Source organism: Peromyscus maniculatus, chromosome 8 (genome assembly GCF_049852395.1).
Source record: "Peromyscus maniculatus bairdii isolate BWxNUB_F1_BW_parent chromosome 8, HU_Pman_BW_mat_3.1, whole genome shotgun sequence".
Lineage (NCBI taxonomy): Eukaryota > Metazoa > Chordata > Mammalia > Rodentia > Cricetidae > Peromyscus > Peromyscus maniculatus.
In genome coordinates this window covers 38,480,001-38,531,246 of record NC_134859.1, presented here as the reverse complement: position 1 = coordinate 38,531,246, position 51,246 = coordinate 38,480,001, and the positions used below count along the sequence as shown (strand labels likewise).

The following is a 51,246-nucleotide window of genomic DNA, read 5'->3' as shown; positions in this document are numbered from 1 at the left end:
ACAACAGTAACCCATGACAGGAATTAACTGCAGGAGACCAAAGTTAGATGGGTGATAAGGAAGGCAGCTTCAAAGATGTAGGATTTGAGCTGATGTCTAGAATTTAGGAGGTAGCCATGGAAAAAAGGGTCAAGAACATTCTGAAAGAAAGGAGACAAAGGAAAGAGGCTCTGTAAAAGCAGTAAGTTTGGTGTCTGAAAAGAAGGGAAGCCAGAAGAAATAGAGCAGACTCCAGGAAGGAACAAAAGCTTACATGAGGTTATGAAACACATGGACCAGACTGTAAAAGTCACAGTCCCTTGTAAATCATGGGAGGGAGGGTAAGAGTCATGGGAGTGGGCTGGTGATATAGCTCAGAGGTACAGTGCTTGTCTATCACATGTGAGGTCATAGGTTCAATCCTTGGCACCACAAAAAAAGTAACTGGTAACTGTGCAAGCAGCCCTATTTAGACTCAGTGAATCACAAGAAACTCATAAAAACAATAGCAAAAAGACATGAAAATAGAAAACATTGTTGGGAAGAAGTTCAGTGGGAGTGGGAAAGAATAAGAAAGAGATAGGAGAATGAAAATGACAAAAATATATTATATACACATATGAAATTATCGAAGAATGAAAAATAAAAGAGTAATGGGAGCTATCAAGTAAGGTTAAAATAGAAAAAGGACATGATCCAACTAATGACTTAACTCTGGCTATTTTTTAAAAGATTTATTTATTTATTTATCTATTTATTTATTTATTATGTATACTGTGTTCTGACGCATGTATGCCTTCAAGTCAGAAGAGGGCACCAGATCTCATTACAGTTGGTTTTGAGCCACCATGTGGTTGCTGGGAATTGAACTCTCGACCTCTGGAAGAGCAGCCAGTGCTCTTAACCTCTGAGCCCTCTCTCCAGCCCTTAACTCTGGCTATTATGTAGAAAAGGAATTATAGAACAGAAAGGATGGGAGAAGGGCGATCAAATAGGTGGGTACCTGTATATGAGGAAGATGTGATAATGGTTAATTGAGGTTATTTTGAGATGCAGTTGAAATAAATTCTAATGGACAAAAATAAAACATATTGCCAATATTTCTTTACTTGAGCAACTTCAATGGAAGTTACACTAGGAAAATTGGGTTTGAAGGGAAAATTAAAAATATTGTTTGAATTGCCTGTTAGATTTTATATAATTATATACAATTATATACAAATTATATACAATTTATCCCAATGGAGTGGCTGACTTTTTCTAGAGAAAATGTAGATACACAAAAGATGGCCAAGGATTAAGAGTCAAGGATTAAGAAAAGAGGACAATTCTCAAAGTCTAGAAGAAAGAGACCCAACAGAAGATAAAAGGGGAAAAAATGTCCTCCCAAAGAGGAATGAGTGGATTGCATGAATGTTGTTGACTGTTTAAGTGTGCATTAATTAGATTGTCAACAAGGAGATCTTAGCAAGAGTCTCAATGAAACATGTGAATGAAAGTCCACTGAGTGTATTCAGAAGAGAAAGGACAGAGAGGAAACAGCAATGCAAATGCAGTTTTTCTGCTTAACTGTGACAGAGAGGAGACTGGAGAAGATTAGGTCGTTTTTTAAGATGGAAGACATTATAGAATTTTTATGCTAATAGAACCAATATAATAGAAAATAAAGACATACTGTAAAGTATACATAAAGACTATAATAATAAGTAAGACAGACACAGTCCCTGCCCTTTAGAAACCAGCAAATCACAAAGAAAGTTATTGCAGATTATGATATATTCTTCCAGGGAAACTTTACCGTAAGTATAAGAAACACTGGCATGAATTCCTTACTTGAATTCCATTAGATGCATACAAAGTTCATATAATGGCATATTTCTATGATAAAGTTTTCAACAAATATTTTTCAAACATTTAAAATCCTTACTATGTGCCTGTTAGCTTTGCTAAAAGATGGAAACACAGTAGATAATAATGTTGTTTGAATCTTAGATGGTCTTTTAATAACAAAACAAAACAAACCCAGAGCCAGATATCAGGGTGAAAACTGAAAGATCAGAGAAGCAGAACAGCCAGCCACTAGTTCTTACCTCTACAAAAGCCTCAGCCTAAAGAGAGTGAGTTCCTGTTTCCTCACGTCTTATATACCTTTCTCTGTCCTGCTATATTACTTCCTGGGACTAAAGGAATGTGTGCTTCCTAAGCAAAGGTATGAGATCTCAAGTGCTGGGATTAAAGGCGTATGCCACCACTGCCTGACCTCTATGTCTAATCTAGTGATTGGCTCTATCCTCTGATCCTCAGGCAAGTTTATTAGGGTATGCAATATATCACCACATAATAATATATAATTTCTGTATTTATGGATCTTAGAACATATGGAAAAATAGATCTGATAGGTGACTACATGCTCTCACATGCTTAGATAAATGCTATGATGCAGACGTCTCCAGAAAAAGCTGATTTAATTAACTCTATCAACCAGTCTACATTGCACAAAATAGGAAACACAAACAAATTAGTACAAACAAAAGAATGAAATTTATTAGTGTTCATAACTAGACCTAAAAGTAGATGAACAGTTCGGACACAGATTTCTTCAGGTGCTACCACAGTGAAAATATTCAGCTGTTTTCATAGTGCTGGAAAGTGCTCTGCAGATCCCCAAGGGAGAAAAGACACCATGATCTTATCCAGCACTAGATCCTGCATACTATAACAACGACATGCCTGCAAGATGGTCCAACTGGCACAACAGTAGCGTGACAGTTATGCAGGTAACCAACTACTTTCTGATTGGGTTTAAAGCCTGCTCCATAGGAAAATTTAAGGACTGCACAGAGAAAACCAGACATTTAGAAGAAATGGGAGCAATGAGATTAAAACCCATGGGGTAAAATTTTAGAGAGGTCATTCCTTCCTGGAGACCTTGAAAAGGAATATTTTACCATCTTCATATTGGTACTGGGAGAAACTGGACAGGATGAGAATTCAAAATACCCTTTAAAATAGCATCAAGGAGGACAGGCATGATGGCAAACACCTTTAATCCCAGCACCCAGGAAGCACAGGTGGGTTGATCTCTGCAAGTCTGAGGCCAGCCTAGTCTACATAGGGAATTCCAGGTTATTCAGGGTTACTGGACACACACACACACACACACACACACACACACACACACACACACACACAGAGAGAGAGAGAGAGAGAGAGAGACAGACAGACAGACAGACAGACAGACAGACAGACACAGACAGAGACAGAGACAGACAGACAGACAGAGATTGATTGATTGATTGGGTAAGAGTTTGAAAAACACTAAAATACCTGAATGTAAATGCATGAAGAATAATGGGTCAGCTAAAAGAACATCAAAGAAAGATTTAAGATGCAAGAGGGCTTAACATTTCTTTCTTTTTTTTATATTTAAAGAGTTATTTATTATTACGTACACAGAAGAGGGCACCAGATCTCATTACAGATGGTTGTGAGCCACCATGTGGGTGCTGGGAATTGAACTCAGGACCTCTGGAAGAACAGTCGGTGCTCTTAACCTCTGAGCCATCTCTCCAGCCCCAAGGGCTTAACATTTCTAAATGTAGGCTAGAAAATAAAAAATGAATAGAGAAGCTAAAAATAACTTTTTTCTGGAGTCTGATCATCACATCCTTTACACTGTACACAATAGGGATTAAGGAAACTATCCCTCAGGTGAAAACTTGCCCATTCCAGTTAAAAGTAGAAGTGCATTATACCTCCCATAGATTTTTTAAATTTAAATGTGTGTGTGTGTGTGTGTGTGTGTGTGTGTGTGTGTGTGTGTGTGTGTGTAAGCCATGTGTGTACAGGTGCCTGTGGAGGCCAAAGAGTGTGTCAGGTCCTCTGGGACTTGAACTGTCTGATGTGGGTGCTGAGTACTAAGATATCTATTCAGCCTCTTAACTAGGTTTTACAAAGAGAAGCCTGAGATGATTTTCTATGGGGTATAATTTGAATGTATTTTTTTTTCTATATCACTAATATGTATTATACAGTGATTTATTATTATAATTTTTTTTTTTTATTTTTTTTTGGTTTTTCGAGACAGGGTTTCTCTGCGTAGCTTTGCGCCTTTCCTGGAGCTCACTTGGTAGCCCAGGTTGGCCTCGAACTCACAGAGATCTGCCTGGCTCTGCCTCCCGAGTGCTGGGATTAAAGGCGTGCGCCACCACCGCCCGGCAATTTGAATGTATTTTAAATTAATGAAATTCAGTTTAATTAGTTATAGGATGAGGCAAAGTGGTCCAGGTTCTTTTAGTGCTGGGGATGGAACCGAGGGCCTTTCATTTTCCAGGCAAGCACTCTGCCTCTGAGCTACATCCATCACCAGCCCTTTCATATTTTTCTTTTGATAAGGTGCTTAGGCTGATCTGGAACTCTCAATCCTTATACCTCAGCCTCCTTAGTAGCTAGGATTACAGGCATGCCACTGTACTGAGCTAGTCATTATAAAATCATGGGAAACATGAAGAAAAAGGTAGAGACCTTCTCTTTCCAGAAAGAAATGACGTCCTTTTTCATGTTCTTTTAGGAAGGGTTAATGAAAGACAAAGTTGTACCCACAGGTCTAAGGTTGAATCCACCCTTCTCCTGAGATGTAAAAACAAGAATCCTCTCTGGACTTCTCATGACTGCCAGCCACAGGCTCTTCTGTCTCCCTTCTCTTAACTTAGTGAAGGTCATGTCCTCCACTCCCAAACCTTGAACATCAGTTCCAACTTGCTCTTCCCTCTCACCTTACCCCAGGCTTCTCCTGAAAACGGGAAATCCTGGGCTCACACTACACTGCCTCCTAAACCTAGCACCCACCACTTCTAAACTATATAACCTGGTGAAGGACTAACCTGCAGAGATAGCTCTGTTTTCCTTATTAGCAATATAAAGTAGTCAAATATTTATGTCCTCTAATCTTCCCAGTCCCAATCCACAAGTCAGGTGTCACTGATTCTCACAGGAACCTATCATCGGATTAGAAAGCACCAAGTAATTCACTCTTTTTCTTGGATTAACTGTGAAGGCAGGGGATAGACCTTGTCTCAGTCCTCATTCCCCTACTGTTTACCATGTTTCTGCTTCTGAAACTACCACAAGTGTTGCTGACTTAGTTGAACAGTGATCTGGAAAACAAGTCTGAAATTGTTACATCCTTCACCACTAACATTCTCTTCTGTATTTTCATAGTTCACCTCCAGATGAAATCAGAGTAAAAAAATAGCTTCGCTAGTGGCTTAGACCTTGTCAAATCATTTACAAGGATGTTTTCGTAGGACTTCTATTTCAAAGAAATATTGTATGGTTATTAAACCTCAGATTAAATAGAAGACTTTATGCCTTTCCTTGCTATGGGAGCAGCTTTGAAACTTTGGTTCTTGCTTTTATATGTAGCCTTAGTCATAACATCAGGGTCAAAATCTCACCACGTTACACAAGCGTACTCTGTTCACTGACAACAGGGTTCCTGTTTTCTTAGGATGGGCACTGTCCAGATGCCGCAAGTTAGACTATGAAAACACTAAAGCAAGCATAATCATAGTCCTATAGATAGTGTTGAAGCTACTTTGGAGATGAGGTAACATAGTAAATACTTAGTGTATGATTGACTGTACACATTATATATTCCTGCTTCAGCAATTTTTGAGTGTAGAGTTTCTTTTAGTCAGACCTGGAATTAGGTCTCTCACTCATGTGGTTTCAATTAAGTTCTGTTAAAAATAGCTTGTAATATAATCATTTTCATTTTTAGCACTTCAACAACTTTACTACTTTTGATCCGTACAAAGGACAGACAGATCAGGGGACAAAAACAAAGGAAATTATACAGTGCCCTCATGAGAGCTCATTATGAGCAGAAAACCACCTATATTTTAGTGCATGGTCTTCTTTTTTAATTAAAAAAAGTATTTATATTTTATGTATGAGTGCTCTGCATGTATACCTGCCTGCCAGGAGAGGGCATCAGATCCTATTATAGATGGTTGTGAGCCACAATGTAGTTGCTGGGAACTGAACTCAGGACCTCTGGAAGAGTGGCCAGTGCTCTTAAACACTTAAACCTCTCCAGGCCACACGGTCTTCTAATAACACCTAGTTGGTCCATATTTTAAAGTACAAATACATGTATATGAAGCATATGAGAGACTGTCTCTCTTAACTGACTGAAGAAAATGACAAGAACATTAATGAGATTTCCACATAGTTTATCACAAATAATAAGAGACTTTTCATTTTGTATCATTTCAGGCAGACATTCTGCTTATATGGACTTTTTACTTTACACTCACATCTTCAATGCAGTGGAAATTCAGCCACGGCTGTTATGTTCTGCCATTCATCTTCATTATAATATCTAGAGAAAATGTAACACATTATTTTGTACAGAAGCAAGTGTCCAGCAGTTACTAATAATCAGTTCCCAAGGGTGAGAGCACTCACTGCCTGCATCACACCCACCCCTTCCTGAAAGTTCTTTCTGGAGACACAGAGACCTGCTCAGTAACATTCCAGAGAAGAGCCTGACAAAGACGAACAATGGTCTCTGCGGATCTGAGTCTCACCTTGTAGCCTGGAGGAACTCTGTCCTTGCGCTTTGTGTCCTTGTTCCCTGCTCAGGTCCAGCTCAAACAGCACCTCACATTCTCTCCGTTACCATTCCTTTGCATTCCCCTTCTCCCGGCTGCAGTTGAACCCACTTTCTTACCAAATACGACACTATTGGGGCTTTCTTCTGGGGCTTACACCAGGAGATCCAGAAGGGAGACTACATCTTCACCAAGTTCCCATTGTCACATTTTCATTTCCATATATCTCACCCCCGATCCTAATTAGATTATACCAGGTGGTTTGGTAATTTTGTTGTACCTCAGAAAACCTTGCTATCTGTCACAGTCCTGTCTCCATGACAATTAGAATCTCCGAGTAAGGGACCTAAATATTAGACAACCAGGAAAGTGATGTACAGTTAAGTTAGTTTGCTACTCAAAGTGGAGTCCCATCTGGGGATCCCTAACAACAGCAGCATCTAACAGTAGTCTTACTGTTAGAAACGAGGGTCCTTTGGTACCATTCTAACGGTGCTGTAGCAAAAGCTCTATCTTAACATAATCTCCAAGTGGTTCACAAATCATTAGTTGGGGAAGCCAACTCTACCATGTCCCACTGCTCCTTGTGTTGGAAGTACTAACCTTAGATGTCATCTACTTCACTAAAGACTGAAGACTTCTCTGTAATTACACTCCCCCCACCACCCCCCCCGGCTTCTAGGTAATTTCCCAGCCTCACCTTCACTTCACCTTTGCAGACTTCATATGCACCTTCAGGGATATGACCTTTACTTTCCCAGTCATAAACTATCACGCTTCACTTCTAGAACTTGAAATTACTAGAGATCTGGGCATTATCTTCTGATCATCCTTTCTTACTACCCACACAAGCAACTGGTTAACTAAGTTAACTGTTTAGATTGGTTCTCAGAATTCCTGAGTCAGACTTCAGAGGTAATAACCTGAGAATTCTTATTATTTATAAACATCTAGGTGGTCTGAGTAGCATACTTTGAGATACGCTAGTTCAGGTCTTTATTTTCCCAACTCTGTTCACATGGACTTTGACAAAGGTCACACCCAGCCTTTTTACTTTTAGCACACTTCTTTCCAAATCCAAACCTTCTTGACAGAATGATCAAGTAAAAGGTAACTTTGACTAGAATAAGATAAAAGGTGAGCATGACCTCAGAGGTTCTCCACCATCTACCTCCCAAAACAAGTTAACATTTTTTGAAAGTCCAATCTCCAAGGGTGGCAGGCATAACTAATTTCAGTTCTTTGACAGAATATTAGGTCTCTATGCTTCCATTTACACTGATACTTCTTTCTAGAGGACCAATACCCAAGATTCTCCATGGGCCTTGGATCATCCACCAGAGGAATTCCACCTGCCCTGTGTACCCTAATAGAATCATATATACATTTCTATTAAAGCACATATGCCTCCCTCAGAGTTGTTTTAGCTATCTAATATCTTCTATCAGATTATTAACTGACCGAAGGAGGTAACTTCAGCAACTAACAATCTAGAGCATGACATTCAGATTCCAAAAGTATTTCCCAATGACTCAGTCAACTACAGAAACTGCATATTTACAGATAACATGCTTGAGAATTCTTCACGTTGTCAAAATATGTTGATTTCTTTTCCTCTAAAGTACTGACTTCACTCTTGTAGTTAAAGCAGTAAATATGTCTGTCTTCGACTATATACACTTACTGGATAACTTCTTCTTGATAGCATAATGAAATTTGCCATCAAATACAGCCAACTGCACATACATTTTAGACTTTTCACAATTTAATCAAAACCAAGGAAAGGTTTTTAAATGAGAGATTTCAGCTAAACTTGAGCAACTAATCAAACATCTAAAGGCAAATCATCACTGCACACTGGATGCTTTTTGTAGTTCTGGGAATTGAACCCAATGTCTCACATATACCAGGCAAGTGTTCTACACTGAGCTATAGTCTCAGGCCTCATTAATGAGTGATTATTATATTCTAGACACTTTACATAGCTTACCTATAAGCCTCACAATTCCTTGAGGTAACAACTCTTTAACCAGTTTTACAGAGAGCATACTAAAATCCATAGGCTTCTAAGGAATTTGTTCATGTGTCAGAATTTGAATATAGAAATGTACCATTATCCAATGACTTCTATTACCATCTCTCTGATACTTACAAAGAATTATTTCCACCTCATCTGTTGTGTATCTGTGTGCTATTTCTACCTGATATCATTATCTAAAATCTCAAGCTTCTCCCCAAGAGAGAAAGAGAAGGGTAGTGTCATTGTCTGTGATTATACGGTTATATGAGTAAAGACTGAAAGTATCCTCTTTTAGGTTCATATAGTTCAGGGATCTAGTTCTGATTTGGCCAGTAATTATCTGTGTAAACTAGGACAAAAATCACTTATCAATCTGGTAAAATAATTTTGTCATTTGTACAATGAAAAAGATAGAAAACGACATGGCTCTCGAATTTTAGTGTTTACTGTAATCACCTAGAAAGTTTAACACGGTTCAGATTCCTCTGCCTTTTCTCAAGCACCTGTAACTTACCAGGTTTTCAGCTGTCCTGGTAGTTAGAAGGCCACAACTGAGAAGTGTTGACCTAGACATTTCCTAAGGCCCCTTCTACCTAGTGGTCACCATTTTCAGAGCCTACTTACCACTCTGTGTTCCCTAACATATTATTTTTGTTGTTGTTGTTTTCTTGAACCAAATTTTTTCTTTAATCAACATAGTACTAGTTGCTTTTCAGTCATCCTGAACAGGGCCCAAACTATCAAAATGAACTTTACACTGTAGCCCTGATTAGATTACTGCCAAACTAGCTAAAACTTGAAATGCCAATGCTAAGAATAGGCTGTTGAATATATTTTAAATAACAGGGTCACAAGTTAGCTTGGTGCTTTGCTATTTTTAATAAACTAAAGGCAGACACAAGTAGCCAGAGGTCAAAGGGCAATCACTGAGGTGAGGAGGCTGCTCTTAGTTAGGGTAAGAGTCTAGAAATAAGCCAGGAGATGGCAGCATCAGCTCAACACTCATCAAGGACTCTCTAATTAAATTGCCAGCTATGAACAATTGATTCTCCCAGGCTCATTTTGGTTTGGATTTGTTACTTAATCCCCAAATTTTGACAATACCTGATGTCATAAACTAATATGACAGACATATAAAGGATTAATAGTTTTCCTATTTTTATTAATAAAGTTTTTATTAACATACATATACACAAAAAGTACACTCATGTACATCTTGAGGGTTTTTCACAAATGTAACACACTAGTGTAACTACCACGTAGAATTACCCATAACAACTTCTTTAGTTAATACCTTCACTCCAACAAGGGCATTCATTCCCAATACCTTTAGAGTTTAGTTTACCTGGTTTATGCTACACACTTATAAATGATATTAAATACATTTCTTAAGAATATCTAATACCTTATGTGAAGTTTATTAATATAACTCAACACAACAGTTTTGTCTAATTATATATTGTTTGATTATTACAATGTAGCACTTGAATGAATATACTACAGTTTACTTACCTATTTTAATTCATGTGCATCTGGCTAGATTCTGCTTTGGAATTATCATGACCAGTGAATAATCTAGTACATATTCTGGACTTTTTAGACAGGTCATGTTACCCTAGCTGTCCTGAAACTTGCTACATAGAGCAGGTTGGTCTCAAATGCCAAGAGATCCACCTTCCTGCCTCTGCCTCCCAAGTGCTAGAGTTAAATATATGTACCACTATATTTGGCTCTAGTCTCATCTTTTGATGAACATACATAGACATCATCATCATTATTATTATTATTTGGTTTTTTGAGACAGGGTTTTTCTGTGTAGTTTTGGAGCTTGTCCTGGAACTCACTCTGTAGACCAGGCTGGCCTCGAACTCACAGAGATCTACCTGCCTCTGCCTTCCGAGTGCTGTGATTAAAGGCGTGCACCACCACTGCCCGGCCATAGAAATCATTATTACGCCAGGCGGTGGTGGCACACGCCTTTTATCCCAGCACTCGGGAGGCAGAGGCAGGCGGATCTCTTTGAGTTTGAGGCCAGCCTGGGCTACAGAGCTGGTCTACAGAGTTCCAGGAAAGGTGCAAAGCTACATAGAGAAACCCTGTCTCGAAAAACCGAAAAGAAAAAAAAAAAAAAAAAAGGCTCCTAGGGGTCCTGTACTGTGAATGGTAACTCCTAAAATAAGGCATAGTTGTATCTGGGCCCTCCTAGAACTGCAAAAGGCACACTCCTTCATGGGCCCTAATGGATTTTGCTGTCAACATGTATCTGATTTATGTGTGCTACTATAGCCCATTTACCAAGTGACCTAAAAGAATTACTAGATTCAACACGAGGCTCAGAACAAGAGGCTCCACAACAGATCCAAACTATGTTGCAAGATGCTCGAACACTTATACTTACATGGTCCAGTAAATCGGGTGGTGCTTTAAGTGTCCCTGACAGACAGAGATGCTGTCTGGATCTTTTGGTAGGACCTCGGAGTTGAACAGTATGGCTCTTAGAATTTCAAAGCCAAGTTCAGCTACCACACGGTGGAAAAGTACTTAAACACTGAAGAACAGTATTTTTCTTGTGAATGGGCCTTAACACTGGGCCACTGTGTTACTGAGCTACTGTAGTGAAGACCAGTTCTTCATTGCCCAATGAAACTGATATATATATATATATGTATATATATGTATGTATACACACATATATATACACACATGTATATGTACACACACACACACACACACACACACACACATATATATATATATATATAAGATTACCTCAAGCATGCACTAAAGGCACAAGTAGGTCACATGAAGAACTGATCCAAGTGCCACAGCTCCCACTTTAACTACTTTATCTTCTCTCATCCAGTCTACACTTAAGAGGGCATGGGGAGTGCTCTACAGTTGGCTGGCCAGGAAAAAGAAAGATCAGATCTGGTCTACAGATTGATCAGCCCCTCTGATACACCTCAGAAAAGAAAAAAACAGTAGGAGAAATCTTCTTCCCCAGGGGCAGGACTTTGAGTGGTGTACCTGGTTGTTTGCTTTGCTGGAAGGAGGAATGATCAAATGTTGGATGTATACCAATTCATAGGTGGTAACCAATGATTTGGATGGATGGTTGAGACTTGGAAGAATACAATTAGAAAAATAGATGAAAAAGAAATATGAGAAGGCATTATATAAAATTCTCTAAATGAGCAAAAACCATGAAACTATTTGTATGACATACACATATGCATAAAGGGTGACCTCAGCAGAGCAGAAGTTTTAATAATTAAGTGGATAGGATAATCAATGCTGTGAATTCCAGTCAGTCTCTTTCCCTAGCAACCTCTATCAGAACAAGGTTGGGGAAAGAGGAAGGAAGCTGATTGGTATCCTTGCTGTGCTTGTACATGAAGTAATGAGGCAGCAGGGAGCACAGGCCCATCAACACGGACCTAGCTGGCACGGGTATAGTAGTACAGTGTGACGTGCTCAGTCAGCAATGTGGCAGCAGGTTGATTACACTACACCTGTCATCGTGCACAAGGCAATGTTTTCTCCTTACAGGGTGAACACTACAGATGTGGGTGGATGTGACTTTTTTTACATATAACACTTCTGTGAAAGCTGCTACACATGAATTTATGGACTACTTTACACAGTGATAGTGGTGTCATGGTGCTATGGTTTGGATGTCCCTCATGGGTTTCTGTATTTCAATGCTTGCTCCCCAGCTGGTGGTACTATTTTGAAAAGTTGTAAATCTTACAGGAAATGGAAACTTCATGGAGGAACTGGGTAGTTAGGGGCTGGCCTTGAGGTTTTATAGCTCAGGCTTACATCCTGTCCACTCTCTGCTACCTCACATCAAACACAATGTGACCAGCTGTCCCGTGCCCTTGCCACCATGCTTTCTGGACTATGACTGACTGCACTTCTTAAACCCTGAGCCAGAATAAACTCCTCCCCTTAAGTTGCTTTGTGTCAGGTCACAGCTAGAAAAGTGACTCATATAGAACAGTGGGCACCAGAGGTGAGGTCACTGCTGTGATAAATGTGACCATGCAAGTCTTGGGCATTTGGAACAGTTTTGTGGGAGGAATGTAGAGGAATCTGGAGCTGTGGGTTAAAGAATATGTAAGCAGAGATTAATTGGCCATTCTAGTGGGTGTTTAGAAAACTCCAGAGAATGTGAAAAGAAATGCAGACAGTGATAGTCCTACTCATAAAGGCTCAGAAGGAAACCAGCTCTATTTGGAACTGGGTTACAGGCCATTTGTGTTACATTCTGACAAAAAAAAAAAAATCTGGTTATCTTTTGCCTATATCCTGGAAACCTGAGTGAGGTTGAATTAAAAACTAACAGACTCAGCCGGGCGTTGGTGGGGCACGCCTTTAATCCCAGCACTCGGGAGGCAGAGGCAGGCCGATCTCTGTGAGTTCGAGGCCAGCCTGGGCTACCAAGTGAGCTCCAGGAAAGGCGCAAAGCTACACAGAGAAACCTTGTCTCGGAAAAAAAAAAAAAAAAGAAAAAAAACCAAAAAAAAAAAAAAAACTAACAGACTCATTGGTTCAGCAGAAGAAATTTCAGGACAGGATAGCTCCAAGCATTCATGGCTACTGCTCCTTGTTCCTCCTGGCTAAGAGTCACACCACTGGCACCCCTTGTTCTCAAACCTTTGCATTTTGACTTAACTATGCGACTGGCATCTCTGGTTCTCCAGGAGGTGGATGGCATGTCACAGAACTTCAGAACTAATTCTTGTATTTAGTCTCCTCTCACATAAAAATACCCCATCTATCTGTCTGTCTGTCTATCTATCTATCTATCTATCTAATCTATCTACAACATATGTATTTATATACTTGAGCACAAGAGACACTGGGAAAGGTTCTTTATCTCTTTCACCACACTCTCTAAAAAGAACCTCTCCCAGAAGTACTAAACAGTGTTTGAGGGTATGTAAGAGGAGACAGATATCTATTGATACTTGTTCTGTTACTCTGAGCAACCCTCAGTAATATAATCATTAGGTATAAAATGAGTAGTATTGACTTAGGCAATCAGGAAGGTATTTAAAAAGAGAAATTTTATGAACTTGAAGAGTGCTCAGAGAAGACACTGGGAAAAAGTAGGACAAAAGTCAAGCGTGAACAGCTTGTATGAGTATATACATAATATATTAAATATCAACCGTTTCATTGGCCACTCACTCATGACAGGTTCCTCAGCTCTACTATAGAATTAGAAAAAAAATGCTTATTTTGATTTTAGAATCCCTGAATGATTGAATTTGCCTCAGCCACTTAGTAATATCTACCATTTAAAATCTCCTACTCTTAGCATGGTGGTGCACACCTTTAATCCCAGCACTCGGGAAGCAGAGGCAGGCACTGTGAGTTCGAGGCCAGCCTGGTCTACAGAGTGAGGACAGCTAGGGGGTATTACACAGAGAAACCCTGCCTTGAAAAACCAAAACAACAAACAAACAAACAAAAACCCCTCCTACTTTTTAAATGTGTAAAAGTGGAGTAACAGTACCCACTTCTATCTACTATAATAATGGTGAGGAACTGAGATGTTAAGATTCTTAGCACAGTGCCTTGCACAGAAGTACTCAACCAATACCAGGTGAATAAAAAAATTCTCCAGCTTAAAAAAGAATGCAACTAAAGTAAAATTCAAACAGTAGAAATTTCAAATTGTTGAAGAAGCATCCTAGGTAAATACATTTAAGTCAATGTCATAAGCTAAGTTTTCTAAAGATGAAGTATACATCCTCAAAAAGTTATTACTCAAGTTTATGACATCTGTTCAGGCTTTTATAATTTTCTCTTTTCAATTTTATGCAAAAACTTGAGAATACAAGCTATAAATGAATGTACTATGTACACAAAGTATTTATTGTTAAAACCATATTCGATATAATATGAAAACTATGCTGAGCTCGTACCTGGAGGAACATCTTTAGGAGGAGAACAGTTTTTGTTTACAGTAGCATCTTTACTTCTAATCTGTCTAGTTCCTGGTGATGCCTTAATAATACAACAGAGCTCTGATGCGTATGAAGGAAACTGAAAAGGAAAAGAGTAGTTATTGCATAATTCCTCCAGGTACTACATTTAATGCAGTCTTCTTGAAAATAAAAATAGTCTCAGTATTCTTGGTTAGAATGATAGAACCATATTGGAAAACAATAAGGAACATTCAAACAAACAAAAATATGCACCATGTCCAGGGAATGGTTTAATAATGGTGTTAGTTTTGAAAACTAAAAAGAGGTGATGAATTATTTTAGTTATTTTCCTATTGTGAGAAAACACAATGACCAAAACAACTTATAAAAAGAAAGGTTTTAATTTGGTTTATGGCAACAGGAGTATCTGGGGGCACACATCTCAAACCATAAGCAGTTGGCAGAGAAAGCAATGGGCATGACACATGCCTTTCAAAACCTTAAAGCTCAGACAGGGGAATCTGTGGTTGATATGTAAAATGAATAGAAAATCTCTTAATAAAAAAGAAAAGAAAAGAGAAAAAACCTCAAAGCTTGTCCCCAGCAACACACCTCCAACAAAGCCACACACCTCCTAAGCCTTCCCAAATAGGAAGGAACTGTATTCAAATATATGAGCCCATGGGAGCCATTTCTATTCAAACCTCCACAGAATGAAACAAGCAGCCGGAAGACAGGACTTATTGAGAGGATGAATTGAATCATGATCTGAAACACTTTGGAGTGGGTATTTATAATGTCCTGTTTTATCATCTAAATGAAGGGAACAAAAGTGTTATTTACTTCTTATTTAAACCATGCATATTATCTTTTGTATGAATGCTATTTTATACCCAGATCTGCTTTCTTACTTCTTTCAACAGCCTCCTCCCATCTTAAACACAGGGCAGAGAATTTTTCTAAGGAAACGGGCTAGCAGACCATTTCCTCCTTGGAAGATTTCTGACCATTCAGGGTAGAGGTTCTATGCTGAAAACAGCTGAATGAAGTGAATGTAAGTCAGAAGATGCTGAGATTCCAAGCTCAAGGAACCTTTGTCCTTCAGACAAGAGACTAAAAGATTCTGCTCTTAGCTGTCCAAAAATCTAATGTTGTTAGCCTGAAAGGTCAGCCACATCATCCAGCAATGATTTCACAGCTGTCAATCACTACTGACAATTGAGATTGTCTAATTACATTCCCACATCCACAATATCAACTATGACTGCATATATGTCATTAGCATACAGAGAACAACGTATACTGGTGTGCATAGGTTCATGTGGAGAGTAGGGACAGTGGGGAGAGAAAGGAGGAGGTGTGCTTGCTGTTTAATGCATGACAGGACAGCTGGTCCACGAACTTCTGGGGACTCTATTGTCTCTGCTACAAATAACTTCAGAGGACTGTCAAACAAGGTGAAGGTGAGGACCAATACCTAAGCTATCTTCAGACCTCCACATGTGAGCCATGGTATCTTTACACATGGCATCTTTACACAGATCCATATATATATATATATATATATATATATATATATATATATATATACATGCACACACAAATTCTGACACAGTACATGGGAAAAGAGTGAGTTGTAACAAGAAATTTCACAACACAGGATCCAAAGACAAGATTTTTTTCAGCTTATGAAACAAACAAACAAAATCAACATGGTTCCACAAAACAACTCGGGAAGTTAGAACTCTGAGAGGTAATGTTGAAGATACACTAAAAGAAATTGTTTGTACCTCCAGTTCTCTAACTAGATTAGGGGAATCCTCAACTATGAAGACAGAATTAAAACCTGTCCTGTCATGGACGATCATAAACAATCCCATACTCCATGTCATAGGAGGAAGTGGAGAATTTACTTCTCTACATTAAGGGAGGGAGGAAGGGAGGGAAAGAGAGAGGGAGGGAGACCAGGAGGACCGGAGAGAGGGAGGGAGAGAGGCAGGGAGGGAGGAAGGGAGGGAGGGAGAGAGAAGAATTAGAGGACACTAATGGCTGGGGAGCATGTGTAGTAGATTTTTTAACTGAATCCCCAGAATTGTGGTTCAGGCAAATCTCAGGATGACTGACAGCCATGTCCAGGCATAGAAAGCAGAAGTCAGAAGACTCCAGAAGAAACTCTTTTCAGTGAGTTAAACAAAACTTGATGGATCTTCAGATCTAAAAAGGTGTACAAATGATTAACAAAGAGTCTAGGATTGACTAGATAGGAAAACAAGGAAATGAGGATCATGGGCAGAACCATACCCTTCTCAAAAAGATATCAGTATTTGTGAAGGTGACTTTACTTGGTAATGTGGTCATTACAGATTTCATCGAGTTAGAACAGGCCTTAGTTCAATATAACCTGTGTCCTTACAAGAAGAGGAAACGTGGATGCTGAGACATGGGGAAAATGTGTGAAGGCACAGAGATACACAAAGAGGGAAGGGAGCTAGATGAGAACTGGCACAGACCAGACTTACGCTGTCCCAGTCACAAATGCCAGCATGTAACCTGATGGAAGAAAGATTCACCTGCAGTGGTTTGGGAGAGCTGCTCTCTGCTAACGTCCTGACTTCAGCCCGGGGTAGACTATTTTCTCTTGTTTTGTAATATTTGTAATATTTGTCACAGCCATGCCAACAAGTTAATAGTCCAGGGGGGAGGGGGGAACAGTGGGAGAAGTCGTCACAGTTTGTTATATGCTCTGAACAGGGCAGAATCTCCACTGATAGAAATATTTATGAGACCAAACACTTTACTTTCCTCCTTAAGAAAGAGAATCTCTGAAGAAAAAAGTTGTTCGTGTTCCATTCTACTCAGCATCTGTCTCTAGGGCAGACACAGAAAAGGACTGTATTTGAACCATCTACTTAATGGTCTGAAATCGACCTGACAGGACCAACATCCATGCTGACAGTCACTGCTCTTTGCCAGAACCAAAAACTGTTCTACAAATGAAACCTTTCCTAAGACTTGATTTCCAGAATGAGTGCTAGGCAACTTCAGTGTATACAGCTGCTATCAGAATCTGCTATAAAATGGTTTTTATTTCTAGTTTTTTGAAGGAAATAATAGTGAAGCACACCTAAAATATAGTGGGAAAGATCAATGGATATAAACAATGAGAAAAAGATAGATCAATAAAAAAAATCCCAAGATGTTAAAAATTTATATTACCAAAGAATAAATTAAACAATAATCAGAGATATAACACAAAATATTTGAGCTAAAAGGGCAGTCTGTAAGATAAAGATAATTGACTCAATATATTCCTAAAGTTCTCCACTCTACATTTAAAATAAAAAAGCATCACACTCCAAGATGTCCTCAAAAAGAGGACTTCCTTTTCTGAAGCAGGGTTTCCCTATATAGTCCAGCCTGGCATTGAGATCCTCTTCTTCCTTCCAAGTGCTGGGATTAAAAAATCTTCTGCTTACAAATGACAGGCTGGAAAAATAAGTTATCTGGAAAGGAATTAAAAATTTGGGATGATCTCAGTTTCTCTGTTCAAGAGTTGTAATGGAGAATGGCAACTTGTTCTGTTAACTCAGCAAGTTTTGCACCATCCTTCTGGTTGTAAACCTTGTTCTATGACCACAGGAATGGACAAGAAACCCAGCTTAGACAATTATAGTATTCTGTTTCCCTGGCAATGACAGATGGACCAGGGCAGACAAGCGACTCAGGCAAAGCTAACCGGAGTCCTTAGCCAATACTGAAATACATGTACACATAAAAATAAGCCTTACTTGCTGGGCAGAGGTGGCACACGCCTTTAATACCAGCACTCGGGAGGCAGAGCCAGGAGGATCTCTGTGAGTTCAAGGCCAGCCTGGTCTACAGAGCAAATTCCAGGACAGGCTCCAAAGCTACACAGAGAAACCCTGTCTTGAAAAATCAAAAAATAAGCCTTTCTCCTTCTACTTGGGCTATGACAAGCCATAGAAGATGGTGAAAGCCTGTGTGTAACAGAAGCCTGGGGGTGGGGTGGGGGCAGTAAAGACAAGCCAGGGTTAAAAACAAGTGTGAGGACTGGAGTGTGGATCTCTAGCACTTACGGAAATGTTAGGCAAGTGTGATGGCCTGATGTCATCCCAAAACCAGAAAGACAAGAAACAGAGAATCCCTGAGGAATCTGGCTAGCCAGATGCTCCAAAACTGGGAGTTCTGGGTTCAGAAAGAGACCATGACCTACCATAAGGTGGGAAGGAACTGGATAAGGCAATTAATGTCAACCTCAAAACTACACACAGACCTGCACATTTGTGCCCACATGATGTGAGAACACACATGCATACACCACACATACATATCCAAATAATTAATAAATAAAACAATCGTAGAATCATCTAGAAGTTTCAATAGGAATTTCTAACAAGTGCTACTCAATTTCTGAATTCAGTCATTGCCTTTTCATTTATGTGTCAATAAGTCATCCTACCCTGTCCCATTTTGGATTATATTTGTGTGTGTGTGTGTGTGTGTACAAGAAATTTATGAAAAACAATAAGAGACCCACTGAGTTCTGGGAGTAAAATGTCTTGCTTGGGCATGATGCCTCATGCCTGTAATCCAAGCATTTAGGAAGTTACAATAGGAGCTTGAGGTTAAAACTGAATCTGAGTCTAGCCTGAACTACATACTAAGTCCTAGTCATAAAAAGTGAAAGAAAACAAAAGAAACTGTTTATAATCTAGAATTACTATACTTAACTTCCCTTTGTACAATTCTCAGCTAATAAAATTAGGACGTGGCACTGTTAAAACTGGGTACCTACAGGTGAGAGTGAAGTTAGATGCACACACAACAACTAAGTCAAAATAGATTTTACACCTAACTCTGAGACCTACACCTCTTTAAAGAGAACATTGGCAGGCTGGGCAATGGTGATGCATGCCTTTAATCCCAGCACTAGGGAGGCAGAGGCAGGCGGATCTCTGTGAGTTTGAGGCCAGCCTGGGCTACAGAGCAAGATGCAGAACAGGCACCAAAACTACACAGAGAAACCCTGTCTCAAAAAAAAAAAAAAAAAAAAAAAAGAAAAGAAAAAAGAAAAGAAAAGAAAAGAAAAGAAAAGAAAAGAAAAGAAAAGAAAGGAAGACAAAAGAAAAGAAAACATTGGCAGAAGCTTCCTGACATTTGATTTGGTCATGACTTTTTGAGTGATACCAAAGATAAAGGCCACAAAAGAAAAATTAGACAACTTAAATAATGAAAAATTCTAAATGTCGTGCCTCAAAAGATCCTATGTACAGAGTAAATAGGCAACTGATCAAAGAGACAGTATTTGCATTTCATATATCTAACAATAGGGTCTTCTTTACATACACAAAGGATGTTAGTTTCAAGAAACTTCATAATAACTATTGTTTTAGCAGTTGAAGAAAAATTTGAAAATGTTACCTCATTTGAAGAACTTTCTTGCCAACTTGACACAGGAACAATTTCACTTGAGTTAACATAATTGCTGACATTTGGAAATAGTTCTTCAAAAGATACATTTTGCACTGGAGACAAATCAATCTATATAACAATATAACTCCTTTTAAAGTTTCAAAAACAATTAGCTTTAGGTAATATTGAAAACCCTACCTAACTGAAGCATTTTCTTGTGTATTTGATGCACAAACAACTTCATTTGAATAAATGTAATTAATGCACAGCTAAACACAATTAAAATTCTAAATTTTATGTTACACATACAAGAAAGGCTGGTCATGATAGCACATGACTTTGATCCCAGAACTCCAAAGGCAGAGTTGGGCTGATCTCTACGCATTCAAGGGCAGCCTGGTCTACAAAGGGAGTTCTAGGCCAGCCAGGGCAGGAGGCAGAAGGGAAGGAAGGGGTAGGGGGAGAAAGTCTGGGGCTAGAGATGGTTCAGTCATTAAGAATGTGTGCTCCTCTTGCAGAGGACCTGAGTTTAGTTCCCAGCACCCATGTCAGGAAGTTCACAACCACCTGTAACTCCAGCTCCAGGGGATCTGATGCCTTCTTTTTGCCTCTGTGGGCACTCACACTCAGATGCCTACATACACATAATTAAAAATAAATCTTTTTTATTTTTAAACATACCCACACACAGATACATACACATAATTAAAAATAAAATCTTTAAACAAAACTCCCAAACAAACACTAGTTGGTGTTTCAGTATTCTCCCTTACATATAAAGTATTTCCAGTGAAAGTGTGTTTATGTAGCACAAAATTACAGGTATTACTCCTTATGGGCAAATGCCCTTGGTATGATACAAACAGATGAATGGAGAGAGGAGAAGTCAGGAAGCAGATACCACAAGGACCACAGGCTGGCACTTACCACAAAGTCAGCTGTGTCTGAAGATGGTGTACTTGTTAACAGAGCTTTGCTTTGCTTATCAGGAGGAGTAAAACTTTTTTTCTATAAATATTTAGAAAATAGATTATTAGAAAGAAAATATTGTAAAAATAGTAATTCAAAATTCGTAGACTAGACCATGTGTAATAATAATAAAATCCCTATTCTGTTAGTTAAATTTTAAATCACCTGATAGGAAACTGAAGAATTTTCTGGACTGAACTAGGTCAGATAACTCTGACTAGAACTGTATCTGATGTAACAACTATATAAGATTGCTGAGGTTGAAATTACTATTAATTTAGGAAGAAAAGCTAGAGTAATAAGTAATACATTTTGATCACCTCTTTTAATCACCTTAAAATTATTTCCAGCACTTGCTTAGTTCCTGGAATAGTACTGTCCTTTTTAACAAAGTGAGAGTGGAAAGTCAGGGAGAAACGAGGGGGAAAGGGAGAGGTAAAGATGTAGGAAGAGAGGGATGCTCTAAGAGACCAGGAGAAGAGAGAGAGAAGATGGCTGAGAGGAAGGAGAAGAGAGAGGAAGAAACAACAGAAACTGAACAGATGAAGAGGTCAAGGTGCAGAAGGGCAGGGACAGTGCATAGCAGGGAGACCGGAAAGAGACGGAGAGACAGTGGGACGCTAACGAGACAATCATGGGCAACAAAGAAGAAAAGGGAGAAAAGCGAAGCTGAGTGACAGATGAGCAGAAGAACAGAAGTGGGTAGCTTTATTCCCAGCAACCAGCTGCCTTGCTAAAGCTTGGACTCCATAAACCCAGCATGCCTTTCTGAGTATGTGACTGTTCCGTGATGCCAAGTTTGGATCTAGAACCCAAACTCTGAGAGAAATTGAAAAATCAGAGTTCAGTCTGTGTTAGTTTATTCCACTTTTACTTTTCTTTCACTCTGTTTTTCTTCTGATTTAATCTACTTAAATTAGTTGGAATAAACTAATCTAAAATGGATTATTAAGAAAACTGTTATTAAAAAACTTATGGGTATATTTGCTTGGTACAGCATATGTTAACTCTAACTTAATAACGATATACTTTTAATTTCTTTATCTGAACAATGAAGATTAGTCTACATTTAGGATTGGTGAGCAAGGATTACGAAGAGTGTATGCAGAAAGAACCTATGGATTTTGGAGAAAAGACAGAATGAGTCTTCTAGTGAGTTAGCTCTATCATCATTGAGGCAGCCTCAGGGGTCTCTGTCCTTGATCAAAGAACCTGCTGATACACTGCAAGGGGTGTGTTTAGCAATAACCCAGCTGCAATATCTTTAGTATCTGCATCAGCCTCCAGCCAAGTCCTGAGCACACAGCACAATGTAGACTTGGGTGATGTATATTCTTTGCTTTGGAACTCCCCATTGGATCCAGGCAGTTGTAGTGGGTAGCTGGTCCAGCTTTGCCCTGGAAGTACTGCCCCCATTGAGGCTTCAGGTAACTGACATGCCTATGAGGCATGGCCGAATGGGAGCCCTTAAGACCCAATGTGCCGATCTGGATGTGCCGGCTCTCTTGGTTCCTGGATCCTGGATGCTGGATGTAGACTGAGCAGAGTTCTCCAGAGAACACCGCTGGACTGCGCTTCACCTCTCCCGGACCCTGTAACCTATCCCTTTACTGGAACAGCTTCCCACTACAGGCAGTCACTGTCCAACACCTCTTATTTCTTTTCTCAGGTATCATCTGCTCCAATAATCCACCCGAACTCTTAATTATGTCTCAGAATCTGCTTTGCAGGGGTCCCAATGACACAGCTGCTAACATTCAGTTCACTTTACAAAGCATTAGCTTGTATGCAGCTGTAGAATTTAGCTGTGCTCTATTTTCTCTGTATTTGTTAAGAAATTGTGTATTTCTAAACCTTCCTGATCAGTATATTTTATAGTCTTTCTAAGAAGTATGAGTTAATAACATAAAAGGACTTACCAACACAGTTTCCAGGGTTTGAGGCAGAAGAACATCCTTCATGGCAATGATTTCAAGAGGTAAACTATGATGAGAGAATGGAGCCTTGCTGTCTAGATGACCAGAGCTTAACTTTGTTTGAACTTGTGGACCTCTATCTTCAGATTCCTTTTCAGGCTGAAACACAGTCACAATAGCAAATATAATTCACAATACTAAATAAAAAACATTCCTTGTCCTTCTCAGGTGTCCTATTACTTCTTCAAGTTGAAAAAAAATAGGTTTAAATGTGAAGATAATTGATTTTCTAGGAAAAAAGAATGTGTTCTAAGGCTAGGGGTATATATCTCCAGCACCATAAAACGTAACAACCCAAAGCCTGACATATGCCTAAAAACCAATGTGTTCTATATATTTAAATGAAAAATCTGGTGAAAGACAAAATAGGCTGAAATACTCAGTTCTACCACATGTAAGGTAACAACGCTCACATGGTGTTTTACAAGGTTGGAGATGTGGATTGGGCAGCGGCAGAACGCTTAGCTAGCAGGGGTGATGATGACTTGGGTAAAAGGGAGAAGCCCAAATAATGTTTTGCAAAAACAAATTATGAGATCTGTTTGACAACACATAAATTTATACTAGGGAAAATATTAAATATATTTATTACTGTCTTTATTATACAGTATTCTGTATTTAAGTAACCATGTCCTCCAAAAAGAAAATCCTTTTAACATCAGGACATGTTAACCATCCCAAGTGTGTTGTTTTGTCAACTGACCCCTGTACTGACTATTACACATGGTTCAGTGACTCCAGCTCTGGACTTGTCTCATGGTTTCATAATGCATTTATAATATTATAGTACTTTAAATATAAGCTTGGCAAACGTAAGTAGGGAAGTGAAGTCTGAATTCCACATAGAATTAGACTGTGGTGGTGTAGCTCTAAGGATTTGAAGTTGGGCAGAGTAGGGGAAGGATGTGGGAGCTGAGGAAGGTACAGTCCATGCTGATGAGTAAAGGGGAGGACAGTCAAGAGCAAAGCATGCAACGGCCTAAAGTGACTTCTTTCCTCTGAGGACAGATGTTTCTTTCAGTCTTGCCATCACTCTGAGAGTGCCATCAACTGGGTGGATGACAGTCACAGCTGTCCTCCCAGCTCCTTCAGTTCTAGGCTGCCGTTCCCCTCATGCCATATTTCAGTCACGTCACCTTCGAGAGAATCTACAGAGTCATCAATTCAGATAGCTTCCAATGCCCGCCTAGTCCTTGTTTAAGTGCCTTCATGAAACAGCATGTCCCCTTGTTAGAATCTTTAGTTCACTGATCCTGCCATTCTCTCCTCACCATTAGCCTTCTTTAGTCTTCTGTGTGGGTTATCTAACCTGTCACTATCCATCCGTATAATTAATTTCTTATCCCTTCCCCTTCTAGCACAGACACTGGGCAAATCTTCAACCTCAGACAAGCCCCCACTTCCACCTCCTCTGTACTTTCAATGTAACCGAACACTGGTAGAATTGTGTAACCTGGCAAATCGCAGACTCAACAAAATTGCCTCACACAAGCAACTATACTACACATGTCTAGCTTCTCATGACTATTTCACACATGCTCTATTTTCCTTAGAATGGTCTTCTTCCCTTTGCAATTTTCAGCTGAAAATCTTTCACCATATACCTCTGCAACAACAGTAACCATCAAACAGGATGCCACCCAAGGCTCAGAAATTTCAAGACTCAATGCAGAAAAGGAGGATCTAGTTTAAAAATTATTAAGAAATTCCAAGTGGTGGCCATGCATACCTTTAATTCCAGCACTCAGGAGGCAGAGGCAGGCAGATCTCTGTGAGTCTAAGGCCAGCCTGGTCTACAAAGCGAGATCCAGGACAGGTACCAAAACTACACAGAGAAACCCTGTCTTGAAAAACCAAAATAAAATAAAAATAAAAATCAGGTAGAGATAGGAAACTCACAGGGAAGTCTGGATCCTGTATGTCTTGTATTGTCTTTAAATTTTTTGATTGCTGATGAGCAAACAATAGCTTCTGAGAGACACTGGATCATAAAAACTACTAAATTACATCAACCTATATATTTAAAAAATGTCTTAACTTCAAAATGGAAGTCAAAAGATATGTTACATTGGGGAAGAGGTTATGCTTTTGTTTCCACAGAAAACAAAGGGCTGTGGATTCATTCATGGTTGACAGAGATCAGATTTGATTGGGGGAGACCCCTGAAAATCCTAGCTACAGAAATAAAGAAATAAACATAAAAACTAAAGACAGGTAGCATACATTTTACCTGCTTGAACATAAAACAAAAAATCATCTTTGGCTGGCCTATGTACACAGTCAATACTTGTGTTAATGTAGATATATATGTTGCCTTTGGAAGTTTATGTGTTTCCAGAGCAAGGGGATCAGATACCAATGAAAACAGCTGGCCCAGGTAATCCAGCCTCTCAGAGAGCCTCTGTTGCAGTTTCTTCAAGAGTTCTACACCCAGAACAGCTTCAAGGCTGCTGGCTGAGATGATCCAGCCTCACAACTACTTCATCCAGACTTCAGATAAGCCCTATATTTCCCTATCATACTGAGATTAGACAACAGCTAGCTCTCCCAGGACTTGAACATTATCCCATTTTCTTAGGGTCCCCCAAAGATGCCAGTGGCCCCAGACAACAGGAAGCAGTCTAGAAAACACAAACACCCACATTCACAAGAGGTGGGATGGGTGGTTTTTGGTTGTTAAGTAGATTATGAATGTTTGTTATCACAAATTGTTATTGGTCATGGTCAGAAAAAAAACTGAAGAAAGGAAATTAAATTCAGGGATCTCTTTCTGAAGAGAAAAAAAACGAGATATAGTATAAAAATGATGGGATAAAAGGGTAGATTGTTGAGTCTACTTTTGAACAATCACTAGTCTCAAATTTTTTACATTGGTATGGAATTTTGTATACTGATACAAATTTAAGGTTATTTTGTTATACTGTATATATGTTTCTACTCTTGTTTAAGGTATTTTTATATATTGCTACAAATTTAAGGTTATTTTTGTTAGAGCATACTGTACATACATTTCTACTCTTGTTTAAGGTACTGTACCTATGCAGCTCATTTAAAAGTATAATGTAAAATTTTAGTCTTTGAAAGTTATTTAGGATATTAAAGAAATACAGGTTAGTAGTTAGTCATCTATAACAATCAAACTTATAGCCATGTTAGGTATGTTTTCAAGATCATAAGGAAATATATTTTAGATAGATAGGTGATCTTCAAATACTTCAAAGATCTACAGAATATGGTATTTTAAATGTTTTAATAACATAAGGCTTTCCATGACAATGAAACATTTCTGCTCCTGGCAGCATCAATTTACTTTAAAGATGGATGCCCCAACATTACAGAGGAGCCCTGGAGTAACTGTCCAGGCAGCCATATGTCTCTGTCATTTCATAGTTTTGGAAGTTGCTTGCTCTGCACTTCCTGTTTACTCAGGTAATATTATATCCTTCTCGGGTCTCTGATGGAGTTGAAGACTAGATAGTTATAGTTACAGTTTTTCTTAGTCATGATAGAAAGTAAATTAGGTAAAAAAAAAAAACTTTGAACTCATCAAGAGAGGATAGATAATGGAATATTTTCTCTAAATTTGCCAAATACTAATGGACTGGACATTGTAAATGTATTTCTTACTTGGTAATTGTTCTTATTGTATAAAGTTTTATATTGTTAGGGTTAAAATCTTTCCTTTTGATTTAGACAGAAAGAGGGAATGTTGTGGAATAATCTTTTTATACACCGTGAAGATGTGTCACTTGGATTGGTTTACTAAAAAGCTGAACAGCCAATAGCTAGGCAGGATTTTAAGGGCAGGGAGACACTGGGAAGAAGAAAAACAAAGACATGAAGAGACATGAAGGAAGCAGGATTGCAGGATGGACAGTATACAGATGAGGTAAACGAGCCCTGGGGCAGCACACAGATTAATAGAAATGGGTTAATTTAAGTTAATTTAATAATCCAATCACCATTTGTACAAAAGATAATTTTCCTCTAGTATACTTTCTTTGCTTACTTACCAAAGAGCTAGCTAAAAACAAGCCTAATCTAGTGGATGAGCTTTCAGAATAATAAGTCTCCATGTAGTGATTTGGGAGCTGGCTGGTGGGACAGAGAAAGACTAGCTACATGCACTTCCATACCAAGCACTTAATCAACTGAATCATCTCTCCAGCCCCTCCAATAATATCTTTAGCAATCAGCTGCTCAATTCAAAGATTAGAAGAAGTCTTTCTCCATACTTCTCACTCCTTCCTCTATATTAATCTGTAAATTTACAGGCAACATTACCTTCAATCCATGCACATCTCTCCATCTCTTCTCCAAAACAACTTAATCAAAGCCAAACACAAAATCTCTCACCAAACCTACTTTTAATTTCTTATTGATAGATCTGCCTGATAACATGTTTGCCTTTTCCCAATTTATTCCCTAATCTATATAGTAGGAAGAAAATGGATTTACAGCAAGAAAGACCTGCCACAAACCACTAAAAAAGGATGAAAATATAAGCCTGTTTTCTCAGCTATAAAATAGATACCATCAAACAAGCATACAAACAAAATAAAACAACTACTTATCTGGCTGGAATGATATAAAGAAATGATACAATAATGAAAGGCTTTCAATGTCCAAAGCCTTCCCCAGAGCACTTCAGATTCCCAAAGACTATAGTCTTCAGCATAAAATGCTGCTCTGGTTATAGAGTAAATTTTTTATTTGTAACTTAATGAATAATGTGTACCTAGTCATTAAAAGGAAATCAGAAAAAAATGTTAAAATATATTTTAATTCTCTTTTATTAAACTTATATAAAGTATATATTTATGTATGGCATGCATAGGGTTTCTACAAATTGAGTAAGTCTTATACTCCAAAAATGAGTTTTGCTATTGCCTTAAATACACAGAAAATAATTTCTGCATGTGTTAATTAAAATCACATATTTTATTGGGGCAACTATTTGTATAGTTATCCTGCTTCAATACTTGCTTTTTTCTTTGTTTTTTTGGTGGTTGGAGGGCCAGTTTTCCCAGCAAATATAACCTCAGAAGCTGCATTTTCTACAAATGAAAACATAGTTTAATTCTATTTAACCAGACATTAAATACAAAAGACAGATAATTCAAACTCAAAACCAAACCAATCCCCTGGTTTAAATGACTTTACCCCTGTAAATGGAAGAAAAAACTAATATATGTTGAATAATCTAACTTGCCTCAGATATAAGAAAATATCCTTTAAAAATGTATGCCACACGGGGTTAGAGATGGCCCAGTGGTTAAGAGCACCTGCTAGTCTTGCCGAGGACCCAGGTTTGATCACCAGCACTCACATGGTGGTTTACAACCTCTGTAATTCCAGGTCCAAGGGGTCCAGTGGCCACTGCAGGCACTGCACACACACATGATACACACATATACTACACAGGCAAAACACCCATACCCCACCCAGCACATAAAACAAAACCATCTCAGAGATCCATGTTTCACAGAAGTAGAACACATGGTTTACTTTTGAGTTAGTAGGGGTGTATATATGTAAGTAAAGTTCTTTATTTCTACCCCTCCTGTATTTAAGCATTCCCTTTCTGTTGTGACTCTCCTATCAGAATTCAGTCATTTATTAATGAATTAAATGTTTTTTCTATGTTGCCCAGACTGGTCTTGAATTTCTAGGCTTAAAAGCCATTCTCCTGCCTCACTCTCCTGAGTAACATTGACTCCACGTACCTACTACTATACCTGGCTCTATCAGCATTCCAAACAAACCCGGGCCTGGCCTATGCTATTCAAACTTTTCCTGTGCTCCATATTCCCTCCTTCTGCACCACATCTTACCTGTAGCTGCGTTTCTTCAGAAAGCCATCTATATATATATTGACTTAACTCCCTCTCCTGTGTACTCTCAAATTCAAAACAGTTCAGTTTAGCCCTCACTAATATCAGCAGAAACAATCCCTGTTCTGGCTCACTGGATGTTAACACAGGTGCTGACCATCTCCCCTCTCTGGTCCTTATGCTCCTCCTTACATCTCCCTGTTCTCCACTCCCCAGACTCAGTATAGTGTTCACTGAGTGCGGGCACTGTGCATGCTATGCATATGATCTGGGTTTAATATTGCACATCCAACTTGTCTTTCCTCTCTGCACCACTACCCTGATCTGAGGCACCAAGAGCTTTGCCTTCACATTATCCTAAGGGTTTCAGTTCACCTCTCTATAATCCATTGTCCCCTTATTTACCTAAAATGTAAATCTAGTGTCATTTGCTTAAGTTTTTTTTTCAGGCTTTCCACTGCCATCAAATTAAAATGCAAACTCTTTACTTTGACATACAAAGTCCTTTTTATGATTCATGATTGCTCACACTTTCCCCAGCCTAAAATATTTTCCAGAGAAAATATAGGATTCTCAGTTAAAATTGCATTTCAGTAAAAACTTTAGTTAAGTAACCCAGTTTAATAGTATTTATTTTGCAATATTTGAAGCTTACTTCTATCAGAATATTTGTCACTTACCTGAATTCAAGCTTAATGTATTTATTTGCTAAATCTGGAAAGTCTAGGGGTTAATGATTACTTCTGTCATTTTCATCTCCCAAGGTGAAGAACAGTAGGTAGATTAATGAGTTTGTGGGAGAGAAAAGCTATTGCCAACATTTTGTCATAGATTCAACAGAACAATAACAAATATGGGAGTACTGAGTGAGGATGACCTCTAGGCTATTGCTTTGCTACTGTTCCTAAGATTGGGACCAGTTTAGATCTGGATTGTGATAATTCTTAGTCCACAGCTTTCATTCTAGTTAGTCTCTGATTATTTTTAAATTATTTTCTATATCACTAATATGTATTATACAGTGATTTATTATTATAATTTTTTGACACAAGGTCTTACTATGTAGTTCTGGCTGTCCTGGAACACAATTTGTAGACCAGGCTGCCTTGAACTCACAGAGATCTGCCTGCCTCTGCCTCCTGAGTGCTTATATCTAAGGCATGAGCCACCACATCCAGCACAATGAATTGTTATATAATAAATACTTTAGAATGGTGACATTCAGTGGGTTAACTACCAGCTTCATAGGGCTATTTAAATTCAATTGAAATGAAAAACTCTAAAATAAAAAAGCTTAAAAATGAAAATATGTATCTGATTTAGTCATTGCTAGAGAGTAGAGTCTAGCAATTAGCTTTGAAGAGTTCTCAATGTTTATGGCTAATAGCAATAGATAAGATTGCCAAGGAGCCTGAGCAAATATTGCCGGAAAGTAATTTTGTGTTTGTGTGTGACTGGACTGCAGGACTCTTGAGACAACGGCAGAAGCACAGCTACTTCCTGATCACTTGATTCTCAGTAAAAGCCTGACTCACAGTTAGAACACAGTTGGGGTTGTTGAATTAAAGGATGTATAAAATTACCCTTAAGAGCAGGTATGATTTATTTGATTTAAATCTCGTGAATCAACACATAAAAGAATATAAAGGCAAGGCTAAAGATGTAGCTCAGTTAGTACTAGCATGTAAAAAGCCCTAAATTCCATACTCAGCACCACATACATCAGGTGTAGCATGTCTATAATCCTAGCACTCAGGAAGTAGAGGCAGAAGGATCAGAAACTGAGGGTCCTCTTCAGGTACGCAGAAAATTCAAGGCCAGTCTAGGCTATATGAAACCCTACTTAAAAAACCAAGGAGAGAGAACCTGGCTATAGAGGCAGCAGAGCTAGCCAGTGTGTGGTCCATGGAGGACTTAGCAAGACACCTTACAGTTACTGTTACCTTGTCCAGACCTTCAGGTGTCCGTCCCCCACCCTGCCCCCAGGGGCTCCTGCAACAAACTATTTGCCCAAGGAGATGAAGGCAGGCTAGAACTGGTGGTAGTCAGTGCTGTTGATCCTTGAGGGGATGGATACCAGCTCCAGGAAGAAAGGTGCTGAAGGGGAGGTCATCAAGGCTTGGGACATTGGCATAGTAAACATTAAAGTAGAATATGCCATATTACTTGTAAAGCAGAGTATGCTTATGGTTGGTACATAGTCCTCCAAAGATGCCCCAGTGGCCACGGTTTTGTCTGAGATAGACTTAAATTCAAGTGAGAGGATATGACAGGAGATGAAGATGGTTGAATTGTCTGCAGAATACGGACTTGGCCAAGGCCGAAGAAGGCTCTTTTAGCTTATGACAAATTTGCCTATCTGATGGAGGACAACACTTGTTCAGCTGGAAGAATGATGGTCTCCAGCTTTAAATGTCCACAGTGACTCCCATGTGCCTGCATTTTACACACACCCAGCTTCTAAAGATGGGCTTTTGAGTCTGCTGCTCACATCACCCTGGTCCTTTCACAATTTCCTTGTGAAAATGGCATGTGTTCCATCCGCCCTTTCCCAGTGACATCTGCATAACAGATTGAGGAAACTGAAAAAAAGGAGGAATACAAAAGGATATACAATTCCAGAATCACTACTCTATCCTACCCTCATGCTATTAAAGCAGTATGTTCCAAACTCTTGATTTGGCAAGACCAAGGTAAGACTGTGATTGGTTTTTATACCATTACTATTCTCCCATTAAAAATTTCCCCCTTTTTATTTTTGGTGCTCAGCATTGAGCACATGGCCTTGTGCACACTAGGCAAGCATGCTACATCCCTGGGTGTCTCTTTCTCTATGATTATTTCTCTTCTCTTAGTGTAAGAAATAAATAATTATTGTCCATTTTCAGTATAAGGTGTGCTTAGAGTGCTACAAAGAATCACAGATAAGCAAGAGTCATTGGGTCCCTCTCTTTCCTAACTAGTTGCTGGTACCTGCTTGCCTCAGAGATCTTGGGGTTGAAAAGTTTCAGGCAGTCTGCTATGAGACTATGCTAGAAGATTGTAACTCTCTGGAGCATCAGCCTTTGGGGAAAAGTGGGCAGGAATTTCTTGTGATCAAAGACTTTAAAATCACTGTCTTGTACCACATCAGTACACCAGCCATTTTTGCCTTTTCTCTACACTAGCCTTCCTTTCTTTCTTCCTTCCTTCCTTCCTTCCTTCCTTCCTTCCTTCCTTCCTTCCTTCCTTCCTTCCTTCCTTCCTTCCTTCCTTCCTTCCCCTCTCTTCTTTCTCTTCCCTTCCCCCTCCCCCTCTCTCCCTTCCCTCCTTCCTTCTTTTCTTTTTTTTTTTTTTTTTTGAGAAAAAATGCTGGAAATGAAAGTCTAAGTTTTCTTTCTTGGCATTCTACATTCTTTAAATTCAATAGAAACAATGAAGTCCAAACCCATCCTCAACAACCTTTGTCAGACTCTCTTTTTTATTGGAGAAATAGATTCTTCCCTTATATAATACATCCTAACTAGTTTCCCTTCCGTCCACTCCTCCCATCCTTCGCCACCTCTCCTCTCCCACAGATCCGCCCCCCTCAATTTCCCTTCAGAAAAGAGAAGGCCTCAAAGAGACAACAGCCAAACAGGACAAAACAAGATACAATACAAGGCAAAAGCCCTCACACTGAGGCTGGACAAGGCAACCCAATAAGAGGAAAAGAGTCCCAAGAGCAGGCAAAAGAGTCAGAGAAACACCCACTCCTGCTGTTAGTAGTAACATATATGTATAGTAACAGCCATAACATATATGTAGAGGACCTGGTGCAAGGGACCCATGCAGGTCCCATGCCAGTTCAGTCTCTGTGAGCTTCAAAATTGAATATTAATTTTTTTCTAGTCTCTTGAATGTGTTATTACAAAGCAAGGGCCTCAAAGTTCCCGTTGATCTCCTAGTGCTAACCATCTGAGTAGACAGTCCACTCCTTCCTAGAACCTGGGCTTTACAGGTTCAATGTGTATGGCTAGAATACTGTTGTTCAGAACAGGAATGAGCTTAATCCCCCCATTCCACAAGACAGAGTATCAACTATTTAGTTCTAGTTATCCTAGAAATCACTATGTAGATCAAGTTGGCCTCTCGAAAACAACTTCTGAAAATGAAGATTTTAAAACTAAGTTTATATTTCAGTTCATATAAACATTTAAAATAATCAATTATTTCTTGAAGGAACAATTCTTCAATTTTGCTTTCAAATAAATGTTAGAAAACTTGTTACAAGACTACAGAGTGAGTTCCAGGAAAGGCACAAAGCTACACAGAGAAACCCTGTCTCAACAAACCAAAAAAAAAAAAAAAAAAGAAAAGAAAAAGAAAAAGAAAAAAGAAAGAAAGAAAGAAAGAAAGAAAGAAAGAAAGAAAGAAAGAAAGAAAGAAAGAAAGAAAGAAAGAAAACAGGGGCTAAAGGGATGGCTCAGTGGTTAAGAGCACTGGTTGCTGCTCTCTCAGAGGACCTCAGTTCAATTCCCAGCACCCACATGGCAGCTCACAACTGTTTGTAACTCCAGTTCCAGGGGTCTCTTGCCCTCTTTTGGACTCTGCAGGCACATGGTGCACAGGAAAACATCCATAAAAAGGTAATAAAATAAAATAAAATAAAAATCTGACCTACAACGAAGACTAATAAGGACATAAATGTCTTGCTAAATTCACTCCAATAATAAAATAAAAGAGTACCAGTAATGCAAGACATTTTATTGATCCCATTATTTTTCAGTCATTATAGGTAGCCCCAATTGTTCTCCTCTACTACTGAACCTGTAAGGGTAGGGGAAATGTGTCACTTCCCACTGGACTATGCAACAGTGCCTAATATAGAAGTATTTCAAGTATATTTCTAATCAGAATAAACAATGGGTGGTATATGGATAATTAAGACCCATTTTTCTAACCTTATAAATATTCTTTTTTTCTTTCTTTTTTTTTTTTGGTTTTTCGAGACAGGGTTTCTCTGTGTAGCTTTGCGCCTTTCCTGGAGCTCACTTGGTAGCCCAGGCTGGCCTCGAACTCACAGAGATCCGCCTGACTCTGCCTCCCGAGTGCTGGGATTAAAGGCATGCGCCACCAACGCCCGGCTTCTTTCTTTCTTTCTTTCTTTCTTTCTTTCTTTCTTTCTTTCTTTCTTTCTTTCTTTCTTTCTTTCTTTCTTTCTTTCTTTTTTTTTTGAGATGGGGTCTGGCTATGCATCCCTGGCTGGCCTGAACTTGCTATGTCGATCTGCTTGCCTCTGTTTTCTGAGTGCTGGGATTAAAGGCATACACCACCACACCCAGCCAAATTTTTGTTTTTAAAATGCAACCAAACTAAAATGTTCCCTGGAATACCTAGTTTGTTAATACATGGTATACTGCAGCTAAAGTAAATATGTAATCATTGAAATAATTAGTGCCACTAATTATTACCTGATGCTAAATTTGAAGTATACTGTGGTACTGGAGAGATATGTGGGGCTTCTAATGTCATCCCTCTGTAATAAGAACAAATTAGTAATATTTTCTAATCTTTTAGTAACTTTCAATTATCCTCAAATTATACTGAAAATAAAGATGTGAAATTAATTATTCTGTAGGAAAAATATAACTGGTTAGAAAATGCATATTTATAGTAACAGATAACAATAACGTGTACTTACATGTTTATCAGTATGACACATGTGTAGAGGCAAGCCATGATGTTTAGACTTACACAGACCTGAGTTTAACCCCAGCTTTACTACTCATACATACTTCAGTGGCCTTGAGAAACAGGCTACCCAACCTGTCCTGAGTCTTACTTGCCTTATTTATGCAAAGAAATAGCAAACCTGCTGCCCAGATTTTCATGGTAAGGATTCCAAATATGAGTGATATTTTTGGAAATGAGTATCTTCCTCTCTTTGGTGCTTCCACAAATGAGATTGTGTTTCATTCTAACTAAACATGCAGGAGAGGATGAGTTATTACAAAGATGTGAAAGGATCCAATGTTTGCTCCCAAAACAAGGTCAAGGAAGACAGATTTCCTTGAAGACAGCAGAGTTGAAAACCAAATGTGAAAGGAGACTTTCCTCAGTTCCTGTATTAGTTAACCTGAAAGACTGAATGCAGTAAAAAGCAAACATTTCTGTCATTTCCCTTTCAGCTTTTATTCCAAGTGGAACCGCCTCGCTTCTGAACAAGCCTCCATGTAAACTTTTTCTTACTAATGCATTTCAGACACACTCTGGTTTCTCTTCAGATTGTATAAATCTTCTGCCTTTTACTAATGCATCTCAGGTATTCTCTGAATAAACAGCTATTTTAGGCAATAAAGAGTCTGGGGTACTAGCACACCTCCAAACTCCTCCTATTAATCATAGAGCTCTCCCTGCTCTGCCTGATTCAGTGCTGCTAGGACAGCAGCTTGGCCTGCCCTTCTCTAGTGCTTATCCCCCTGCCCCACCTTGCCACACACACTTGTCTGGTGCTGGTTTCCTCTGGCATTGGATCAATGTGATCTGGAAGTGGACTTTTTCCATTCTGTAGGTTGCCTTTCCATTTTTCTGTGTTTTCTATAAGTATTCATTGAGGGTTAAATCTTAAAATTTTCACAGTCTGCTTTAGTCATGATGAAAAGCTTTCAGTGACTCTCAATATCTTTGGGACAAAATAAAAATCCCACCCTCAAGGCCTTTCACAGTTCAAATTGTGGCTACCTTCCGGAACTGCCTCTCTCACAAACTCTCAGTTCAGTATACATGTCCTGAACCAAATGCTTCCTCCCATAACAATACTTCTCCCCAGTTTTCCCCATGGCAATTCTATCACTTTTTTTGTTAGAGCCTCAACATCAAGAGATACTGGCATTATTTAATAATAACTACCTCCTCAATAATTCTTCCTAAAACAAAGTTTTGAGTGTTTTTGAGACAATTATACAAATAATCCATTGTTATTGTTCATAGGAGCCAATTGAGGTCTGTCTGTTCTTAAACTTTTAGAAAACTAAATAAGTCATCAGTGCATATTTTATGGAAACTCTCAATGTTATACCAAATAGTGCACATAGTTAGAATCACACAGACCAGGGTTTAAAACCAACTTTGCTATTTTTTGCCAATTCACAATGAATAGGGTTTTTTCCTTTCAGATTACCAAAAATCTCAGAAATTAAAAGCCTAATTCAATTTAGTTAGATGATGTAATTATTTACAACCCACAAGAATTGAGTATTTCCCCTATAACACTGCTTTTATTTAATGTAAATTTAGACAGAGAAAAAGTGTCTTTCCATCTTCTTTCACTGTGGGAAAATCACTTTGGTAGTTGTGCAAGGACTAAACTAAACTATCAATTTCATAGGCTTACAAAAAGCCAGACTAAGAGAACCAAAGATTGGAAGAACAAGCTTGAAATGATTAGAGTCAGCACACGAAGGTGGGTGCCCGAAGCAATGCTTGACTTCACAAAATGAGGCCTGATTCAATTTTGACAAAATAACTTTGATAAGAGAAAAATATACCCACTGATTTTTATTAACTGTCACTTGACATATGTACTATCAACTCAAAATGGTGCACTCAGCCTTGACCACTTTGTCTCGCATCCCACCACTGGGTCCACCAACAAACTGTTAATTCTACTTTCAAATGTCCTAGAAGCCCAGCCTCTTACCTCAGGCACTCCTCTGGCTATTCCTTCCACCTACAGTGCTCTTTGCCCAACTTACCCTTCCTTTAGATGACTGCTCAAATGATGCCTTTCCAATGGCAACCTCCCCACCACACTCTTTAAAGTAGCAAGCTTCAACTCCAACACTCCAGAGCTCATCTTGCTTTATCTTTCTTGATATTATCCTTACAAAACAGCATGTGGTGGCACATTTACTTTTCTCTCCAAAATGTAATATGGACTTGATGAGTGCAGCGATTTGTATTTAATTGATTTTACTCCTTAATATACTGTAATTAGAACACTCCTAGACCAGAGCAAGTGCTCAGCAAACACTGAATGAATGAGGTTCCTCTGAGTTTGTGGAATGTCAGTCATCACTATCATATAACTCCTACAATAAAGGGTTTTTGAAAAGTACAATATCAAAATTTTTAGTTCTTACATGTTTCTATGGCATTTCTCATAGTCTTCTGAAGAGGAACCTACCAAAGGGGAAAAAATCAGCCCATTAGACATAGAGATAATCCAAAGGCTTATTTCTCTTCAGCATACATAGTGACAAAACTTCTGATTTGATGTTGGACTGTTTTATACTGTTTTTCATATGTGTCTTTTAAGTTAGGCAAAGGTACTTTGAAAATATCAAAGTAAAACATAAAAAGTATCATGAAGTGTTATGAGATATATAAATATTTAGGTAGTTCTTTATAATCTGAGTATCTTTCACAACTATTACCTCTGGAATTTTATAATAACCAAGTCAGCCAAACACACCAATTTATTTTTCCCCATTTTACATATGTGAAAACAATAACTAGTCAGTTACAAAACCCACCAACTGCCTTATGTATTTAGCTGAATCTATAATGCACAGTTACATAAGAAAGCCTATCTCAAAAACTGAGGTGGACCAGTGAGATGAATAAGGGGCAGACAGCTTGCCAAGCATGCACAAGGTCCTAGGTTCAATCTCTAACAAAACAGCAGTATTAAAAAAGATTGGGCTAGGCTTGGAGAAGCCTCAGTCAGTAGAGTACTTGCCATACATTCACAAGGACTTGAATTCAGTCCCCAGGACCCATGTTGTGGAAAAGAAAACCAGCTCCCCAAAGTGGTCCTCTGATCTTTACAAGTATGTCATGACACAAATATATGTACATGCACCTACATTCACACACTAAATAAATGTAGTTTTTAAAATTAGGAGCTGGCAAGATGGTTCATTGGATAAAGGTGCTTGCTGCCAAGGATGACAATATAAATTTGATCCCCAGGACTCCTTCAGGCTGTTCTCTGAACTCTATATGTGCAAGTATAGCACATGCAAATGCTCATGCATACACACATGCATATAGTATGTATGATAGTACATATGCATATAAATAAGTAAAATGTAAACAATAAAATAAAATCCTCATGTAATAAAACAATTATTAGATAATATTTGTAATTAAAAGCAATTTCAGCTCATAGGTTTAGGTTAGAAATCACTTAGGAGAGGAAAAAAAACTACTTTCATTTTCCAACACAGATGAGGGATTTCCCTCATGACAGAGAAAAAACAAATGTAAAACTCACTCAAAATTGCTGAGAGGTTTGCAAGCTGTGGTGCCTTCTCTATAGTTACTGCTTTGCTGGTGTCCAGAAGAGTGGAATTCTTGAGAGACTTGTACTCTTCCAACATGGGATGCTCCCAGTCTAAAAAGCAGAATACGTCATGGTACACACCATACACATGTGTGTGCTAAATAAAGAAATGTAATTTCAAAATTTTAAAATGGCATAAAACCTTGAAAAGCCTACAAATGACAGGTTACTCCATGTCCCCAAACTTGGGGTCCTATCCATTCCAGACTATGGTAACTGAAGGTTTTTTTTTTTTTTTTTGGTTTTTCGAGACAGGGTTTCTCTTGTGTAGCTTTGCGCCTTTCCTGGAACTCACTTGGTAGCCCAGGCTGGCCTCGAACTCACAGAGATCCGCCTGCCTCTGCCTCCCGAGTGCTGGGATTAAAGGCGTGCGCCACCACCGCCCGGCGGTAACTGAAGGTTTTGAACAGAACAGAACACAAGGATAAGTTATGCTGGCATCAAGATAAGAATCTCTGGCTTAGTCCAGTTCTCTGTCCTTGCCTGTCTTCTGTCTAGATTTTTGCTTTACAGAGATCACTGAACTATAGGACAGCAGCACACACATAACTGGCTGACTCTCGTATTCTCTGTCCTCCTCTCTGTCCATTAAGCCTCATGCCAGTGAGCAACATGGTCACACTGCTATTACCTGGTCTCCGTTTTAAGCTTTCTATTGGCCTTGGCTATGGATGAATGGTGCTATCCCTGTTGCATCCCTGTCTGTACCTTTCTACTGTCCATAGCATACTATTATATCATCAGATATTCTCTTCATGTATGGAGACTGGGGATTGAACCTAGGGCCTCATGCGTGCTGGGAAAACATTCTACAATTGAGCTACATCTCTGGACATTTTAGATATTCAATGTTGGTATCATGATGATAAAATATTACAAAAATCTTATTCTTCTGGTATACCATGGCAAACTTTTGGTTTTCCTGAATCAATGCCTCCCTATCTCCCCAGATGATTTACTTTTCTATGTATTTCATCTACTTAATCTTTTTTTGTTGTTATTTATTTATTTATTTATTTTTTGAGACAGGGTTTCTCTCTGTAGTCCTGGCTGTCCAGGAACTTACTCTGTAGACGAGGATGGCCTCAAACTCACAGAGATGTGCCTGCCTCTGCCTCTGAAGTGCTGGGATTAAAGGCATGCACCACCACTGCCTGGCATGACTTCAGAATTTTAGAAAGACTTTTGATATTTTAGAGAGACTGAATATTTCAGAGAAATTCCGAACTTTGAAAGAGTCTTTGGATGTTTTAAAGAGATTCAATTTTTATTATTTTTTTATTTTTGTTTTTGTTTTTGAGACAGGGACTCTCAGTGTAGCCCTGGCTGTCCTGGAACTCACTATGTAGACCAGGCTAGCCTCAAACTCATAGAGATCCACTTGCCTCTGCCTCCTGAGAGCTAGGATTAAAGGCATGTGCCACCATGCATGGCAAGAGACTGAACTTTTAAAGTATTTGAATTTTTAAAGACTGGGACTTTTAAAAGTTGGAATGTTTTATATTGTGATATTAATATTAATATGCCACCTTGGGGGCAAATGACAAGGGAAAAGTTCTAGTTGAACAGTAATGTGTTTGTATGTTATCAAGTTGATAAGGGGTCAATTATGCTGGCTAGTTTTATGTCAATTTGAAACAAGGTAGAGTCATTTGGGAAAAAGGAATATCAGTTGAGAAAATTTCCCCACTAGACTGGTCTGTAGGCAAGCCTGTGGGACATTTTCTTGATTAAAGATTGATGTGGGAGGGACCATCTCATTGGTGATGCTGTCACCCATGTACCCAAGGGTCCTGAATGGTATGAGAAAACAGGTTGAGTATGCTAACAGGAGCAAGCCAGCAAGCACCACTCCTCCATCACTTTTGCCTCCAGGTTCCTCAGCTTTGAGTTCCCAGCCTGACTTCCCTAGATGGACTACAAGCTGTAAGATTAAATAAAGCCTTTCCTTTACAAGTTGCTTAGTAATGATGTTTATCACAGCAATAGAAAGCTAACTAAGACACCAGCATCATTTGTTGAAGAGGATATCTTTTCTCCAATGTGTATTTTTGGTGTATTTGTCAAAATTAAGGTGTCTGTAGCTGTATAGGCATCTATCTGGGTTCTTTGCCTTATTCCAATGATCTATGTGTTGAAGTGTCAGTATCGTACTGTTTCTATTACCACTGTTCTGTAGTTTAGACCTTTAAATCATTGTTAATTGAAAATTAGAGTATTATTATCCTTCTCCAGGATTGCTTTGGCTACCTAGGATCTTTTATGCTTCTCCACAATTTTCAGATTGCTTTGTCCTGTAGCTGGGGAGATGGCTTAGGTGATAACGTGCTTATTGAGGACCCAAGTTAAATCCCCAGCTTCCACGTAAGAAAGTTGGGCATGGCGACAGCACCTCTAATTCCAGTGTTGAGGATGTAGAAACAGGAAGATCCTGGTGCTTGCTAGTCAGTCTAGAAAAGTGGTGAGCTCCAGATTCAGTGAGATGCCTAGTCTCAAAAAATAAGGTGGAGAGGAAAACAATCTACACACATATGAGCACACACACAAACACACAATTGCCTTTTCTATTTCTGGGAAGAATGGAATTGGAATTTTGACTGACATTTCATTGAATGTGCATACTGCTTTTGATAGGATGAACATTTTTACAATATTAATTCTTCCAATCCATGGGTATGAGAGATCTCTCCTTCTGGTATCTTCCTTAGTTTCTTTCTTCAGTGTATTAAAATTTTCATTGTAAAGGTCTTTCACTTTCTTAGTTAGGTTTATTCTAAGGCATTTTATTTTGAGGAAGGATATTGTGCATGGGATTGCTTCCTGGATTTCTTTGCCTTTGGTATACAGAGAGGTTACTGGGGTATTTTTAATGTTAATTTTCTATCTTGCTACTTTACCAAAAATGTTTATCAGTTCTAAGAATGTTCTAGCAGAATCATTAGGGACTTTTACCTATGGAATCATATCATCTGCAAATAAGGATAATTGGATTTCTTCCTTCCCTAGTCATATCCTTGTTATTTCTTTTCTTGTCTTACTTCTTTAGCTAGGATATCAAGTGATATATTGAATAGGAATGAAGAGAGTGGACACTTTGTCATGTTACTGATATTAGTGGAAATCCTTTAAGTTTTTTTCTTCCATTCAACATGACACTGATCAGCCATAGGTTTCTCATATGTACTCTCTATTATGTATAATGGATAGACTGGGTAGTTCTGCTTCAGATGACAGATCTGAAGACCAACTGGAACAGCTCTGTGCAGCTTTCAAATTACCTACAGTTGATTTTATCTTTACCTATCATTCTTGAGTCCCAGAGACGTAATAAAAATTAAGTAGGATATGTATTTTTTTTTCATGATTGTAAAAGCATAAACGGATAAGTCCAACCAATTAAGAACATTTTCAGGCCTTTATTATGTTTGTTCACAGATACCCTGTTGCCCAAAGCAAGCTCCATAGCTAATCCAAAGAGAAAGAATAAAAAACTACCACAGAGGAATGAGTAATTTACATCAACATATCAAAACATCACACTATCCCTGTTATTAACAGATCCTAGAGTCATCTAATCCATAATCCCTCTGATTGAAAACATCCAAAAAGGTAAATCTTCAGAGAATTCCAGCATTTGGAATGTTGAGACGGGAACTCAAGTATAGTTCAAGGCCAGCCTAGGCTACATAGTAAGGCTCTGTCTCAAAGGAGGCTCCCTTTGAGTAGAAAGGAACAGTCCCCATAACTGTCATTTAGAAAATGACATCAATGTGCATATATATGTACAAATATTAACATATAACTGTATAAAACATATATGCATATAACTGTACAAACATTAGTCCACATTAGTTTGTACAGTTAGACACACATGTGACATGTTCATGCTCATACGTGCTGTGCTGTCATCACGCTTCCCTCCCTTTTTTGGCCCTCTCTCTCTCCTCCACTAGGTCTCCCTTGCTCTAGATTCTCCTCTTCTACTTTCAAGTCACTTTTCTGTTTTGTTTCAACATATGAGAGAAAATACACAATACTTGTCTTTTTGTGTCTGGCTCAGGATTCATGCTTTCTTCTTTCTAATTCACTGTGTCTTTATGAGTTTGTTTTTTAAAAGAAAAAGGTACTTTCTATTGTTGCAGGAAGTTGTAGAGAAAAGCCTATGTTCTCTTCCATCCATCAACCAAAGGCTCTATTTATAATAAATAATGTAAATAACTGTGAAGAAAACTTAAGCAGGGATTTGGCCTGCTTCACATGTTATATACTGAAGAGTAAGAAAACTACATGTATTAAAAGAAAACAGATAGAAGTGCACCAAGATGGCATGTATATTTAGAGAACAAATATGCCTTCACCTTCACTATGTGCAAATGTATTCACTGTAAGATTTATGGACAAAGCAACATTTCTACAGCACAGCCAATTAAGGAGGCAATCATATTCTCACCCAAACAGTCTGAGCCTCTGAACAGCTCAGGTGATGAGAAGCTACTTCTACTCTCTTCAGTCTTCCTTGTATATGAGTCTGTGTCTGAACAACTCAGGGGCCAACTGGAAACATCATGCTCCAAAGTCAGCCCTGCAAAATAAAGTGAAACAAAAAGAGTTGAATGGAATAGAGAACAAAATTGAAAACCCAACAATGCACATCTGTAGAAATGTGCCTGTAGTTATATAGCAAGATTTTAACATTGACTTCCCACACAATTAGAAAGTCATAATAGTATCAATAATTTTGATTTAAATATTAGATAAATAAATGCTTTGATGGTAATAAACACATTATAATCCTTTTTGACTGTTTCCCTAAGTTGTACTTTTATGGCCTACTCCTTATTCAATTCAGCTGTAATCCTAGCTCAAAAATTCAAGTTCTATATATAAGTAATTCACTAGCTAAGAAGAAAAAAAGGATGAATTCGGTTATTCCATGCAAAAAAAAAAAGACAGACAAAAATAACACAGAATGAAAAACAGATGAACAAAAGACTGAACAGACATCCCAGAAATACTCACCTGTATGTGCACAACTGATTTTTATGAAGACATGTAAGAAGTGTAATGAAGAAAGGATTGTCTTTTAAGCAAATTGTGTTAGAATAACTCCATATGCTTATGTAAAACCAAAACAAAGGTTGGGTGTGTGACTTTGCAGTAGAATACTTGCCAGCATGTGTGAATCCCTGGGCTCAATCCCTATCACAACAAAAGCCCTTCACCCCCCAAAACAAAACAAAACTTGAGCTGAAGAGATGGCTCAGCAGTTAAGAACACTTGCTTTTCTTGCAGATGACCTGGATTTGGTCCTAGCACCTGTACAGCAACTTACAACCATCTGTAACTCCATTTCCAAGGAATCTGAGACATTCTCCTGGCCTCCTTGAGTACCAGGCACACATGTGGTACATATACATACATGTAGACACATTCATACACATACAAATAAATAAAAAATCTTAAAATGTACACCATACTCAAAGACACTAACACTAAGGTAGGCATGTTGGTACATACTTCATGAAGTAGGGTTATAGTTCTACCTACTCAGGAGGCTAAGGCAGGGAAATCTATCTGGGCTATAGAATTTAAGGCCAGCCTGGGCAACTTAGTGAGATGTTTCCTTAAAATAAAAAGTATAAAAGAGATCTGAGGGGAAGACAATGCAAAAGTGACAAGGCCACAGAGAAAGCCAATCCTTAGAGAAACTCAGACTGCTCTGCCAGCAACAACACAACAATTAAGCACTATTACACACACACACACACACACACACACACACACACACACACACACACACCCCTACCCTGAGAACCATGTGAACACAGGAGCTGACCGGGATATAAACTTGGGGACACAAGTAACTTAGGCAAAGACTACACACAATCCACTGGTGGAAAGGCAGCTTGAGCTCAGATACTATCCAGTTGCAAAGGTTAATATAAGCGCGCACAGTATACAACCCTTATAGCTTGTCTCATTCCTGGTTTACCTCCTTCTCCCCACTTCCTCTTTACTTTTTTTTTTTTTTTTTTTTTTTTTAATTTGAGACAGGCTCTTACTATGTGGCCCTGGCTGTCTTAGAACTCACTATTTAGACTAGTCTGTCCTGAAACTCAGTGATCCTACCTCTGCCTCCTGAGTGCTGGGATTAAAGGTGTGCTCCACCATGTGTGGCTTCTTTTTACTTTTTATTATTAATAAGTTTAACTTTAATAATCTTTAATTTATTTCCTTATTTTTTTCAATCTCCTAGCTCCTTAGTGAGAATGTAGGCAAAGTATCCAATTGCTTTTTGTTACATTTTAGTATCTGGTTTGTTGTCAAATCATTTTTTCTGTTACAGTTGCCTGCTTCTTCCCTATCAATGATAGTGGGGAATCCTGAGCCTAGGAAAAGACTACCCACGAAGAAGATTCACATGAAACAGAAAAATGAATATGGAAAAAACAAACAGAACCAAAAAAAAAAAATCCAACAACACTGGAAAGACTCATCCATTGTGTCAGATACACAAACAACACAGAACATATACAAAATGAACAAGCCAATTCACAACAAGCTCACAACTCTTCAGTAACTAAAATCAGAAATAGTGAACTAGGCAAAAAGCTAAACAAATAACTCAAAAGCCTACTTTTAAAATGTTTAACAACTTCAAAGAGTATTCATGAAGTATTCAATGACTAGATGATGAAGCAGTCAGGGCCTAGATAAGAAAGCCAGCAATAAGAGTGAGAGACTCACTAACATGACAGAGAAACTCAGCAAGGAAACGGAAATTCTGAAGAAAAAAACAAACAAACAAACCCAGAAACATTGCAAATTAAAGAATTCATTCATTACATTAAAAACACAGTGAAAAGCATCACCAATAGACTAGATCAAGCATAAGAAAGAATATCAGGGATCAAAGATGAGGTTGAGGATATACTATACTCAGAGAAAGAAAAACATAAGGGTGTCTATAAACATCCAAGAATTCTGGGACATGATCAAGCAAGACACCAAATCTAAAAATCCAGGAAGCAGAAGGGTAGGAACTGAGATAACAGCCAAAGACACAGAAAACTACTGAAATTACAGTAAGATTATTCTAAAACTAGTCACTTTGGAACTTCAGTGCTGGCCAGCCAGCTGACAAGCATGCCTCTTTCCCAATCCACAATTCTGGCACTGCTAGCCCAATCCATTTAGGGTCTCTTCCCTGCTACAAGACAAGGAAGCATGAGACAGAGCTGTACTTAAGAGGACTTTAGTCAACAAGCATGAAGTGGTAGTTGCTTCCTCTGCTCTTAGACGTAGACACGGCAGAAAAGCCAAATGGCTCTTTGTGATACTCCTCTTTGCCACAACATTCCTCTAGGAATTCCTGCAGTTCTGCTTCAAGAAACCCATTTTGCTCATAGTCCTTAATGGCATCATAAGAACCTGCAGCAAGTGGAATCCGAAAAGGCTAGGGGTAGGAGCTGTAAGTACAGACAGCTAAACAATCACCCTGAGATGTTCTGATGGATCTGAGCAAAGGCTGAAGAAGGCTAGCCAGTACCACACACATGCTGCATTTTCTTCTTTACCAAGAGATTTAGAAATACATTTTATAACTTACATTACTAACAATGGCTCTTGTGCACAGCACATGAGAAGCCGAGAACATCACAATGAAAATGCATCAAACAGCAGGACATACTAAAGCGTTTTCTCAATGAATCTAGATACTTTCAAGTCTTTATATTTCTAGATGTTGGCACTAATGTCAAAATAGATTTTGATTTTGCCTCTGTGAAATTTCTTGTCAAAGGAATCAATCATATTAGGAAAGACCTAACAATCTGGTAACTCATAGGAAGAAATTATCTATAGGTCAGTGTCTTTGAGGTAAAACTTTCTATTTGTAGGAGACAATAAAATTCCAGTCTGAAGAATGAATGAGCCCAGTAATGAAGGTGCATTGAGAAGTCTAAGTGAGAGCAGCCTATTTCACCATCACTGTCAATTATCCAGGGTCTCACTAGAAGAAAACATGGGCCCTTTCTTTTAGTGCTGCTTATAGGTTTTAAGCCAATTATATTGTCTTAATTTTGTCAATAATCGTAACCAGGGAAATTTTCATTAGATGGTGACATTGGTTGAAAAAGCAAAAAAGATGTTCTCATTAAGTATCTTCTTGAATATGTATAATGCACATGTGCAGACATAGTCATTGTGCTGGATAGTTTTATGTTAACTTGACACATGCTAAAGTCATCAGAGAAAAGGGAGCTCAATTGAGAAAATGCCCCCATAAGATTGGCCTGTAGGCATTTCCTTAATTAGTGATTGATGTGTGAGGGCCCAGCCCATTGTGGGTGGGGCCATTCCTGGGCTTACAGTTCTGAATTCTGTAAGAAAGCAGGCTGAGCAAGCCATGGGGAGTAAGCCAGTAAGCAGCACTCTTTCATGGCCTCTGCATCAGCTCCAGCCTCCAGGATTTCATTTAAGTTCCTGTCCTGACTTCCTTCAATGATGAACAGTGATGGAAAGCATACTCCTAATAAGTTCTTTCTTCCCCCAACTTGCTCTTGTCATGGTGTTTCATCACAGCAATAGTAACTCTACCTAGGGCAGTTATCTTCATCTACACCAGCATATTCTCTCACAAGCCAAGTATTTAAAAGCAACAGTATTCTCTTCTTTGAAAGCAACCACCACTGATTAAACTAACTTCAACAAATGATGTGGTGACTACAACTATTTTGAAAATCTACCAGTTTTTCATGGTAAAACCCAGTTTCCATGGAATCTGGTATCTAGCTTGATACTTTTCACAAGGGTTCAAGAAGTAAAACTTCAGATTTTCTCTTAAATCCTCTCATCTCAGAATCAAGAGGTACCATTGCATTTCTATGTCACCCCGGGCCCACTCGGGCCAAAACTTGGTTCCACACTAGCAGGTTCACTCCTCAAGGCATGATTCAGCTCCAAGTTGCAGGAGGTGCACCTGTCTCTGTCCTGAGCTTACTTGCTCTGGTCCTGGTGTCCAGCAGTGTGCCCTACCATGACTCTTTCAGCTCTGGGTGCCAGGAAGGCCTGCAGGAAGACCTTTGTACATACTGTTTCTTTTTTTTTTTTTTTTTTTTTTTTTTTGGTTTTTCGAGACAGGGTTTCTCTGTGTAGCTTTGCGCCTTTCCTGGAACTCACTTGGTAGCCCAGGCTGGCCTCGAACTCACAAAGATCCGCCTGCCTCTGCCTCCCGAGTGCTGGGATTAAAGGCGTGCGCCACCACCGCCCGGCGTCATACTGTTTCTTTTGCATGGATTTATTTACCATCTTTTTGCATAGCTGATTTCTATTCACCTTCAGATCTCAATTCAATTGCCACCCTCACATGGAAGCATTTCCTAATATTTCTAGCTAGGCATAATTAATTACATTCAAATCATTCTCTTTTGTAATGTGCCACAACTATAACTTCACATTTACTGATTTAAACATGTCAGCATGGAGAATGAGGTACAGAACACAGTCAGAAGGATTCATGCTAGACTAGGGGAAAGACATCTTCTCTTCCACTGAAATAAGAAGTCAAGAGATACAAATGAGTGCATATGCTTGGAGAAAAGACAAAGAGCTGTTATCTGTTAGTCTTACCTGAAACCAGTTCACTGCTGGATGAACAGCTGTCAATCTCGAAGTCATGAGTCACTGACTCCTATGTGGAATAAGAATGAAAGATATGGCACAAATTGTGAGATGGCTATTTTAATTTGACTTTTTGATATTTGATTTGTTGTGAAAATGAGTGTATCAGAATATTGACCACAGATATCTGCTATTAATATTAAATCCAAAAATAAATATTAAATTACTATGAATAAACATGTGGAACTAGCAATAATCAACTCACTATTATGAGATAAAATAGTAAAGAGAAGGTGAATATTTTTCTGATCACCTAGGAAGGAAAGGACTTTTCCTATACCTTTAAATAAAGAGCAAAATAAATCAGAAGAAAACAATGATAAAGAAGTCTAAAATAATAAAGTTAAAGACTCATAAGTCAATGAAAATATTTGCGGTGTGTGTAAAACTCCCTTCAGTATATAATGAAGAGATATTTCACAGCAGAAGAAACACAAATGGACAATAATGAGAAAAAAGTACAACTTCATTAGTATTCAAAGAAATGGAAAATAAAATAACATGCAGCTTTTCATCTCTCATCATTTTGAGGAAGAGTGTGCCAGTTTGCCAACATGAATCACAAGGTGTCAAACACATCCACCCTTTGGCCTATTGCAAAATATTTGTCTTAAGTAACAACCTAAAATGCACACACAATCCTGTAGAAGTATGTCTATCAATGCCCACAAAAGCAAGACCTTGGAAATTCGGTCTCCCAATCTCCAGAAAATAGTCATACACATTTTAGTATATCTATTAGATAAAACACTATGAAGATACTAAAATATTATAAATACTTTAAGACTACTTAATAACATGGTAATACATAAGTCATAAAATGTTTTTAAAGCACAGAAAAAAATATACAGCGGTTTGAAGAAAGTTTTATATACTATTTTGAATATTTAAATTATCAACACCAAATACTTAACCACATACTGTGAAAACATGATGTAAAAAAATCGTTTTTTAAATGTCGTATGTGAAAGTGTCATCTCCTAAACACAGGCCTGGTGGGCTGAGGCGGAAGGATGGTGAGCTTAAAGCTAGGTTCGGCTACGGAGTGAGGTCCTGTCTCAAATAGTTAGATTATAATACAAGAATATTAGAATGCACTGTCACATACTGAATCCTTGGTGATCAATCATGTTTCTAGTTGCTAATGGACAAAGTCAAGTGGAAAACAGGAAAATGACTTTATACATTTGAATATACAAAATAGAACGTTCATAAGTAACATTTCCCCAGTACTCACTAAGAGATGAAAAACATGGAAGTACAAAATGATGAACCTACTTAAGTGAGAAGCCCAAGGGCTCCCTAGGTAAAGACACATATAACAATGTAATAAAAATACTAGAAACTATTAGATATCTATGAACAAAGACAACTTCATTCTTTTATCCAGAGGTGCATCTACTGCCTGTCTCTACCCTCTGTGTATGTAAGAAGCAGAGAGGAACATACATACACTCAACGGAGTTTTCTTCTCATCTGGGATCTCTTTGCCAGGGCTATCATTTTCTTGCAGGCTTTCCCTTCCTGTGACACTTAACTGACTGCAAAGAAACAAAACAGTTCGGTTTACAGCATCCGGATTTGACTAAGTCTTTTTGTAGTTTACAATCTGAAAGTTCCTTTAAGGAGGTCTTGGAGAACTGACTAGGAGATTTGCACCAAAAGCTGAATGATGCTGCAATTGCTTTCCTTAGAGGTTTGTTTCACTTTTAAGTAACTCGGCAAGCCTTCCATCAATGAAACGAATCTGTCTGGGTTGGGGGCTGTAGCTCAGTTGGTAGAGGGCCTCAAACCGAAGCATAATGACACAAATCTGTAATCCCAGATTTGGGAGGTGGAGGCATGAGAATCTGTTAAGGTTAATCTCTACTACATAGGGAATTTGAGGCCAGGCTGGGCCACATGAGATTCCCGCCATTTATAAATATATACGAGTGTGCTATCTGTAAATGCATATATAACACACACATACATGTGAGAAAAGGACATATACGAGAATGTGTGCGCACCCCCCCCCCCACCTCCCTAATTTCTGGGTCTGTGTTTTCAGAGCAGAACCAGAGCATTCATTTTCTCCTTTGATTCCTCGAATGAGAGAGAGGCTACTAAGCAGAAGCAAAACTCAAAACCTGTCAATGCCAAGTTGCTCAGGGCTGTCATCCTAGGCGACCCACCTCGGCAGCTGTGAGCTGCTGCCTCTGGGCCTGTTCAGTTCCTCTTTCTCAGTAATCTTCCGCAATCCCTTCAGACCTGCGAGAGGGTGCCACGTTTCAGGGGAGCTGCTCGTGCCCCCACTCAACCCCGGCCGGGCGAGGCCCACCCGCCACCCAGGCCTGCTGATTCGACCTGGCGGCGGCGCCTCTGTCTTCCCAGAGAGGGCTGGATCCGGCTTCGGGGTGAGGTTGAGCCTCTCACCAGCCCTCTTCTTGCGGGAATAGACCCGTCGAGGCCACAGGACCACTCCACCCAAGCCGGAGGGCCCCACACGCTCCATCTTGTCCATCGCCCTCTTCAGGAACTGGCCGGCCACAGAGCGACGCCCTGCCGTAGCCGCCCGCCTCAGTACTACTTTTTATAGTCGCAAAGGCTTCTGGGAAGATGGTGGACAGCTCCTGCTACGCCCTATTGAGGGCAAAGCAAAGCCTGGGCTACGAGGATTGCTTCTGGACTACTGAATTCAAGCTCCTTAAATTTTAAATGCACGTGCACGCACACACACACACACACACACACACACACACACACACACACACACACACACACGCACGCACGCACGCACATGCACGCGCACACGTACCTGCATCCAGCAGGTCATTGTTTTTAGTCAGAATGACCCAACACCTGTTACACCTTGCTGTTCTGAGCACTGCATGCTATGGAGTTTGGGGTCTCTGAGCTCAGGGAATGAGGATGGGAGCCTAGCCTTACTCAGTGCAGGAAGACAAGGGGCAGATTTGTTAGAGAAAGCTCCATCTGATAAGCATATTGAGCATGTGGCAACCATCTTTTATTCCTTTAAAAAAAAAATGCAGCATTTGATATTGCTGAAAATGGAATCATTAGGAAGATCTTGAAGGCTTTTCTGTGACTCCTCAATATTGTGCGTGTGCCTATGCAGATGAGTATGCATGTGTGTGGAGGTCAGAGGACTTTCTTAACCTCCACTGTTTTGGTTTTGTTTGGAGACTCAGTCTGTTAGTGAACCTGGAGCTCGCTGATTTGACTAGACTGCCCGGCCGGCATGCTCCAGGCATCTTCCTGTCTCTACCTCTCCAGCAAGGTGCTTACAGATGCACACTGCCCTGTCAGCTTTTTAAAGTAGATGCAGGGGATTTGAACTCAGGTCCTCATGCTTAGGTAAAAAGCACTTTACCAGCTGGGCCATCTCTCATCCTGAGACTCCAATAGTATGTGTGTGAATACAAACTGAATTTTCATAATAAAATTACATTGAATTTTACAATTGAAAATTGGCTCAGGGAAACATTTAT

The 51,246-nt window shown here is 38.9% G+C and overlaps 1 protein-coding gene across 2 annotated transcripts; it reads right to left on the bottom strand.

The window, feature by feature from the left end:
- Positions 1–6,198: 6,198 nt before the first annotated feature.
- On the bottom strand, positions 6,199–50,330 carry Meikin (meiotic kinetochore factor). Of its 2 annotated transcripts, none has more exons than XM_016003454.3 (14): positions 50,102–50,330; positions 49,930–50,005; positions 49,209–49,296; positions 47,705–47,765; positions 42,525–42,656; positions 38,006–38,125; positions 36,870–36,909; positions 34,200–34,264; positions 27,920–27,990; positions 22,877–23,032; positions 20,916–20,996; positions 19,998–20,117; positions 14,553–14,673; positions 6,199–6,364 (listed from the first exon to the last, which is right to left on the bottom strand). In XM_016003454.3, the coding sequence occupies exons 1-14, from the start codon at positions 50,256–50,258 to the stop codon at positions 6,333–6,335; spliced, it is 1,320 nt and encodes a 439-aa protein (XP_015858940.1). In that variant the 5' UTR covers positions 50,259–50,330; the 3' UTR covers positions 6,199–6,332. The 2 variants fall into 2 exon arrangements, with proteins under 2 accessions (XP_015858940.1, XP_076434515.1); XM_076578400.1 differs by having other exon boundaries at positions 50,171–50,330.
- Between the last annotated feature and the right edge of the window lie 916 nt (positions 50,331–51,246).

Excerpts from the sequence above, each read along its gene's own strand:
- Meikin (XM_016003454.3), bottom strand. The coding sequence starts at position 50,258 with ATGGACAAGATGGAGCGTGTGGGGCCCTCCGGCTTGGGTGGAGTGGTC. Across the intron at positions 49,297-49,929 it reads AGCAGCTCACAGCTGCCGAG|TCAGTTAAGTGTCACAGGAA; the intron begins GTGGGTCGCCTA and ends GTTTCTTTGCAG. Across the intron at positions 6,365-14,552 it reads TCCTAAAGATGTTCCTCCAG|ATATTATAATGAAGATGAAT; the intron begins GTACGAGCTCAG and ends CATTTTCTCTAG.